Below are 61305 nucleotides of genomic sequence, written 5' to 3' on the forward strand. Positions count from 1 at the left end.
CTGTCATGGGCAGGTTGCAACATCCTATTTAATTTTGATGTGTGATATTTAGTTGGCCTCGTCACCTCAAAAAATCATTGAGTCTTGAACAAAGGGTGAGTTGTACTTTAAATACAAGGATCAGTGCTGGCACCAAGGGACACCATAGACTAGTAGTTCATAACATTAAGTATAACCTAAGATATTTTATTGGACTTCTGACCCTCAAACGTCTTTTTGACCATACGATCTAATTAAGAAAAGACTCTATCATCGTGCGTCTTTGTGTTATAGTAACTTGGTACAATAAACTTTATTACAAAACTTCTTTTGTAATATTAAGGATTCATTAGGTAACAATTGTAGATAATATGACTCATGTTATTGTTCATTAAAATATGAGAAGTGATTTCATCTTAAACTACTAACGAGAAGGAGAAAGTAACAAAAGAAAAAAAATTTAAAAGAACATCCTTCTTGACCAGCTCCCACTTGAACTTCCAGATGAAATAGCAAGGAAGACAATTGACGCCTAGCTTAAAAAGAAAAACCCCTTCTCAATGCACAATAGTCTTTATGGTTTTCACATTACAATCCAGTCAAAATTTTAATATATTGAAGTTGAACATTTCTTCAAACTGAAGCCTGCAGTCGAAGAAGACAGACATAAAAAAGAACCCAATTCATACAGAATTTTTAAAATTTTATTCGATCATTTTTTTGACAAGTGTTTAATCAAGTACATTAGTTAATCATTTTTAAAATTATAGAAAATTAGGATATTGTTAGAGAAAATTATGAGAGATAACCTTCCTCATAAACTAAATTCAAAAATATCATTTATTATAATTTTAATTATTTTTAGTTAATTTTTGGCATGACTTAACAATAATGCTTTTTAAATAATTTCAGACAATTAAAATGGTTTTGATTTTTAAAATTAAATCTTGATTTCTCTCTCTTGCCAAATACTGTTTACCTCACCATTTGACTCTTTCTTGCTATCCCAAAGAATAGAGATGACATTAAGATATGTGTTTTAAGTTCTTAAGTTTATTAGTTTATATTCATAAAACTCTCAAGTTAAGGTATTGAAATTGATTAGATATATCTGTAATTTAGAACACTGTATGATTTTAGTAACTTAAACCTAACTAGGAACAAGCAAATCAATTAGTTATTAGGTATTATATTATTAGTTTTTAAACATTATCTTACTAGTTTTTAGGTATTGTCTACGCATTTTCTCATTTTTAAAAGACAAAGGTCTTACATCAAGGTATATATATTTGTACAAATATTGATTAACGAGAAAGAGTAAAGTTAATTCTTAACTAACTAATAAGAGAAAATCATGAGGAATAACCCTCTTGATAAGGGTATTTAAAAAATAACTATCAAAATAAATTTAACTGTTTTTGGTCATATTTAACTGTGACTTGATAAAAATACTCTTGAAACTATTTCAAATAAATTAAATTATATATCACAATTTTTTCCCATCTATACTTCTGATTTCTCTCTATCACCATCCAGCTCTCTCTAATTTTATCAATTTCTTTCTTTAGCATTTGTTAGCCGTGCTCTTGATTTCTCTTTCTCGTATTTTCAAGACGCCAAATGATAGTTTTGATGTGCTTTGGGTGAGTATCTATTTGGGATATTTGATTTTAGGTATTTTGAATGAAACTAAAATGGTAGAAATGATCATAGATATTTGAAATAGCTTTTAATTGGATCAATTCGGGACCTAGATACCAATAAACTTAAAAATTTAAAATTTATAAACTTAGAGTGTCAAAAGAAATTTTTTTCAATTTTTAGTCAAAATAGGTGTTTTAGACAAGAAAATTTGTATTTTGATTTATAAAAATATGTTAGAAATAATTTAATCGGTGCCAAATTATCCAAAAAGAAAAAACAAAAAGAAATAAAGAGAGTTTAGGGGATTTAAAATTTTAGTTCGTAAGTAACAATAATATTTTATGCATTAAAGTGTAACAAAATTTTTTTCAACATAACATGTAACAATAATATTTTTTTAATATGGAGTGTAACAACAACATTTTTTTTCAACATGGCATATAACAGTTTTTGTATATGACATGTAACAACCTTTTTTAACTATGACATGTAACATGTTTTTGTACATGGTGTGTAACAACAATATATATATTTTTTAACATGACGTATAATAATTTTTTTTAATTATGGTGTGTAACATGTTTTTGTACATAGTGTGTAACAATAATATTTTTTGTTCAATATGACATATAATAACCATTTTTAACCAAAGCGTGTAACATATTTTTATACATGGTATATAACAATAACATTTTTTCAACATAACGTGTAATATCATATGCATGACATATAACATCATATACATTTAAATATGAAAAGAATTCATTCAAGGTAATTTTATCTAATTTGATTAAAAATAATTAAAATTATAAAGAGTGTTATTTTTAAAAATATTTTATTTTTCAAGATTATTCTTAAAATACCCCAACTAATAATCATCAGGTAACTAACTTTTAAAAGCTCAAGTGAAACGGTAAGTTTTGCAAACTATTCTAAGCTTATATTGAGCCTTTTCAAAACGGTGCACTTTGGGTCCCTTGTTTGCTTCCTTTCGTCACATTCGAGAACCTTGGCTCCTTCTGTTCATCAGTGTTTCTCTCAAACACTTGTCTGCATCCTTTATTCACCAAAATCATCTCTAATAATGTGTGAGAGAGATGTCAACTGATCGATCGACTGAAATTAACATGTCCCATTTCGAATATGTGCACGTATTTGGACGATGGAGTTTTCTATCTTCTTTGATAAAAGAAAAAGGAAGCTGATGCTCCTAATCATGTACGGACTATTGACTAGTTTGGAGGTGGGCAACTTGACAGACAAGAATCACAAGGATTCGGCGGACAATGGGCCTGCTTTTGAACAGCTTAACGTGGTAGTCTTTTTCTGGCCACCCCTAACGTAGTAATCTAGCAAAAGATGGTTCCCATTCTACGGAATGAGAATTTCATTTGACAAAATTTGATTATGGGGCAGCAAATTCACACACTGCCCAATGCGTAATACAGTTTCTCAAGCCTCTGTGAATCATTTCGTCTGATTTTGCTGCTATCATTAGGTAGGCATGCAAATGATTTTATACTGTAATCTGAATGTCATGGCATCAGTTTTCTATACCATTTGCCAAAAGGTCCAAAGGGCTTGGGCGCATCTCGCAACAGAAGAAACATCAGACGACAGTAAGGAGCATCTAGCACCGGGCTTTTGGAAGTATCACCAGTCACCAAGGTATTGTTTGACTACAACGCAAACTTGGTGGACAACTTTTACTCTGAATCGTTTAAAAAACACAAACCGATCGTGATTGCCTTGTGAGTATCTTGACAACATCAAATTACTTTTGAAAACCTGGGGCAATTTGAGTGACTGACTGCTGGGACAGCATAAAAAATTGAATGGCCTATGAAAGATTTAGGATCATGATTCCCGATTTACTTTGACAAGAAGAACAATAAGTAACGGTGCAGAGGCCAATAAAGAAACTGAACTGTCTATGATTACAGAGGAAACAGATGTGGGAAAAAGAAAAGCATTTTTTTTTTTGGAAGAGCAAAGTATAAACATTCATTAAACCTGGAGGGAATAAAGCATTGGGGTGCTTTTCAAAAGAAACATGCTTTTCTTAATTTCATAACATGCCAATATACCATGTAGTTTGTTGGATTTGTGATGCTATCATATCATATGAAGCACTTATGGATGATGCCTCCCATGTAGTTATGCACACGTTATTATTATTTCTGGCTCTGTCATAGATAATGCATTTATCTTAGCAAAATCTGTGGAGTTAGTAAACATCTCTGTACAAACAAATCAAAAATAATAAAATTATTATTAAAATATTATTTTCTTGACAAAACATGTTTAATTTAATCAATGCTTGGTCTCAAATAGGAGTGGAGCTAGTTAACTTTTGTTGGAGACCACAGATGAAAAAGATACAAAAGTTAAAAATTTTTAAAAACTAACACATTAATTTAAGAAATAATCATAAGATTCATAATATATAATAGTTTTATATAATATGTAAATCAAAAGAAAATAAGAAAAAAAGAGTTACAATAATTTTATAAAGATCGGGTTTTACTTGAAAAGCATCTATTTTTTCAAAATTGAACCTAAAATGTTTTGATTCATATTACTCTTATTCGTGATTTGAAGCATTGAGACCTGATGGCTTAAGTGTAGGAAAATTATTTAGATGATTTAACGCCCAACCAACAAAAAAAGCAGCACATCAGACCATTAAGATAAAAAAACCTAAGACCATATCCTAACCAATGTGTAGCCAAGTCTAATATTCTTATTTTATTTTTATTTAAACTCAAAATATTAAATATAAAACTATAATGCATAAAATATAAATAGTTAAATACGATATACAAGATTTCATACAATGATTAAATATATAAATAGTTAAACAATATAAATAGAAAGATTAAGATAAAATTTTTTTTACCTTTTCTTAATTTAACATAATGGTAGTGAGTGGTCCCGTCATTCCTTATTCAAGCTTAGAAGGTCTTTGGAGGAATGCAGTGTATTTTAATGGTGAGTTATAGAGAAAAGACTAAAGTAAAAATAAAAGAGAAGAGAAAGAGAAAAAAAAAAAAAGAAAGAGGTGTGAAGAAACTTAAATTAAGATAAAGTTAAAGTAAAAATAAAAGAGAAGAGAAAGAGAAAAAAAGAAGAAGAAAGAGGTGTGAAGAAACTTAAATTAAGATAAAGTTAAGTAAGGTTTATGAGGTCATGTTATTATTTTTTATTTGTATTAATATTAAATAAACAAATTATTTTAAAGAAGCTATTAAAAAAATATAATAAATAAAAATTTTAAAAATTTTGAACAGGCCATTAGAATATATATATAATAAAAATTTTTAAAAATTTTAGGGGAGTTGTCATTACCCTCCACCGCCAGTCTTAAATACAATGGATGGAAACAAAGGTTGAACTCCTGGGGATCAAGTTAGCTATCGGACCCCGCCACCACAAAATTTTGTCAATCCTATTCAACCTCGTATTGGTTTGGCCTCGATCATCTTTTATCATGGTGTTTATGTTTTAATGGTGTTTATGTTTTAATTGTGGAGTTTCAAAGTGCATGGGGAGAACTGACGTGTTACACGCTAAATTCTAGATGTATGGTTTTGGTTTGATCATAGCTGGTGGTGGATCCAAGATTTTATATAAGGAGTGCGAAGTAATCATACAACATCATGAATCGGGTCAATGATTCGATTAGAGTAAAAAGTTAATTATTTTTTAAATAAAATTAAATTATAATATAAAATTTTATTAACAATTTAAATATAAATTTTTAAATTCATCAACATAAATAGATATAAAGTTGAAAGAAAAATTAATATTAGATTTTCACATTAGGCATCGTAAGTTGTGCTCGATGTGTTTTCATGTCTTCAAATTCATCTATAACTAAATCCGTGTCAATGATCCTGACAATCGTTCTCTTAATGTAAAGGATAATTGAATTAGCAAAAAAATCATCATTTATTTTATTATGCAATCTCGTCTTTACAATTTTCTTAATTGAAAATGTACATTTTGTAATTGTTATAGAAACTAGAAGAGTTAAGATAAGTCAAATCAATCGATCTAGAAAAAGATATATAATTGATTTTTCTATCTTTGATATTAAATGGCATTGCTCTGAGAGAGTTAAAATACTTTGCAAACATGGATTTAGCCTAATATAAAGTTTAAATTGCTCCAATTCATATTTCATATGCAATTAAATGATTTAAGAGAAAATATAAAATTAAATGATTTAAGAGAAAGTATACAATTGATTTTTTTTTTGCCTTTAACATTAATTGGCATAGCTTTGAGAAAGTTGAAACACTTTGCGGATTTTGCATAATATCAAGTTTAATGTCATCAATCTTGAATAATTAAATCCATCATTAGGATCAAAAGATGAGTTAAAGAAAAAAAAACATGGATCTCACATAATATCAAGTTCAATGTCATCAATCTTAAATAATTAAATCTATATTTAGGATTAGAAAATGAGTTAAAGAAAAAAAAAGAAAAAAATAAAAGAAAAATAATTCCAAAACTTGGGCTAGATGAGCTAAGGAAAAAAAGAAAAAAAGGGAAAAATAATTTCCAAATTTGAGCTAAGGAAAAAAAGGAAAAAAGGAAAAATAATTTCAAAGTTTGGACTTAAAAGGGATTGAACCTAGGCATTCAAAATTTAGATTAAGTTAATCACCACTACTCCAAATCAACTATTTTAATTTATTTAGGGGTGACAAAGTGTTTTTTGTTTTACATTTATACATATAAAAATAAAATTTTTGATATTTATACATATAAAAATAAATAAAAAAATTAAAAACTAATCGACACCCCTCTCCTTTCGCCTCTAAAGACATTTATACAAAATTCTTTCACACTATGATAAGAAAAAAGAGAATAAGGAATCATATTTTCTAGATTAAAGATAATGATGGGAACATGATAGAGGTTCCATCGATTATTCAAAATTCGACTATAGAATTTTTTCTAACCTTTTGAAACCTAGAAATAATGATTTTTCATTATTTAATGATCCCTTAGTCCCCTCTCTAGTCTCTGATGTAGATAATGAACTTTTATGTGGAGCTCCTGCATTTCAGGAAGTGAAGCAAATGGCATTCGATATTGGTGAAAAAGAGTGTAGCCAGTCCCGATGGTTTTTCATCACTTTTTTTTATCAATATTGTTGGGATATCATTGCAAATGACTTGTTGAATGCAGTTAATGATTTTTTCTAGGGTGCAACTTCAATTACTCTAGTCTTGCTTCCTAAAGTTGAGAATCCAATTCAATGGAGTGATTTTTGTCCCATCAGTTTATGTACTATTTTAATAAAAATAGTCACAAAGATTCTTGTAAATAGACTTTCTTCTTTGCTACCTCGATTAATTATGAAAAGCAAAGTGGTTTTACTGCTAGAAGGTTAATAAGTGATAACATCTTGCTAGCTTAGGAGCTCATGCATCGAATTGACCATAAATCCAGGGGAGGTAATGCAATATTGAAGCTTGACATGATGAAGGCATATGATAGAATTAATTGAAAGTTTATCTATTATATGTTGCAGCATTTTGGCTTCTTTGAGCTTTGGATAGATATGATTCGTTGTTGTATCTCAAATTGCTGGTTTTCGCTGTTGATAAATGGAACGTCAGTGGGATACTTCAAATCTGGCAAAGACTTGCAGCAAGGGGACTCCATCTCTCCTTCTTTTTTTATACTTGCTGCATAATACCTTTCTAGAAGACTGAACAATATTTTTAGTCGATATACCTCTTTTCATTACTCTTCTGGATGTTCAATGGTAATTAGTCACTTATCCTTTGTAGATGATGTTATCATTTTTACAAATGGTAATTAGCCTGCTTTGAAGAAGATTATGGAGTTTCTGAAAGAATACGAACAAGTTTCTGGGCAGATGGTGAATCAAAATAAAAGTTGCTTCATTGTTGGCAAAAATAATTCTTCTGCAAGGATTCAAATCATCAAATTGGCAACAGGCTTTATTCATAAAGAACTTCCAATAATTTATTTAGGTGCCTCTCTTTATAAAGGCCATAAGAAATCGTGCTTATTTGATCTGTAATTTCTAAAATAAGGGATGGAATCTCTGGTTGGGAAAATAAAATAATATCCCATGGTGGCAGAATTACTTTATTGAGAAGTGTTCTTAATTCTATGCCTTTTTATTTATTGCAGGTCCTTAAACCTCATCAGTGTGTTATTGAGAAACTTGAGAGGATGTTTAATAGTTTTCTGTGGAGTGATGATTCTTCTTCTAAGCATGTACACTAGTCATCATGGCATAAAGTGTGCTTTCCTTCTAAAGAAGGTGGCCTTGATATCAGAAGATTATCAGATATATTTGGAGCCTTCAATTATAAATTATGGTGGAGGTTTCGAACTTCAGAAAGCTTATGGGCTAATTTCATGCATACTAAATATTGTGGAGGACAAATACCTATGCAAGTTGTCATTAATATCCATGATTCTCCTTTATGGGAACGTTTGAAGCAATACGGATCTTTGACAGAGACAGAAATTAAATGGAAGATTGGCCAAGGTAATCTATATTTCTGGCATGATTGTTGGATGGGTAATGAACCCTTGATCAATTTATTTCCATCACATTCGGCTTCATGCCCAAAGTCCATTATTTTTCAATAATGATACTTAGAGTATAAAGAAATTGCAAAACTATCTCCCTGATGTGATTGAACAAATTCTTCAAGTTCCTATTGAGCCTGATGGTGCATTTACAACCAAAAGCGCATGGGAGAAAATTCGCTAGACACAATCTGTAAGTCCCATATTTAATTTTATATGGCATAAAAGTATTCCTCTTAATATCTCATTCTTTGTGTGGAGATTATTGCATGAATGCATTCCTGTTGATGTCCGATTAAAGAAAAAAGGGTTTAACTTGGCTTCTAGGTGCTAATGCTATCATGCAGAGGAAACTTTGTTGCATGTTTTTTGACAAGGTTCAGTTGCAAGAGAAGTTTGGAACTATTTTGTTTGTTTGTTTCAAATAACTATTACGCAACTTAATAGTGTTTTGCAAATCGTATGGGCATGGTACAACTCAGGAGACCATACCAAAAAGGGGAATATTTGATTGTTTTTGCATATTTTCATTTGTTGGTACTTATGGGTGGAGCGCAATGATGAAAAATATAAGCAATTAGGTGTCTATCCTCATAGAGTCATATGGAAAATAATGAGACTTTTGACTTAACTTCACCTAGGTATAATTTATTGGAGGTTCGACAGTGGAAAAGAGACAAAACAAATTGCTCAATTATAGGGCTTTGAATTTTCAAGCATCAAAAGCTATTCCTTTTCAATTATTAAATGATTAAAACCGAAACTCAATAAGTTTAAGCTAAATGTTGATGGCATTTTGAAAGATGACTTTCAAAATGCAACAAGAGGAGGTCTTGTATGCGATAGCACAAGTAAAATGATATTTGGCTTCTTAGAAAATTTGATTCTCTTCATTCTCTAAAAGCTAAATTATTAGCTTTAGATAGAGGACACAAATTATGTTTTGCATATAATATTACTAATCTATGGATTGAGATGGATGAAATGCTTGTTGTGCAAATGATACAAGATAGGAGTCTTGGTTCAACTGATACTCATTATATTTTAGCATCAATCAAAAAGTGTTTGCAAACAATTACTTTTCGAATTTCCCACATTCATCGAGAAGGTAATAGAGTTGCAAATTTTTTATTTATCATGGGCTTAACCTTTTTCATCAAGCAGAGTACGAGTTAAAAGGAATTTTACAACTTGATAGATTTAGCATTCCTTATGTTTGGCTTAGGCATGTACAAAGGAGTAGCACTCCTTATTTTATTTTCTTTTGTTGCTTTATCTAATTTATCATGTACTACTTATTACGCTAAGGAAGTAGTATTTCCTTTCAAATTTCTTCGTACTCCATCCCTTGTATTTCTAGAGGTAAGGGACATGTCCCCTTCTCTTATATATTTGGTGATATTTAATTAATAAAACTTTAACAAAAAATTTGCATTGGGAACTATTTCAATATAAAAAAGAAATTAAAAATATTGTATAATAATATTAATTAAATAATTTTTTTTTACAATTAGAAAGAGAGGATTTGAATTTGACTCTTTAGATAGGGAATCATGCACGAATTAATAAACTAAATGCCCAGAGGGCAACTAAATAAATTGTACTAAGATTATATTCAATAAAATTATGTTCATGGAAAAAACAAAGAAGGAAAGAATCAAAGATATATGACTTTTGTAGACTTGATGAACTGAATTTGAAGAGATTGAATCTAAAATCCTAAATATTCTGTGCAAAATTAAAAAACTTGTTTACTTTGAAAACCTAGCTGGCCAATTCTGTTTTTCCCCTTAACAAACCATGAATTTAGCAACGGCACGCAATCCGTAAATAACACCAAGAAATACTGGGAACAGCGAATACAAGGCAAAGGACAGCGGAAAGTAAGGTAGGAATACCCCGGAAACGTACCAAGTACACACACAAAAAACGAAGGCCCGCGACTAGCGAGTTACGTAAAAGGAGCCTAGTGAGCAGCTTCCAGAGATCTTGTTAGTACCTAACTACATCTGAGGAGGTTTTAGGAGGACCTGTAACTCGAACCTTGGACCTTGTTCTTCTTTTAAGTACGGTAATAATAGTTGTTAAATTATCAACCAAAGTAGCAACGAAACAAGTGGCTTCAAAGTTACTTGAACCGCTCCTTATATAAACCATCCGGAAGTCCTTCTTGGCGCGTGATTTCAGAATCACCATTGGTGGGAACTTGGAGAGAGGAAAACCACGATTCAGAAAGCAAGACTTGTGGACGGAAAAGGCAAAAGAGAGAAAGGGCAGCGGATATTGTTGAAGCTATGCCGAGTAAGAAGAAAAGAGTGTTGTTTTGTGGAACAAGAGGAGGAGAAGAAGAAGAAGGTGGGTCATGTAAGAGAGAAGTGGTAGGTGATCGACGTTCATTGTCAAAGGAAGGTAGCCAATATAGCCTCAGCGTAGGCGTTTTGCCTTCTCTTGGCCCTTATCGTAGTAACCGCAAGGTCAAGCTTCGTCGCTTCATTCTCTCCCCTTTTGATCCCCGCTATAGGTACTACATTTGCATTTCCCTTTCTCCCCCTCCCTTCTGTATCCATGCACAAGTTGCATTGCTTTTGTTTCTTTCTTTTCTTAATTACTTTTCGAGGTACGAAACAAATGAAAATAATAACTGAAAGCCATTAAAATGATCCAATATTTCATCATCTCCTTTTCCTTTTCCACCTGAATTCACATTTTGCAACTAGATTTTGTCTCATTGTCATAAATTTTTTTCAGAATTGATTGTTTTCCTTTTGCTTAACTTGCAGAAGTAATGTATCACTTTCACCTGACATTTTCTTCTATTGACATTTGATGACTTTAAATTAAGGTTTCTCTTTCCTCTCTCAGAAGGCTTAAATTATAATTGAAACTCTTGGCTTCAAATGATGATACCTTTTCTGCTTATAAATTTGATTAATTTGTTATTTCAAGGGATGGAAATGCTCTAACAGGTAAGGCAACCTCTAATTTTGCAGAAGCTGGGAGACATTTCTGGTATTTCTAGTGTTCTACACAGCATGGGTTTCTCCATTTGAATTTGGGTTCCTGGAGAAACCTGAACACCCTCTCTCCATAACAGACAACGTTGTCAACGCATTTTTTGCCATCGACATTGTATTGACCTTCTTTGTAGCATACCTTGACAAAACCTCGTATCTACTGGTGGATGAGCCCAAAGAGATTGCTTGGAGATACGCACGTACCTGGTTGCTTTTTGATGTCATCTCCATCGTCCCTGCTGAAATTGCTCGGGATATATTGCCCCACCAGTTTCCATCATACGGTCTACTTACCTTGCTACGTCTCTGGCGTCTTCGTAGAGTCAGTCAATTATTTTCCAGGTAACTTTGTTTTATCATCATCTCATTTGCTCGAAGTTAAAATTTCCTAATGACTTGAGAGTGAATTGAAGTTCACTTCACGGGGTGTGATTAATCTCATAGTTAGGTATAAGTGAATTATGAATACACATAAAGGACTTCCCGACCCATTAGTTTATGCAAAGAGATGTCCGATTTGTATATATCTTGCGAAAAAGTATTCAGCAGAAAAGTTTTAGCTGTTAGTAATGGCTTCACATGCAAGTCGTTGACCTAAAAGCGATGACAAAACACAAGCCCACTAATATTTGCACTAAAATTTGCTAACATTTAACAGAACTAAAAGGTAGTCGATATTTGAAAACTAGACCACTTTGTCAAGGAGACCTTGGTTCTATGTCAAGAACTGCTCAACCAAAAAATTGATTAGGTGAGGGTTGGAACAATAGTTTTTATTCACTAACATCAGCAACCTTATTCCTTTGTTTTAGGTTGGAGAAAGATAAGAACTATAGCTATTTTTGGGTTCGATGCCTCAAGCTGCTCTGCGTGAGTATTTCTTAGAAGAGAGAAACATTGTAATACTTGTAAGAGAGGAGATTCTTCATTCTTCAATATGATGTGTGTCACCAGGCTCCTGATGTCCAATGCAGGTTACTCTCTTTGCTGCTCATTTTGCTGGTTGTATCTTCTACTATATGGCTGCTCAATATCATAACCCGGGGAGGGCATGGATGCATCTTTACGAAGAGGACTGGAAGCAACTGCCGTTACAGGACCGGTATATAACATCATTTTACTGGTCCATAGTCACTCTTACAACCACTGGTTATGGTGATCTGCATCCAGTGAATTCAAAGGAGATGGCATTCGACATATTCTACTTGCTCTTTAATCTTGGACTGCAAGCATACCTAGTGGGAAATATGACCAACTTGATTGTCCATGGAGCAAGTCGAACTAGAAAATTTGTGAGTAAATTCTATTGTCTTATTTTGTGCCAATTTTAGAATTCTTAACATTTCTAGAGGATCATTCAACTGGGATTTCTTCATTGTTTGAATGATCATTTTCAACTAGGAGGGGGCACTTCCTTTCTGGATAACGTTTCTAGCTAGGACCAGTTTACTTTCTCTAAGCACTGAATTCAGCTATCTCTGGAATACATTTGCAAATTGTTCCTCATTTCTGTTTTGCAACTTTGTGTATATGAAATTGTTCAACACACCATTTGCTTAAGCAGAACAGATTTAAGCTTCTTTCAGTCCTTCCAGAGTGGAAACTGTTGGTTAGCTGTATATGCTTAAAGGTTTTGATTAGACTACCTTGAACAAGTTTAGCGTTATCACCAACTAATCTGCTTCATATGAATGATTTCACCAACTAATCTGGATTAATTGTATTATAAATGTACTCTGTTGATTGCCACTTTCAATAGGCAACATAAGTTGCTCTAGAATCTTTAGAACACCTCAAGCATTGTTTTCAAGTTCTCAAGCTTCTATAAGCAATATATTTAATTAATGAGTCATGGTGTATTTCTGCATGTGTCTTTGTCTCAGCGGATCAATTAGAGTGATTTTGAGTATATCATTTTTGGGCCCTTTCCAGAGAGAAAACATCCAAGCTGCCTCAAATTTTGCCCAAAGGAATCAACTCCCAGTTCGCCTGCAAGATCAGATGCTTGATCATTTGTCTTTGAGGTACCGAACTGATTCTGAAGGGGTGCAGCAGCAAGAGACTATTGATGCCCTTCCTAAAGCTATTAGATCAAGCATTGCACACTTTCTGTTCTATTCACTGGTTGATCAGGTGTACTTGTTCCGTGGAGTATCAAACGATTTACTTTTCCAACTGGTAAATCTACTATCAATGCTTTATCTTTGTTTGTAGTGTTTAATCAACTGTTGAAAGACCTATCCTGTTCTAAAAAGATAGCTTCTGGCCATGAATAAGAAAATAGTAATGTTGTTCTATCCACAATTTAAGAAGAATTTACTCGCTGCAACATACAGAAAAATTTAAATTACTCTATATCCAAGTACCAACCAATTCTATGTGTAAATAAAGATGAGTTTATTTTGACTTGTCTTAAATTGTTGTATTTTGAAGGTCTCGGAGATGAAAGCCGAGTATTATCCTCCTAATGAAGATGTGATTTTACAGAATGAAGGGCCTACAGAAATGTACATATTGGTGACTGGTGCTGTGGTAAGAACTCCCTCCTCCCCGCCTCCTCCATCTTTTGCTTCATTTCTTGTGTGTGTACATTGGTATCCGAATGCAGGAAATTAGTGTCTATCCAGTGTTACTGTAAATAGGGCTAGGATCAACTATTAAAGAAGATTCCCCCCCACTTTTTGTTTCTTAAAGAGAAATGGTGAAGGTGAATGTTTGACCGTGTTCACAGAAAAAGTTAAAAGATTTTGTTTTCTCTGTGAGAAATTTAGCTTCTGACTTGTATGCGTGCTTGACAGGAACTGATTGTGCAAAGAAATGGAGCGGAACTGGCAAGTTTACCATGCAAATAATTTTCACCAGATCACATAAAAGCGCTTGCCTCTTATTAACATATTTTGTATTGCAATGGATCATTGCAGGTTATTGACGAGGGAACCACTGGAGATGTTGTTGGTGAGATAGGAGTGCTTTGTTACAGGCCACAATTGTTTACAGTTCGGACCAAACGATTGAGTCAGCTGCTTCGTTTGAACCGCAATGAATTTTTAAATATTGTTCAGGCAAATGTTGGAGATGGGACAATAATCATGAACAATCTTCTTCAGGTTCTTGTCTGTTTTTTTGACTGACCAAATCTCGCTTAGGCTATTTCTTTGTATTTCTTCATTGTTGAATTGTTAAGTGTAGAGCCATTTATTATCAGAAGATTCCTATCTCACTGAAATTGTTTGCATGAGACAATGACTACTACTGTATGCAAAATCTTCATTATTAGTTGGAATATTCAGACTGCTATTTGAAAAACTATTACTACTTCAAAAGGTTTTTGGTGGTATAATGTTACAGTTCTTTGTTTATATGGATAAAATTCTTGCATTCAACCTTCTATATAGTCTGGACTCAGAAGTCAGATAAATAATATCTTTTATCTTTATGACCAATTACCACACCGTGCTCAAACAGACCGACCGACGTAACATCAAATTTGTTACTTGATGGTTCACATTTGAATTTCTTTTTGCATTTGGTATATCCATGAAAAGTTTACCAAAGGATGTATGTGGGAGTTCAGACATACATCAAGTTTCCTTTTAGCATAAACATTTTCATCTGCTCATGTATCTATGAATATAATATTAGATTCTATTTGGGAATATTCACGTGAAGCATACATCAAATTTTGTTGTCTATTGTTCAAATTGTAATTAGCCAAGTTCTAAACATCCATGTGATCTTTATAGTCCTTTAGTGAGATATATATATATATATATATATATGTTGCCCTCGTCTAATACTGTTATTATGCCCCTCTTCCTCAAGTTTGTGCTTAATGCAAACAATTCACATTATTAAATAAATCTTATGAACCAAAAAGAATAAGACTTGTGGTAAAAGAAAATCTGTGGGAGAAATCCGCTAACTGATTCACTTAATCTTGGTGATGCAGCATCTGAAGGAGTCCAATGATCCAGTGATGGAAGCAATTTTGCATGAGACGGAGCACATGTTAGCAAGAGGTAGAATGGATTTGCCTCTTAGTTTATGCTTTGCAGCAGCCAGAAGAGATGACTTATTGCTGCAGCAGTTGCTGAAACGTGGTTCAGATCCAAATGAGCAGGACAATAATGGGCGAACAGCACTGGTATGTATGCCTCCCCCTTTATATGTGTGTGTGTTGGGTATCTTTTATATGTCCTTTAACCTTCTGTAGGTTTCTAACAAACAGCATATCACGGCATCCAATGGAAGTGAGCATTGTATAGTTATGCTTCTAGAGTATGGAGCAGATCCTAACATTATAGGTATCATTTACTCTCTGATATTCTTTTGGTTTCTTATTTTCTCCTTCACTTCTTGTTGATTCTTCTATATGTGCACCCTATTTTCTTTCCAGGGCAGTTAATTTCATACTTTACAAAATTATACTTGTGAAATTGGAGAACTAGATTTAACTTTTTGTTATCTCCTTTTCAACAAGAATGCCTTCCCTTGAAAATAAAAAATATCCACTAATTTGCTTTTACCAAGAGAATTACTCTAAAGAAGATACTAGACTCATTGTTGCATTTTCTTTTTCTCCTTTTTATGGGTTATTTGGCTTTCATACTGTCACGTTCCCCTGAAGGCCTGAACTATTCTTATTGAATACATTTCTAAATATTTACTATCAACTACATTTTTGTAAAGTTAAGACTTGTTCTGAAATTTATTACATTATAACAGAATTTTTTCTTCCATTATGTACAGTATTATTGATGGTATTGCTTTTTCCTGTTTCAATCTCTCTTCATATGTTCCTCCTTAAACTAGAGTTACTTTTGCTTATGCAGATGCCGAAGGGAATGTTCCATTGTGGGAAGCAATAATGGGGAAGCATGAATCTGTGATTCAACTTCTGATAGATAATGGTGCAACGTTATCTTCTGGTGATGTGGGTCAGTTTGCTTGCTCTGCTGTTGAACAAAACAGGTTAGATTCACTTAAGGACATTGTCAAGTATGGAGGGGATGTAAACCAGGCCAAGAGCAACGGAACTGCACCAATCCATGCTGCAATTTGTGAAGGAAACATTGAAATGGTTAGGTTCCTATTAGAGCAAGGAGCTGATATCGATGTGAAAGACTCCCATGGATGGACAGCAAGGGCTTTGGCAGATCATCAGGGCCATGAAGAGATATTGGCATTATTGCAAAACCAACCAGAGGTCAAGAAATTATCAGTTGTCACAATTCCAAAGAAGAAAGTAGCCTCACATGGGAAGACCATTGCCAAATACAGCAGCGAGCCTACAATATCTTCATATATTTCTGAAGTTGTGCCACCAGTTCCAGAGGTGACATGGATGGACAACCGTCGAAGGCGAAAAGCAAACACTTTCCACAATTCACTATTTGGTATAATATCAGCTGCCAATGCTGGTGAGCATGCATCTCAGTTTCCTGTTATATTGACTCTAGTTAATACTATTCTTTAGGGAAGAAAATTTATTTTATCAAGTATCTACTTGGCAAAACCTTTTAGCAGTTTAATTACTATCTGTTTATATCGGGTAAAAGCTGTTGAAACTGAAGTTTAACTATGCAGGTGAAAGTCCTTCAGCAGCAGGTTTTCCAGCTTTGTCACCTTTAAGCAACTATTCGGCTAGAGTCACAATCAGTTGCCCTGAAAGAAGTAAAGTTCCCAGTAAGCTCATTCTTTTGCCAAAGTCCTTGGAAGAACTTCTGGATATTGGTGCCCAAAGATTTGGCTTCTCCCTAACTAGAGTTATGACAGAAGTAGGTGCTGAAATTGATGATATAGAGCTTATCAGAGATGGTGATCATCTTGTTCTTGTAAGTGCTGAATATGAAATTCCAACAAGCCAGTATATTAAAGGTTCAATTCAAAGCAGTGCATCCAGCACCTATGGTGGCATCTAAACTTATCCTTTTCTCATGTCTTACTGTATTACCATTAAAGGAATTTAAGCTTTGGAAATGATTCTTTTCCATATATCTTTGTCCATATAGCTGATTCCTCATAGTGAAAAAAAAAAAAAAGGACAGTCTTTTTTTTTTCATTTTCCCAATCTGGGTTCCTATATATTATCAGGGGCAAGGAGAGTGAAACTGAGGAAAGAAAAAAATGGTATAAATTCTTGGTACAATAATTTACCATTTTATCAATATAAAGTATTAAGTGAAAGTAATAAAAAATTAATTGAACTTATATAAGGATTCAGATAGACAAAAACTAATAAATAATAACTATATAAGTACTAGTTCAATTGATTTTTTTTCTTTTTTTGTATTCTAAACTTATGATTGTTTTTGGTAATTGATAAACTTTCCATGTGATTTAAGTTAAGACTGAAATAAATATAATTAGTAGAGTTAATTTATAATTTATAACTAGTGCAAAGAAACAAATTTCTTATTTGTTTAGAGAAATTTGTTTGCAGCAAGGATAAGCTCAAAAATTTGGTGAATTTCCATGAGGCTTAGACATCATAAAACTTTCCTTTTCCAGGTCTTGCATAGTTCCTTGTTGAAGTGAAGTCTTATGATGGATTTGTGTTTTGTTAGTGCAGATGCTGATGGCATTAGAAACAAATGATGGTTTTTTTTTTTTTTAATTTTCTTAATAAAAAGATCTGGGTGCAAATGTTAGTAAAAGTTATGTTTCTAGCATTACTGATTCTAAGAAACAATAGTGTGCACAATTCAATATTATCCAGCACATTCTCTTCTGCCTTGCTGTTGGTCTTGAAAGTTGAAAGACAATGGAAAAAGCATGAACAAATGAGAATACTGTAAACGGATAGAGCTCAACAAATTAAGCTATATTCATGATTCAATAAGAGTATGTTAGTCTGGACAAACTATGACTAGTTCAAAATAATTCTACTAAAGTAAAACAAATGAAAGAATTGGCCATTCCAATTTTTAACATGAAAAGCATGGCATCCCCTCATCTATTTAGCAACGAAAAGAATCTGTCCCTCCTCCCCTTTCCCCCATCTCCTTAGCCTAAAAAAAGAGCAATGACTGAAGGGCAATTTGACCTCAATCCTCACTGTTAATATTCTAGCAGATATGACTAATTTTTAAGGATTGAAAAATTGAAAACCAAAGAAGGGGTGAAAATACAGTTCAATGCTTCCATTCCTCTATTTCTTCCTCTCACCAGAGAACAGTTGAATTTCTTTCTGTCAATTTTTTTTTCAGGATTTTTCTGGGTGATTAACTGGCTATACAAGGCAACATTCTCAGACTTTCTTTGTTAGGACCGTGATTGTTTCTTCAATCAGGCGCAGGATTATAATCAAGACTAGCAATCCTCATCATACCAGGCCATCATACACTGAATATTAATGTTGTTCCAGATGAGCTCAGGCACTTCCTTCTGGATGAACCTGTAAACCATGCCATATTCAAGCATAAGGATAAATAAACTATAATCTGGTAATAAAATAGCACAGCACAAAAAGGAAATTTCAAGATATACCTGGTATAACCTTTCTTCCTTAAAGCTTACAGTTCTAAGCTTCAACTCTCCTCTGTTGGTTGTCATCTCATCCAATATCTCAGCATCATAAAAGTCATCGTCAGTCCCTTCGCTGCTGGAATCAGGTCGTTCCCCTTCCTGTTTACACAATATTTTCTGTGAATTTAAGTGCATATAGAGAAGAAAGAAGTATAACGCCATTAAAATCAAAGGAACACTTATATTTTGAACTGGCTAGAGCACAAAAGGAAGATTGTATCATCTATGCTAAAACACAGAAAATTTTCAATTACGAAGAGGAAACTCTTTCCAGTTAGTTTGACAGGTGAAAACCAAACATTAATTTCCCCACAGGATTAAAAAGCATAAAATGTGTCAACATAGCTGAAACTATGCCAGGAAAGGAAAAAAGTTATCAAGTAGTCCAAATAACTTGTCAGTAGCTATAGACTGATTAAATTCCCAAAAGAAATCAACAATGAAAAAAAAAAAAAACTTGTAGCAGGTTCAAATGATCAAAAGTAAAAACCGAACTACAGGTCAGGAATATTAGTGCTCTACTTACAGTAGAACTTATTTTCTCATTATTAGTGTAATGACTACTACCAAATGAAAAAGTGGTCTAATTCTAAAAGCACAAAATGAAAATTAAGGGGAAGGACCCAAATAAGATGTACCTTGACTGAAATACTTAAGCTTCTTCGTGGTGTACCAGCAATTTCTTCATACTCAGCGGCATCTAGTTCCCTAAGATGATCGGGATGGAAAAACTTTGGAAGGATGTGCTGCCTGATGCTGATGAGAAGGAAGAACGGCAGTGGAAACAGTATTCCAGCTATAGGTATCCATGTCACCCCAAAACATACTAGAAAATATACAAATTGGAAGAGCGTAAACAGCAAAATGGACTTGAAAGGTACCGACTCCACAAATGATGCATGAACACCTTCCAGGACTCTGTTCAACCAAATGCCACCGATAAGAAGAGTTAATGACAGAAAGCATAAACTTTTAATTACAGCACTGCTACAAAGATATAAGATGCAAAACCACATCAACCGTCACATTCAGTTAGTTATCAAAGTTAGACTACACCTTTTATACACCACATCAATGTATTACCCATGTAAACACACTTAAAACATTTGAGGCTGTGTTTAAAAATTTTTTATTACACTGCACAAGAAGAACAATAAAAAGGACTTCAATACTATATACAGGTGTCCATTGATCAGGCTGGGCCCAGTTGACACTCTTAAACCTAGGTTCGAGCCCAGCTTGGCCCAACTATTTAAATTATATTTAATATTAAAATATTTTAAAAGATTTTTATATTAACATTTCAATATTTTTAAAAATATTTCAGTATTAAAATTAAATAATAATAAATATAATAATATCTCGGACTGATCTGGGCCTGACCCAAGCCTCAAAAATCTTGTCCGGGGCCCAGCCTGTGGACAGGTCTAGTGCTATGAGCTTACTGTAAATATGGTCCTAAATAGAGAAAAAGGACACAATACGATCAGTATAGCCAACCCCATTTTGTAGGGAAAGGCTTAATTTGTTGTAGTTCAGAAGAGATAATAGATTAGTCCTCTTTCCTGCAAGATAGTCTGCCTAAGTTGCAACTTAAAGAAACTAGAAATATTTTAAATTATGGAAATTTCCCAAACCTCCATAAAATTAGCTGTATCACCACGTATCATTTCATAAAATGCCTGTGTTGTATTTATGTTATTTTTAAGGTACAGTGACTTACTTGTAACGCCTACTAGGAGTGATGAAAAGCAACAATATCCTTTCCCAGAACTGGTTCCCTGGAAGGCTGTCAATGGCCATGTAGGCAAAGTATCCCCAGAGTACAGAGGTAGGTATCTTTTTTATTACAGGCAGAGCACACATTGAGAGTCCCACAAGTACTGATTGTAACAGGTTGCTCATTCTTTGCTCATTAACTCTGACAGGCAAATAAGCATCAATATGTTTCACAGGATCAAATTTTCCTTTTGCATCCTGCCCATCATCACCTTTCATCACAGCCTCTTTCAAGTTCTTCAGCTCTTTATCTACTGACATAAGCTGCGATAATATCCATATTATGTTCAGTGAATCTTGCAATCAAGTATGCCTTCATGCATGCATAGAGAGTAAATAGTATAAGCAGTAGTGTAAGCCTAAAATACTTACAGCAGGAGATGCATCCATTTCTATAAACACAGCTTGCATCCTTCCGTAAATTTCTGAGTTGCTTGCCTGTTGCAACATGCCCTCCTTGGCACTTTTGACCATTTTTTTCCGAATCAACTGCAATTCATGGGTTATATAGTCTAAGATTCCACATTAATGGGAATTATATAAAAATTAAGGGAATAGTTTAAAAAAGTACAGCATCCCACCTGCTTCTTGAGAACTGCAAGGCTCTTAGTGTGCATGGGAGATTGTGGAAGGACCCCATTTGAAGGAGGGAGTCCTAGCAAGCCACAAATCAAAGTCTGAAACCATGATTGGCAAGAAGCATTTAAGCCTAAAATAGTTGGAAATATAGATTTGAACATATAACTTGTTGGGGGAGGTGGGGAGGACAGAGAGAGAGTAGGTTGGAAGCATCAGTCAAGTACCATAACTCCTAGCAACAAGATATCATAATGGTAAGCAGAGGGCTTTTTAAGGTTAAACTCCTTTTGTTGTGCCATCTGTGAAGCGACACTGTGATCGAAGAAGTATAGGCCTGCTATCATCAATGCTGGTATAAAGGCTGCAAGGATGTACTCTATTGGAACTTTCCCCATATCCTGTATTAAGAGATATGATTAAGTACAAATTTATCTTTAGTCTCAAATAATTAGAAAAATCAGGTATGCTTTGAACAAATACTCTAAATCCTCAACAAAATCCTCCTAGATTCTAGCTTATGGTTATAGATTTTAGAGACAGTCAAATTATAAGATATAAAAAAACATAAGATCTCTGAAAAGGGAACAAACAAATTACTAAATTCACAACCTACCTTTATCACTGTCCAATGATGCAATGATGCAGGTTCCCATAGAAGTGGACAGAACAGCCTCCTGGGAACTCCAGAATCAACTTTTCCAGGTATTGTGTAAGATAGTGCTGTCCAACACAAGACCATTAGTGGAACCCCATAGTCTGCAATAAACCCTCGAAGCCAACCTGAAACCAGAGCCGTTAAATATAAGATTTTTTTTTAGAAAAAGGAACATAAATTAAATCCACGACAGAATTTGTAGTGAAACTATCAAATCAGTCAATCCCAGTCGGTTAGTTGGTTGATGTACCTGTTCCATAACACCATGATCTTGCCTTTCGTGTCTTTAGGGCGGTGAACAAAACCCCAAATGAGAAAATGACTGCCAGCAACCCATTTGTATATAGCCAGGGGAACTGATATTTCTCCAACTTAGGATTTTCACCTTTGGGAATACTGAATTCACTGATCACCCCCTATGATCCAACATTATCATTATCAGGGTCAAACCACAGGGTTCTGTCATCATAAACCTCACATTTTGTTTGTTGCATAAGTCATTCAATACCTTAACAGTCTCTTGAAGGAAAAGAACTGTTATCAACATGCCAAAAAGCTCTCCTGCAATTCTTGTAAATCTGGTGATTATGGTGCATGCATTGAATATAGCAAGAAGAATGAGCAGCAGAGCAGTCCATACACAGACCCTAGGAAGAAAAACAAAAGAAAGAAATTAAACAATAAGAACATTTCTGCCAAATCAAGAAGCTTGAAAAATATTAAATTAAGCTTAAAATTACAAAATGAAAAAAAGAAGAGGAAATTATATCCATTACCATGCAGTCCAAGCCAAAAAGAGTTCCCGGCCCAACTCTGGCCTTCCTTTGCTGAAACTGTACAAATAAGTGTACATTATAACTGTTGGCTCTGCAACACCCACTATCAACAAAGGTTGCCCACCAAATATGGAATGAATGACTCCACAAATAGCTGTAGAAGCCAACGTTTCCACTGTGCTGAGGGTGCCATCTAAAACAGGGAAAATATAGTCTTCATTCATGAAAAGCCATAAACTCAAAAAAGCAAAAAAAAAAAAGAAAGAAAGAAGAGGGGATAAATGAGATTTGGTAATAAAATCCAGCATTAATATTCTTGACATAAGATGATTTGCATTGACGTAACTTCATCCTAGATCATGCTGGCTTTTAGATATTCTCATTTTAAGGAGACAAAAAATGCAGTACCTGTTTCTCGACTCAATTGCTCTCCAAAGGCAATAACAGGAAGAGCAGAAGCAAAGAAGATATAGGTAGTCGGAGCTAATATCCTGATAGAAATATAAAACCAAATATGAATCAAAATGGAATATCTCCACCAGAGTAACATAAAGTAGTACCAAAACCATCAAAAAAAGAACATACCCAAAGCCTGAGCAAAGTGCACTGACCCAATCTTGCTTGTAGCACGCGCTTCTTCCCTTGATGTCTTTGATTATCCCCTTGAATGGACTTCTGATGTCTTCCATAACTGATTCAAGAGAAAAAAGAATTACATTTATCTTATAATCAACAATGACAACAACACCGATATCCTAACACCCTCTTAATCACAAGATAAGAAACCATGTAATGTGTAAACTGTCCCTATGAAATTGGCAAATCACATGAATAGCCTATTAAGGAGAACATGTATGCATGTATATATGCATGCATGTATGCATGAGGATTTTATGTAAAACCAATAGACAGTAACAAGCAAGAGAGTCATGATACAACTACATGTTAAAGAGAGAATTAATTACCAAAATTAATGGGATACATGTGATTGGTAGTTTACAAGTAATAACATCATATTTTATAAGCAGAACCATCCAAAAGAAATCTAATATATAAAACTCGTCTGATCTGCCCATGCTCGAACTGTTATTGGACATCTCATAAAACAATAAAAATATTAACAACTTTTCAGATGAATGGTATATGGCAGAATGAATGATAAAAGAATCCAAGAATGTCCAAGAAACAAAAAACCAATTCTGCAAGATTTTTTTTTGTTATTAAAAATAAAAAGAGCAGAATAAAAATTTCATTTTGAAAGAACCCAGAATGCCTAAAACAAAATTTCTGCATCGTACAAAGCATAATAGTTTTACTCACAATTTCTTAAAATGGGAAAACAAAAAAAAAAAGGTGAAAATGAAATCTAAAATATGAAACAGAGCAAGGAAATCAAGATTCAGCTATTGAACTCTTCTCTCATTGTACACAAAGAAAAAGAGACACATTTTCGATGAATGGAAAGATCTGAATGACCCTTCTTTGACAATAAAGCAAAAGGAATTTCAAACATTATCTCACATTTCAAGGTTTTCTTCTTTTTTCATTTTGATTCCATTTTCAAGCTCCCATGCACGTAAAAATCTTATATGAAATGGGAAAAGCAGCTCATTACACCGGCATCTATCATCAATGAAATGGAAAAGAAAAAGAAAACTTTACGGACCTCGAAGCTCCCGCTCCGGAGACAGAGTTTCCGAGGCAGGGAGGTGGTCGGAAATTTCAGATTTCCCCGGGAGGTTGGGAAAGCGAAAAGGTCAGATTTTTCTTTTCTCTCTTTAAGACTCCTATAAAAAGCCAAAAAAAAAAAACCAACTATAATAAAAATAATCAAAATCAAACTTGCTATATTTTTCCTTTGAATGACACCATGACAGCGCTTATTTTCTTCCTCTTAACACAGACGAGAGAGAGCAAATTTCTGAAGGTGTCGGAGAGAGAGGCCAGCGGTTAGTTTAAACACTGAGCGGGTTTTGCGGGGTCCACTTCTATTTGTGGACCCTTAATATTGGGACGTTGCTGACGCGGCGTGGTCTCGGTGGGCCAGACCCTAGGCGAACTCGGGAGGAATTTCCATTCTGGTTTTGTCCATTCTCTAGAATGTAAACGCCGTGACAGAGACTGGTATACTCACATGACAGAAATAAGAGTTGCATAAATTTAAGCAAAAATACATTTTTTTAAGAAATTAAAAGAACCCCTAAACGCATTATTAATCAACAGATTATGAGGAGAGAGGAAACAAAGAATATATTGTTCACCAAAAGGAATCTAAATGGGAAATCTAGATATCATGTAATCCATTGGCTACTGAACTATATAGTCTTCCCCTTCTTTTCTATATAGACAAACTTGAATGGAGTAGAACAATATTGAATATTAATTAACTTGAATACCATGTTTAATTATGCTTAAAAATTTGTCCGAGGCACCAACAACCCATTATTGGGAAAGTAATAGCATGAAACTGGAGATGTTCAAACATCTAATGTGAGAAAATATAGTTTTATTCTCCAAGTGCAATGTATTGGGAATATGAATTAGCTGGCAAAATCTAGGAATTTTCCAAGAAATTAATGATTAGCGAACCCAAAAAAAAAAAAGAAACATATAAAAAATGCTTAAAATACGTTGCTGTGATATGGGACGCTAGTAATATGAGGAGGGCATAAGAATTCAAAGATCTGTCCGCGTAAAGGGTTTGGTTTTGCCAGATGGACTGGAGGGAACCCTTGTTCCTGTTCCTTATCAATAACCGCGTTGAAATGAAGAGACCAAGCTTTAGTTTTCTGTCTTTTTTCTTTTCCTTCTTGACAGACAGAGGAAAAGAGGGAATACATTTTGGAACTTTGGTCAGTTGCCAACTGACATTCACCCAATCACATGATGACCAGTCAAACTTTTCTCAGCAGTTGGCTGAGGTCCCAGTTCTGTTGTGTGTCCATATCTCTGCATTTTCATCATGGTTTCATTCTTCTTTTTTTTGGCTAATCCTGCTATGGAATATGATTAAGTTTGCAGTCATTGAATCAGTGTCTGTGACAACCCTTGATACTGATATTCATACGGGGTGGAGTCCAGCTGATCAGCCAATATCTAAATTTGAGTAATCCGGGGTTCATCTCTGAAGCTGAACCCTTTTAACACTTTAAGAATAAATTAAATTTATTTTTAATTCATGTCAACCTGAGGTATATTTATTTGTACCCATATTTAGTTGTACAAAATTTATGGTAATTATTGACTTAGCTCACCTTGGGTTTTGTGATGAACTCTCAGTTTGCTCTTTCCAGATTGGCATAAGAACTGTCTCACAGTAATCTTAGAAATCATTTAATGCCAAATTTTCAATAAAAAAAAGGTGTTCCGAATTTTAAGCAGTTAAAAGCTACTTAATGTATTAAGTCAATTTTATTTTTAAGTAAAAATATGTTATGTAATTACATTAATCTTATATTCTTTCCTTTTCAACTTTTATTTGTGCAAAATATTTATAAAATTTATATCACTTTTTTGTTCAAAAGATTTAATAAAAAATCTGCTTTACATTTAATTTTCAGTAACAAATCAAATAATTTTATATCATAAATTCAGTATTTCAATTTTTTAAAAATGTAAAAATTTAGTTCTCAACTTTTTAGTATTAAATTTCTTCAATTTATTGAACATTATCTAACTTTTTGACTTTTTCCCAAAGACACCAAGCCCAATGTTTCTATACTTCTTTCCATTTCTCAGGTGAATTCATTTTCCTACTCAATTTACTGTTGTTTGCAATTATTTTAACAAATAAAAATCAGAGGTCTAAAATAATTGATAGTTATTTTAGAATAACTCCAAGATTTATGATATGAAAGCCTCCAACTCATTTTACAAGGTATATTTATTTTTCTCTTTTAATAAAAATTACATTGTTTAACTACTTAATTATTTATGCTTGTTTTTTTATGACGTAATACTTGAGAAAGCTATTAAATTATTGAAGAAAATTTAAGCAAAATTTTATTATTCTATCGCATTGAATCAAATTCATATATTTTTATTTTAAATTAAATAAGCTCACATAATTAATAATTTATTAATTATTATTAATCAAAATGTCATTTGTCATTTTATGTTTATGCAACGTCGATATGGAACGCAAAAAATCACATGTTCATGTTATTTTCACATCATCATGTCACATTATCATATGTCATAAAATGATAAATGTCATTTTGATTAATAATAATTAATTAACTATTAATTATAAAAATATATTTGATTTAAAATATACCAAAATATTCGAAAAAACCTAGTAGCTGCTGTCTTGCATGGAGGCAGATTCAGTAGGAGATCTGCCACCGAAAGCAAGAGGCGATTCAATGTTGTTGTCTGATAAAGTGGGTTCAAAAAAGATTCAATCGAAGATGGAATTTCCTCTCTGTAGAATTTACAGACTGCCACACATAAGCAGAATCAATGCTCAACTCATGCAGAGTTTCCACATCTGTCCCATCGTAATGCTCTTATGAATGCCACCAAAGAAAACATCGCAGATAAGGATGATACATCAGAGGAAGGAGAAATAGTGGATGAACCAGATTCAAAGGATGATTCCGATGAAACTGACTAGGGAAGGCATTACATAAGGCTAACCAAAGAAGAGAAGAGACGGATCCGTAAGCCAGGGAGGAAGACATTAATTGTTAAATTGTTAGGAAGGGACATTAGCTATACTTATCTCTATAATCAAGCCAAGCAATTATGATCATTGGTTGGGGAATTTCAAGTTGTAGATCTTGATAATGGATTCTATTGTTTCAAGTTTAATAAGAAATCTTATTATTATCATGTTTTAACAAATGGCCCATGGATCATAGTAGATCATTATCCGACAATTAGAAGATGGACTCCTGGTTTCAGGTCTAAGGATGCATCTATTGATTCAGTGGCTACATGGATTTGTTTACCAAGAATGCCACTTGAATATTATGATTATGATGTTCTGGCTAAGATTGGCAATGAACTAGGAAGAATCCTGAAAATTAACCGAACCGCTTATCAAGCAACTAGAAGGAAGTTTGCTAGAATGTGTGTTGAGATTGATCTGAACAAACCTCTTGTTCCAAAAATCTTCATTGGAGGCAGATGGCAGAAGGTTGAATATGAACGTTTGAGGATACTTTGCTTTCACTTTGGTAAGTTCGGTCATAATATTAATAGTTGTGAGCAAAGACTTAGAGTAAGTGAAGAGTATACTGAGAAACATGTACAACAACAAACAAAACTAGAGAAAACCCAAGAGAAGGATTAGGAGACATCGAAGTTTGGACCCTAGCTGGTGGCTACAAAGGACTATCGAAGAGGACCATCTACAAAGGTGAAGGTGGGGAAACAGGAGGATACAACTACAGCAAGAAGGCAATCTAGGTCACATTTTGTTATGTTGGAGCATGATACTGATATTCAAGATGATAGGGAGATTGTACTAGAGACCTTGGAACTTCAAGTTTCTGATCCTAAAGCATGAAAGACTGATAAACAAAAGATGACAATATGAACGAAAGCCTCATTGAAGAAATTTTGCAAGAAACAGCTCAGGTGTCGAATAGCGATGCCTCATCTTCCAAAACTGCAAAGGAGAGAGCAAATTTAGAGATAGTCAACATAGCCCTATTAGAGATGATTAAAAGACAAAATAAGAAGAATGGAATAAGGACAAGGGATGTTCAAGTGGAGTTCCTATTGAAAGAATACTACCTTGGGCAAAGATATAAACCAGAGGGAACAGGATATGCATATATCACAACACGAACAATCTTCATGAAATGAAAGCACGGTGTTAACTGGGGATAGGGGTTAATGGTGCAGCAAAGAATGAGGAAAGATATGATGATTGAGGAATTTTCAAAAACACTGAAAATACCAATACTTCTGATGATATGGATGTAGAAAGATTAGAAGCGGGAGCTGTGGAGGGTTATTCTGCTTAACAGTTTTTTCTCTAATTACTTCTTTTTTCCTGATTTTTTAATGCTAAATATTATGAGTTGGAATGTAAGAGGGTTGCCTCTCATAGATATGTTATAAACATTCGATACCTATTAAATTGCATAACTCTACATATTTTGATTTATTGGAGTCGCGTATCTCCGGTACAAAAGCAAACAAGATTTGTCGCTGTATGGATTTACAATTTTTTTTGTGTTGAAGCGGATGGATTTGCAGAGGAATTTGATATTATGGAATCATTGGATTTCGAGATTGAGGTTATGGCTAATTCCGCTCAATTGATACAACTATTAGTAAATTCCTCCAATAGCCACTAGCTTCTTTTTGCGATATATGGAAATCCTGATGCAAAGGAGCGAAGCAAGCTATGGTAATCTCTAAATATGGCAAGCAATCTACATAATTTTTCGTGGTTGGTTATGGGAGATTTTAACTAGTTAATTTCTTCTGAAGAGAAACAGGGAAGGAAAAATGTTAACCTGTCGAATTGTAATTTGATGTTAAAATGCTTGAGCTATTGTGACCTATTTGATATGGGTGCTTCGGGTTCGAAGTATACTTGGTGCAATAAATGAGATGGTCAAAACTATACCCAAGTTCAGTTGGATAGAGCGTTAGCAAATAAGGATTGGTGCAGTCTATTCCGTAACACATATGTTTTGAATCTCCCAAGGACACACTTAGATCATATATCGAAACTAGTACATAATCTTGACTCCCATCTCAATCTTCATAGATGAAGAACTTTAGATTTAAGGAAGCATGGATGTCTCATCCTAATTTTTCTGAGATTATTATAGAGAGTTGGAATTTTGAAGCAGATGATATATTAGTAACTTTGAGAAACCTTGCAACAAATTTAAGTAAATGGAGCAAGGCATTCAATGCCAATTAGATAAGGGACCTAATGATTATCTTCAACATCTAGAGACCATTCTGGTGGAAGAGTTTAATCTAGCACTTTACAAGAGGAGTTACTATGGCAATAAAATGGTAAGTAGATTGGTTGAAGTATGGAGATGGAATTCCAAGTTTTACCATGCAATGGTAAAAAACAGACAAAGAAAAAATGAAAATTGCTACTCTCAAAAGAGATAACGATTCATGGTGTTCGGAACCAAAAGAATTAGAGGCGTTGATAACTCAGTTCTATTTGAAGCTTTATACTGATGATGTAGGCAAAACCCATTGCCAGCAAAATGGATTGGAATTTGAATGATGAGCAGTGGTCAGTATAATTTGAACCAATTAGCAGTAATGAGGTTAGGCATGCAATTTTTAATATGAGTCCTAATAAGAGTCCAGGAGCGGATGGATTTCCTTCAAGTTTTTTCAAAATAATTGGACACATTGGAAAAGATCTAGTTGATTTGTTCAGAATGCTTATATTATTGGACAGTTCCAGTGGAACTGAACCATACTTTGATAACGCTCATTCCAAAGTCAAAGGTCCAAAGCAAATTAATCAGTTTAGGTCTATCCATTATTCTCAGTACCTCTCAAACTAATCACAAAAATTTTGGTAGATAGGTTGAGGCATACTGGATGGGCACCTTGGAAAATATTAGAGTAGTTTTACTCCCGGAAGACAAACAGCTGACAATATTTTTTTTGAAGATTAAATATGTGGTGATTTATTCAAAAGGGGAAACCCATTTACACAAAAGGAGAGGGAACCGGAAAATTCAGACCAGGATCCTTCTCTGGAGCTGGCGTACAAAAATTGACCAGCAAAAACTAAATCCTGTACAAGAGATTTGACAGCAAAAAAACAAGCAAAAGACCACAACCAGGCCTGAAGCAAAAAGAGGCAGAGGGAAAAGTAAGAGAGAGGAACATAACCAATGTGAGTCTTTCATCCTCCTGCAGGTCGTAAACTTTTCTAGAGCATAGCAGCCCATGAAAGCTCTCTGTCACAGAGGCATGCATTAAAACCCAACAACAAGAAGCAGCAGACAAAGAGAGTGCACTATCCAAAGCAGTTAAAGATAAAGACTTAGATGATCATGAATTCAATCAACCCCTGATTTAGCAAGGTTGTCTGTAGCCTCATTACATGACCTTGACATGTGCCTAATCTGCCAGCCACTAGCCACTCTGTTTTTGATTGAGCAAATCTAAAGAATAAGTTGTCGCAGTAGCCATGGGGTTGTACTAGGGTTGGATACCCAAGACACAACATTTTTGGAGTCAGATTCGATGATGATGCTTTTAGAATTCGCCCACGAGGAGGCTGCAAACAAAATCACGGCCTCTCTCACTGCCAAAATTTCAGCAAGGTTAGCATCAACCCATCCAGCTTTCTTGAAAAAAAATAAGCTTAACAGTGCCATTATCATCTCGTAGAATTCCTCCAATTCTAAGAAGCCCTCGACAACCCTAGCTGCTCCGTCTGTGTTGAACTTGAACCAACCTTCAGGAGGACACTCCCATTGAACCTTAGGTTTATTTCCCTTCCTTGAAGTGGGGGCAGTAGTAAAGGATGGGTCATTAGCAATGTTAGTGATGGATGCATTAGCATCAGGCCATTTGGATTTGACCCACCATGCCAACCTCAATTTGATGATTTCCATCGTATTTGCAAGATCCCAAGGTTTTCCATCAAAGATCGTTTCATTTCTATAAAGCCAAATGGACCAAGTGATGATAAAGAATGACATTCTCCACACTTTCCTTTTAGAAATACTTACGTGAAGAGAGTTCCATGCCTTAAAAAACCCGATAGCAGTATTTGGCATACTGGTAGAGATATTCCAATCATCGCACCATGAGCACCACAATCTCCAAGATTCAAAACAGGTGAAAAAGAGATGATTAACAGATTCAATTTCATTGTTGCACAGCACGCACAAGGATGCCTCCAGTTGTATAAGGTTTCTTTTGACAGTTGTCCCTTTTAACGACCACCTACCTTAAGTACTTGCCATACAAATATTTCTACCTTTGGAGGAGCTAATCCAGCCCACACATTCTTCCACAATTCAATGTTTGTGTCGCAATTACTTAGAACAGATTTACAAAAGGAGTTGATAGAATAATTACCATTTGGAGTGAGCTTCCAAATTAGTTTGTCCTTAATCTCCGATTCAAGCTGGATTCCCTGCAAGTAGTCCTTGAACTGTTCCCATTCCTCTTTCTCCCAATCAAAAACTTTTCTTCGCAACTCAACATGCCATCGCCATTCCTGGTTGGTCCAAAAGCCAAACTCACATACCTTACCGGTTTTGTTTGTGGCTAGAGCAAAGATGCGTGGAAAAGCTGTTTTAAGAATAATGCCATCAATTCACTCATCCTCCAAAGTAAATGTTTGCACCGTTACTAATCAAGTATCCAATAGCTGCACAAAGAGAAGAAGAGAAGCTCCCCGAAGGGGTAAGTACACAGGTAATGTTCTTTAAATGGTAGACATATGCCTACCGTCCGGATTGCAAGGTAGTAAGCTCAAGTTATCCCCTCGTTTTTCTCGATAATCATTGAGCGCCATAGACTCTCCTTTTCCTCACCATATCTCCAAAGCCATTTATTCAAGAGAGCTCTATTTTTCAACCGAAGATCGATAAAACCCAGTCCCTTATAATTTCAAAGATTACAAACTGACTCCTAATTCACCCAGTGTATACGCCTCTTTTGATCCGAATCGCCCCACAAGACTCACCTCTAAATCTTGTCAAGTTCCTCCTTCACTCCAGCAGGAATCTTGAATAAGGACATAAAGTAAATCGGAAAGCTTGCAAGGACTGATTGGATCAGGGTAACCCTACCGTCGCTTGAAAGCATTTTGGATTTCCATCCTGCGAGTCTCATAGCAAATCGATCAATCACTGGGCGCCAGATACTAGTGGAGTGGTGTCTCACCCCTAGTGGAAGGCCTAAGTAAGTAGTAGGAAGGGAACCAACCAAACATGAAAATTTATCCGCCCAAGTTTGAATCATGTCTCCCACCTTAATGCTGAAAATACTACTTTTTCGAAAGTTGATCTTAAGGCCAGAGATAACCTGAAAGCATTGTAGAACCTTCTTGATATTCAGCACATTTTCAATGTTTGGTTTACTCAGAATCATGGCGTCGTCTGCGTATTGCAGGTGAGAAATGGTGGGACCATTGTTGCCAATCTCCACTCCCTTACACAACCCCATTGATGCTACTTTGTATATGAGCACGCTAAATGCCTCGCCAACAATGTTAAAGAGGTATGGGGAAAGAGGACATCCTTGGCGTAAGCCTCGTCTAAGTTTGATTTTGCGGGATGGGGAACCATTAACAAGAACCGAGACAGCAGCAGTAGTAAAGCATGTCATGATCCATTTCCTCCACCGTTCACCGAAACCCATCTTACCCATAACAAAGTCAAGGAAGGACTAGACCATACTGTCGAAAGCCTTTTCGAAGTCCACTTTAAAGAAAATCCCTCCTGTTTTGCTTTTTTGAAGGCAGTCGACAAGCTCATTAGCAATAAGCACACAGTCCGTGATTTGCCTCCTTTTGATGAAAGCGAATTGGTTCGGCCCAATGACGTGCTCAATGATTGCTCTAAGTTTGTTGGCTAAAACCTTCGCAACAATCTTATACACACTACCCACTAGGCTAATTGGTTTGTATTCTTTAAGTATTGTAGGATTATCACACTTAGGAATGAGGGTAATGAAGGAAGTGTTCATTCGTTCATCAAAAATTCCAATGTCATAAAACTGTTCATGAAAGACATAACTTCCCCTTTAACCTTTGACCACTATGCTTGTAGAAAGTTAAAGTTGAAGCCATCCGGTCCAGGAGCTTTGTTTCCATCACAGCTGAAAATAGCTTCTTTCACTTCTTCCTCAGAGAACCAGCTCTCCAAATCATAGGAAAGCTGCACTGAAAGTGTTCTAAGCTCAATGTCCCAATAGATAAGTTTAGCCATTTATCCTTGTCCATAAAGATGCTCGAAGTGCCTTGCCACTTCCTCCCTAATGCCTGGAGGGTCGGTAATCTCAATATTATTGACCGTAAGCTTATCAAGTTGATTCCTCCTTTTCCTTCCAGAAGCAACTGCATGAAAGTATTCGGTGTTCCTATCTCCTTCCAAAAGCCATTTTACTCTCGACTTTTGGTGCCAAGATCTTTCTTTCGCGCGGTAAGGTGACCACAGTTCAGTTTTCATTTTAGCAATTTCAACCTTAAATGACCGTCCTTTGCTGCTAGCTTGCCACTCATGAAGCTTCCTTTAAATCTCTTCCTCTAGAGCTTTGATTTTAAGCTGGTAATTATCTCCTTTTACAGCCCTCCATTTCTTAATAGTTGGTTTTGTGGCTCGGAGTCTTTGCCAAAGCTCTCCACTTTTTCCATGCTTCTTGCCACTCTCCTCCCACGCCTCAGCAAAAACCTCCATAAAATCCTCCTCTTTGAGCCAGTGGTTAAAGAATCGGAAGGGTTTTGGTCCCTAATACAAGAAGCTATTTACATTATGAGAAATATGAAAAGAAAGGAAGGGGCTCTCGCTATTAAAATAGATTTGGAAAAGGCTTATAATCGATTGAAGTGGGATTTTCTGCAAGAGGTATTAACTGAAATTGGTCTTCCCTCACAATGGATTGAATTAATAATGTTTACAGTGAGATCTACTACATTCTCGGTATTTGTTTGTCTTATGTTTGGAGAAAGTATCCCACTTAATAGAAAAGGAGGTAAGTATGGGACATTGGAAACCCCGGACCTTCACACGGAATGGGCCGCATCTCTCGCATATTTGTGTATTTGGAGTTGCCACAACCAACCAAGTGAAGACTATAATGAGAACCATTAATAAATTTTTTCTAGCTTCTGGTCAGAAAGTAAGCCTTGAAAAATCAAGACTCATAGTTTCTGTTAACATATGCCCTGCAAAAGGAAGAATCTTGAGTAATATTGAGAAAATTCCTCTGACCAAGAATCTTGGCAAATATTTGGGAGCTCCTATAATCCATTGTAGAGTTTCAAGGGATACATATTCATAGTTGACCAATAATGTGAAGCGACGATTGGAGAACTAGAATAATAAGTGCTTATCTATGGCAGGACGTATTTCTTTGGTCCAATCTGTTACAAGCATGATGGCCTTTTATGTCATGCAAACTTCTCTTCTTCTAGAGAATATAGCTTGTGAAATTGACAAGCTGAATAGAGACTTTATTTGGGGCCATGCAGGTGGTGTAAGGGAAATCCATACCCTTAGTTAGAACAAGACATGTCTGCCGAAAGAAGATGGAGGATTACAAATCCATGAAACAAGAAAATTTAATCTGGCACTGGTAGCTACGCTTGGTTGGAATATCCGGAAAAACAGGGATTCCCTTTGGGTAGATAGACTCAAGAAAAAATATCTGAGAAACCTGGGCTTTTTCACGGTGACAGCTAAAGCTACAGATTCGTATGTATGGAGAAATATATTAAAGAGCAGGGAAGTGCTCTTTAGAGGTCTCGGTATGATAGCAAATAATGGTCACCATACAAAATTTTGGAAAGATAATTGGCTTCCATGCCGGCCATTAATTGATTATGCCATCAGGGAACTCACAGAAGTTGAAGCTGAGCTACCAATTAGAAGCTTTTGTGACGAATATGGCAACTGGGATTTTGATCTTATTTCACAATCACTTCCTACTAATATAATATTGATGATTGCAGTGACAATTGTGGACGTTAACCAGTAACGGTGACTTCCCTGTTAAATCAGCTTATGACTCTCAAACTACCAACTCCTTGCAGAGAAGAAATCATTGGGAGAAAGTTTGGAAACTTGTGAGTTCTAGGAAGGTTTGGCTCTTTGTATGGCATATTTTGCATGAATCCTTTCCTACAAAAGATTAGTCAAGTCACAGGCATATGGCTACCTCCACCCAATGCCTTCGCTGTGATGATCTCTGTGAAAATATTCTACATGCCTTGAGAGTTTGTAATGCTTCCAAGGCAACTTGGTTACAAGTGAAACCAGATCTCATTGATGGTGAGTTCTTCAACATTGATTTGCAACAATGGGTGGAAACAAATATGTCTGGTACAATAATGTTTGAAGATATACCGTGGGGGAATTATATTCATACATTCTTTATGGTTAGTATGGTGTTGAATTATATTCAAATACATTCTTTATGTATTTGAAGACTCGTTGGTCAAGGAATGCTACGCAACAAATCTGGTCAAAAGCGAAGGAAGCTTGGGACATTTTAGGTAGAAAAGAGCACGAATGGAAGCTATGATAACTTGGGAGAAGCCCAAAGAAAATTTGGTCATGTTAAATATAGATGGCAGTGCAAGTGGAAGGCGAGGTTTAGCTGCTATTGGGGGTTTAGTAAGAGATGTAAATGGAGAATGGCTCGTGGGTTTTACTTCAAAATTGGAATTTCTTATGCACTTTCTGCTGAACTTTGGGCTATCTTTCAAGGACTCACACTTTGCTGGAACAGAAGATTTAGACATATTCAACTTGAAACTGATTCTTTTATTTTTTTTGTTCCTTATTTGTTTGTTTATAATTAGAGAAAGGAGATTCAAACTTAACTCTTTAAGTAGAAAATAATACATCAATTAATGAGTCAAATGTTTTATTATACAAAATTTATCAAAACCATGCTCTTTTTTGAACCCAAATGTAAATCTGTTGCGACTCATTAAGGAATTGTTTCAACGAGATTGAAATTGTTCTATCACTCACATTTTTCGTGAAGCCAATAGAAGCGTCAATTGGTTGGTTGCAAGATTCCATATTTTTATAATCCTCCTACTCATATTAGTTCTACTTTATTTGTGGATAAGTTAGACTTACCTTGGTCTAAAATAATGTAATTTGATTTTCTATCTGAATAATATTTTCCTCCCTTAACGTAAAAAAAATTACAGAAGTTTAGTTAAACACAATAAAAGAATAAAAATTCATTTGAATTTCTTAAATAATTTAAATTTTTTTAATTATTGAATGTGAGATAGTAATTATATGCACAAAAATTTTAAAAAAGTTTTCCGAAAGTCTTATTTAGTTATTGGATTTGAACTTTAAATTCTCAGATTCTTATCCAGGGAGAAAGAGTACTGAAACTTCTAAAGAGAGTCGATCCAAAACTGAAAATAGAAATCAAAAAAAGAAAAGTGGAGGTTTTCTTACATCAGAAAAACATAAAAGGTTTTAGTATTTAAAAAGGAAATAAAAACATTATTCAATGACATATAGAAATTAAAATAAAACTAGCCAAGATTGCAAACAGGGCAAGGTTATTAGACGGTCATAGCTATAGAAGAAAAGCAAACACTGAAAGCCCCGTAAACAAGATATTAAGAATCCATTAGGAATCCAAGTTTGTGTACTTGATAAAGATTATAGGATGGCAATAAAGAAATAGAAACAATGAGTACAATCAGGATTGCAATTTGACTTTGAGAAGTTGTGTAAAACAGCTGGTAATTGCACAATCATGAATGAGATAATTGAGATGGCCATTATCCTTGCAGCATTCAGATATCAGTGCTCACTCTAGATCCTGCGAGCATCTCCAATCGTCAACAAAGACAATGTTGTATAGAACTTGATTGGATTTGCACCAATGAAACAGAGCAAATTCACAAAAGACAACCTTGGTTAGTGAATATAATGTATATTGGTTAAGACTGAGCAACGGTCAGTTGCAATCGACGTCGGCGACCATAATCGGCTTGATTTTTTGGTGCTAGTTGTGGCATCGATTTTGATTGCTGTTTTTTGGGGATATCACGATTCGATCGCAGGGGGCACTTCCTTCCCACTCAAGCTTACCGAATAACCGAGAGTGGTTGAAGTTCCAATTTAGTCCTTATTAATCCCCCCCTCTTCAGCTCTTCTTTCTTCCTTCCCCAATTCCCCTCCCTCGACATTCCAATTTCCTTTTGTCTCGAATTTGAAACTCTAAAAACCTTCTTCCTAACTTCCTTCACTTGCCAACGTCTCCTGCCGCCGTCGTCTTCCTCCTCGCTAGCCATCTCTTGCCTTTGTTTCAAGGTATGTATATCATCAGCATATGCATATTTGGAGAGATTTGAAAGTTATATTTGGATTATTATTTGAAATTTTTTACTTAAATGTTCCAAATTTGTGAGTCTTTTCTGGATTCCTCTGGTGGTTTGCTTCCTATTCTACTACTTCTCCATGGCTAATAAGATATGAAGCTACCTTTAATGAGAAAAAGTGGTGGGTGGATGAGATTATTTTTCTTAGTAGCCTTTGTTCTCTATATTAGGACAGAGCTTTGGGTGATGGCATCTTGTTTTAGGACTAAGATTTTATGGCTTGCTCGCCTTCCTTCTCCAATAACGTCTTTGGGGACGTTGAATTTGAATACATTGGTGAAACCAATGCTTCAAGATTTGGACCATTTAATTTTTTTATATAAGTTTTATTTCTCTAAATTTATTCTTGAACTTTGAAAAATATTTTTTGCTTTTATTTTTTGGGAAAATCATGTAACTATAAATATCTGTAAATTTATTTTTCTAACCAAATTGGTGTGCTAGACTAATGTTGCTAAAATATACTATTATACTTGCTCTGGAAATATTCTCTAAAACATATTGGAAAGGGAAAAACGTGCTAGTGTTGGCTCAGATTACAATGGCCATGCAATGGGTGAAGAAGATTTAAGGTTGGCCATGGAATTTGTGTGTTATCTTTAATCAGATGGATCCACTTATTGCTGACATTTGTGAAGTCTTTTATTAGAGGTTTTTTGTGTTGTGTATATTTTTACTTGGGTGTAATTTGTTTACACTTTTGGGTGTTGTTTTAGTCCAGCAAGGCTGCTTGTTTTCCGTCTCCCAGGTGTTGTATTTTTTCTTTAAGCCTTTAATAACATCTCACTTCAACAGAGATGCAAAATTGGCGTAGTAACTCATTTTTTGAACCATGTTGCCCTATCAAATTTAATCTTCTATTGATTGCCAATGGGATCCAAAAGAATTGAACAGTTATTTGATAAATAAGATTCAATGTTTATATTTTTAAAAAAAATCAATTATTAGAGCTGAATTAAATTTAATTTTATTAAATGTTATTAAATATATAACAAGTCACTCATAACATCTTATTAAATGATATGATTGTATTTTCAATTAAATTTATTAAATATAACAAGTCATTGAAACTTTTTTGCCACATTTAGTAGGAAAAAAATGTTTCACTTTTTAAATTGCATATTTACACTTGTTTAATAGTACCAAATTACTCATAACATTTTCTTCAACATGTTGTTTTGCTTGTTTTGTTTTGTTTATGCTTGGTACTGATTTTTTTTTTGCTTTGGCATATCAAATTTACTTAGTGATATGATGATTAATTTATTTATTTATTTTGTAGATGTCAAATGAAATTGAAAAGGATATAAATTTGGTAACTAATTACACAACATCTACACCTCTTGTTGATGCAAATGCTACTGAAAGTAATGCAAAAAGTTAAATGGTAAGCTCTAAACCACAAAAGCAAAAGAAACCATCTAAGACTACTCGCTTGTATGGGATCACTTCATACAATTTATTGATGACAAAGGTAAGCACAAGGCTAGATATAGTCATTGTGATAAGATTTTATGTGCTGATACAAAAAAACAGATGAAACATCTTCTTTAAATATCCATGTTAAGGTTTGTCTGAAGTTGAAAATACTCTGTGCTAGTGAAAAGAAAATAAAAAAGAATTAGTTTTTTTTATCAGGAGATGGGTCTTTGGGTAGTTAGAAGTTTGATCAAGATGCAATTAGAAAGAGTTTTGCTGAGATGATCATTATAGATGAGTTGCATTTTATATTTGTAAAAGGTCAAAAGTATATGAAACGCATGAAGGAAACATGTCTTAGATTTCATATACTGTCATGATGGACCATTGTTAGGGATTGTTATAAGGTTTATGCTGATGAAAAAACTCGTATGAAAAAATTTTTGATATCATGTCTCGATAGAATATGTCTCACCACAGACACATGGACTTCGATACAAAAAATTACTGACTACTCATTTTATTGATAAAGATCGAAAGTGGTAGAAAGGGATTTTAAACTTTTGCTCTATTACTAGCCACAAAGGTTAGGTTATTGGGAAGGCAATTGATAGATGTTGTTAATTGGGTGATTCAAAAGATTTTTTTTCTATTACTGTTGATAATACTAGTTCTAATGATGTTACAATAAGACATTTGAAAAAAAATTTAATGTTACTGAAACTAGTATTTTAAGAGGTAAATTTTTTCATATGAGATGTGTTGCACACATTGCTAATTTTATTGTAATTGATGGATTAAAGGATATGAATGACTCAATTGCTTGTGTTAAAGTGGCAGTAAAATATGTTAAACAACCTCTTTCTAGATTAATCGAGTTTAAAGAATGTGTAATTGTGTAGGAGTTGATAGTAAGCGTTTATTGTGTTTAGATGTGTACACCAGATAAAATTCTACCTTTCTAATGTTAGATACAGTTAGGAAATTTGAGAAGGTATTGCATCATTTGAGTATTATGATAATAGTTACAAAAGTGAGCTAATGATGAATGGAGATTGGGTGCTTGATGATTAATATTAGATAACTGTTTAGAGGATTTCTCTTTTCTTGAAAGAGTTTTGTAATATGACTATGAATGTTTCAAGTACGCCTTACGTCACTGTCAATTCTTTTCTTGATTCTATTTCTAATATGTATGACACTTTGATCGAATGATAACAAAGTGATGATGTTGATTTAAGGTCTATGACAATGAGCATGAAAGCTAAATTTGACAAGTATTGGAGGAATGTAGAAAAAATGAATTTGGTGTTGTACATTGCCTCAATTCTTGATCTAAGGAATAAGCTTGCTTATGTTGAATTTACTTTGCAAGATATGTATTCTACTGAGCAAGCTTTGTTGATGTTTTTTTTTGGTGAAAAGAACAATGGATGAATTGTTTCAATGTTATAAAAATATGTTACAACTTCAACCTCAACCTCAATTTCATGTTGGTGAAAGTGGTTAAGAGTCTCAAATGTCAATGAAACAAGTCACTAGTGGTGAAGGTGGGCATGGTAGTGTTGTTGTTTCAAGTGTTAAGGACTCAATAAATACTAAGAAAAGATTGGGTGCTTTTAAGAGTCATTGGTTAAACAATGGCTTAGAAGAGCAAAATTGGAATTGAATAAATATTTATTTGTACTAGTGGATGATAATGAAGATACTGACTTTGATGTTATCATGTGGTGGAAACTCAATTAGCATAGGTTTTCTATGCATATCATTATTACTCGTTATGTATTAACGGTTCCTGCATTAGCAATTGTTTTAGAATCTACTTTTAGTACCATGGACGTGTGCTTGATGTATATAGAGTTCTTTAACTCTTAAGGTCGTGCGAGCATTTATTTGTGCTCAAGATTGACCAAATGGAAAAGCACGTGGTGATCTAGAGCAAATTGAGGATGATTTTAATGAGATCGATAAACTTGATTCGGTAATTATTTCTTTGTTTAATTTATCATAATATAGTATTATTTCTTTTTCTCAATTTATTTCTTTGTTTCTTTAATTCTTTATTTAAAGATTTTATCATATTTGTTATTTTATTTTTTAAATTTGTCAAAGATTACATTGGAGCTCATACGTGAAACTGAGGTTAAGTCTAAGTCTAACTTTGAGTAATATGTTATTCCTATCGGCTATTTTCACTTTTCAAGTAATATTATCATTAAGTGTTATATATATTTACATTTATAATTTATTTAGATTATCTTCATACAATCATTTATGCTAATTATTTTATATTTTAACATGATTTGAAAAATCATTAAATTGAAGTTGGAGGTGCATGATTCATCAAATCTATATTTTAAAATTTAGTAATTTATGTTGTGTAACTTCTATCTTTTTTGGATTTGTAGTATGTACAATTTATTAATTTATGTTGTACTTCTCGTAGTTAGATTAATTGCATTGCATAACTTACTAAATCGCATTACATATTATGTACAATTTATGAAAATGTTTCTTCCATTATCTTTTTCATTTTATTTAATATTTTTATTAGCCAATTTAATATATTTTCTTTTAAAAAAATTATTGTTTTTGCATTCTTATAAATAAATAATATGATGTTTATTGTTTTTCATTAAAAAAATTATGTTGTGTTTACTTATATAATTAAAAATAAATCATATAGGTTGAATTACTTATTTAAATAACATCGATTTGATTTCATTTAAAAAAAATATAGGTTTGACACAATTTTTAGTCTAAGCCCAACACAAACTTTTCAATTTTTATTAGCTTTGGGCTATTTTAGCTCAAGCTCATCTCAACTTTCAACTGGCTGAAACCAGATCAATTTTGATTGATTAGTTTTTCATTAAGATGGGTCTATTTTAACTTGTTAAAATTTATCATTGGTTTTGTCAGTTTTTATTTCTTTTGAAATCGAAATTAAATGAAACTGATCGATACTTTTTTCTAATATCGGTTAAGTTAAATCCTTTCGTGTTGAAGTTCAGTCGTTAGTCAACCATTAATGTTTCTGATAGTTTGATAATGTAGCAAATTTATCAAATAATTTTACCCTTCATTAATTTTAAAAATGATCATACTATGTAAATTTTAATTTTTTTAATTTTTTTCCCATTCGAAAAAAATTCTCTCCGCCCTACTTCTAGAATTCTTGCAATTGGAGTAGTAGATTCGATCGTGGGTGGCCAGGAAGCATAAGGGAATGTCGTCACTTGGCTTGAGAAAAAATTAAATAGTGAAAAAAAAGTAAAAAGACAAAAAAAGTTATTTTAGTCATTTCATATTTTTTTGTTAACGTTGTTTACACGTTTAAAGCATGTTGTCTATTTCGAATACTAATGGATTCGTGTAGAAATATAGTCATAACTTAAAAAATCAAGGTATTTTATCTTAAATAATAATAATTTTTTTCAAACATTATTCTAGAGGAAGAATTAGAGAATTTAAGATTCAAATCCAAAAATAAAATTTTTAAATATAAAATTTTATTATTTTTTAGTGAAATTTATAAGTGTCTTATTGTCTTTTTGATAAAAATTTAACGCTATTATATGAAAACTACACAAAATTTTATTGGTAAAAAAAATAAAATGTTATCTAAAAAAAATCATACCATAAGGGATATGAGGGATATTATTAATTTGATTTATCTATAACATATAGCTACATGATATGAATTTATGTCATGTCTATTTTATTGTTAAATTTTCTTGGTTGTTTTAATCTAATCTACCAATAACATAATTTTCTTTATATCTTTTTATTTTTTATTTTTTTCCTTTCCTTTCTCTTCATTTTCCCTTTTTCTCTGTCCTTTTCTTACTTCCACAAATCAAGATGTTATGAAAGGGGAATTTATTGGATAAGATGTTAAGATTGGAAGCTAAAACTTGTAGAAAGGATATCTCAGCTTCTAATCACTTAGATTTCTCCCTATCCTTGGGAAGGCAGCATAATCTTATATGCGCAAGGACATCTATTCATTTATAATTCTGTACTACATTAATGTAAATTAGATATTCACAAGATCACATAAACATATTAAAGAACTATACAAGTTACAGGAACCGTCAATACAAAAAGATCATGAATTCACCCTCACCCTACTTCTGTTCTAGAGAATCTGTTGTTCCGTCTTTTGTTCAGCCTTCTCGGGGTACATCAAGAACCTAACAAGGAAAACTATACAACAATCTAGCACATCAACAGTAGGGCTTCACGAGTCCGTCCAAGAAGACTTAACGTCGCTGCAGCAATGTGATGTCCAGTTAGCCCTGCAAGAGCAAGCTGTTCTTTGGGGGATGCATGCTCAATATAGTTGTCTGGCAAGACAATTGGTCGCCACTGTAGAAATTCATTCAGTAAATCATCAGAATATGGAGGAATATTTTTAACAGAATATTCTCCAGGCTCCTCCCTCCACACCCTTCCCCAATCCCACCCCAACCCCTCAAGATACATCTATAATTGACAAGTAAAAACAAGGATGACTATTATTACATAAATCCAAAGAAACATAAGGAAGTGGGTGCTAGCATGGATCAATAAATAGTTTCCTTGATGTCTCTTTCTTTCTTCTTTCATTTTTTCATTCGAATATTCCTTTTTTTTATTGTCTGAATAGCAAAAATTCTTAAGAATAATCTTGGGCACATGATAATATTACCTTAAGTCGTCCATCAAGCTGTCCATCAAGGGCAATGAACTGTGCAACATGGGAACCAAATCCCCCAACAGAACCTTCCTCCACAGTGATCAGAATGGCATGACTATTGCAAAGCTGCCTGAGAAGCTTGATGTCAAGAGGCTTGCAGAATCTTGCATCAGCAACAGTGACATCAATGCCAAGCTTGGAAAGAAGGGCCTGAGCTTTGAGACAATTTTGAACCATTGCCCCATACCCAAGTAAAGCAACATCTTTGCCCTCAACAAGAACTTTTCCTTTGCCAATCTGCTTCATTGTCAAATTTTAAAAAAGAGACATCAGCATAATTAAAATTTTGGCATTGGAATTTATCATCAAAGGTCAAAACTTACAATTTATAAAGTATTCTTAGAGTTCAAGGCAAAAGCACAACAACAAAACAAATAGTAGTATGATTTCAAAAAAAAAAATTGAAGATGCATTCAGAAAATTGGAAGATTTGATTACAGCTACATTTTAATATGTATGTACTTTGTGATAGAGTGCATGGATAATAACAATTTGAAGTGGTTTATAAAAATAAAAATAAATAGAGTAGATGCCATAAGAACTTAATTCTATCGCCAAAGTATTTTGAACTGAACCCATCTAGATCATGCATATATTCAGACATTTATAAAATGTCACACCATTTAGCAAATATGCCTCAAAAGAAGAATGCATGGATGGATATATAAAAAGAATCAAACATCTACTAGCCGCATCACATGATACAGCTTTTGCCAAGTAATAGAACTGAAATAGAAAAACAATGTGACAAGCTAAGATCAGATCAGCAAATAATAATAACAACAAAAAATAATAATGAGCCAATAAATTAGATATAAAGAAGAAAAAAGGTTAACCTCAAGAGCAGTTCCACTACATATAGGGTAGTCTGTCCTGACTAGGGCACCCCTTGGATACCGAAAGCAAACTGGCCGATCATCAATCTGGGCTGCAGTGGCAACCATGTGCATCAGCTCATCCTCATCAGATGGTGCCATGACAATCATGTTTGGCAAACATGACATGAAAGTTATATCAAATGCCCCACACTGCCAAGCACCATCAGATCCGACCAATCCAGCACTTGTAATGACAAATCGCACAGGGATCTTCTGCCGATCTACATCATGGACAACCTGAAGCATCAAGATATTTCATCCACAGTGGAATGTGTTATCCATATTTACTATTGCATGCTAGAACATGCTCTTATGGCATTGCAACAGAAACTCTCAATTTCACATGCATAAGAGCATAAGTAAAAGAGGCAGCACTACACTGGCACATGCATTGTGCACACTCCTGCACGCATGCGCACAGATGCACAGACACAGACATACACACACACACATACAAAACAGAGAGAGAGAGAGAGAGAGAGAGAGAACTGATCATAAGCTCTCTGCAGGAAGGTAGAGGGAATTATGCAAAATGGCTTTAACCCTCCACATGACAAACCAGCAGAAAATGTAACTGCATGTTGCTCAGCCATTCCCACATCGAAAAACCTGTCTGAAAATCTTTCTTGAAATAACTTAAGTGATGAATCCATTGTCATTCCTGCATGAACTACTACAATATCTTTGTCTTTCTCTGCTTCCAAACCAAAGCCTCCACCAAGCAATCACTGTAAGTTCGGCACTGTTCACCGTATGAGAAAGAACGAGTGCCATTTATACTTAAACCTGCAAGAAAATCCAAGAAAAAGTGGTGGGAGGTGGTTTAGCACAAAGCATGCAATGTGTATGAGACCAAAAGGGTTTCTCATACATATTTCTTGAGGAAAAAGTTTGAAAAAAAAAAAGGCTTGCAAACTAAAGCAATCACAGAATATTAGTCATTTTCAGATCCCGAGCAGTTGAGTAAGTAAACCATTTTTCTCAGAGCATTAACCCAAAAGTCTGAATTCTGTTATAAAGCAGAAAGTAGCCTCTTTGAAAGTGCACTGGAGTATGACTAATGACAATATGTACATGATTAACCAACCAGACAGAAAAAGAGATTAACTATACAGCAATAGATGTATTGCAGTTAAAACCAAACTTGCCATCAGCCAAACAAGTATATAACTCAGTAAAGTTGTGGCTCTTAAGGGTTACTGCAGAGGAATTGATAATAATATTTGGAACAAAAAACATTGAGGGATATGTAAAGGGCTTTCACCTTCTTGCTGCTTCTCCTCTGTCTCTCTCTTTTGGTCATCTTCTGAACCTTGATTTTCTTCTGTTATCACATGAACCAACACAGGACCCATTGAATCCAGAGATGCCACTTCTTGTAGAACACATATCAGGTCTTCTATGTTGTGTCCATCAACAGGACCTATATAATACAGCCCAAGCTCTTCAAAGAGAGTTGATCCACGTGGACCCATCATACCACGTGCATACTCATCAACTTTGGCTGCCAGTTCATGCATTCCCCTACCAATTCTTTTGGTAACACCCTGAGAAACAAAGATGTATCAGTTTCATGGAAATAAAGTACTTTTACAGCATTAATCAATCATTGAGACTGCCTTTGGAAATTGAGTCAATGGAACTTCATATTTTTTTTTTCAAGTAACAATCATGCACAATCTTTTTGCTACCAATATGCAGCCCAAGGACCCCAACATATCCCCATTAATCCAACATTTACTTTATTATCCCCTTATTTCCAGACCACCTCAAATAACTCTCAATTTCTAGGCATTTTTCACTGTATTTCGGGATTCCACCATACCCAGTCTAGGCAGACAGACTGTTAATTGATCAGTGTGATAGAATAGAGTATGTCCACATGGGCTTCATGAAAATGTATGAACAAAAGAAGACAAGGGCAGTTCCAGCTTGTAATATCAGGCAACAATATTCAAAATACTCTTGCATTTGCAGAGACAGCTTCAAATAAGATGCATCTTTTGAATATTCACTTGCAAATAGTTCTCCTTGGCAACACAATTTTAAAAATAATAAATAAATAAATAAAAGGAAGAAAGAACACGAAGAGGAGGAAGAGCAAGAAAAGAGGTCTTTTTGATGTTTACTCAAGTCTCAAGTAGGTAGGAAGGAAAGCTAGATAAAATTTACCTTAGCAACTTCTCTAAACTTGCGAAAAGATTTACTTGATTGAAGCCTGCTAAGGGTACTGGATAGAGCATTTATAGATGTCTTGGGGCCCTCTTCTATCTTTGGATGCAAATAATGACAGCTGTCATTTAAGATCACAACCAGATTTGAGTCCAAATAACCAGCATTGCTCATGGCCTCATAGACCTGACCAGCCATAGTTGTGCCATTGCTGATCACTGTAACTACACATTCTCGCTTGCCTTTAATATCTCGTGCAACTGCCATACCTAACATGAAGCAGAATTCTCAATTTCCAAGTTTGATTTTGAATAGAAAGGATAATCTGCCGATGGAAGCTAATAACTGTAAAACACAAAGGCAACTGAGCAACCTTGGATAGGCTTTTAACCAAAAGTACACATACTAAATATTGACAAATCAATTTGCAGCAGGAGAAGAGATTTTAATATTAGGCACCAAAACTAAGAGAAACTTTATAAGCGTATGAAATCTAAGTAACAAAAGAAAAGTTCTTAAAGTGGGTGATTCTCTCTAAAGTAAAAATATAGGTAAACAGAAGGCAAGAAATGCTACCAAGTCCGGCAGATATACTATTGCATCCATGCCCAGCCCCAAATGGATCATATTCACTCTCAGTTCGGGAAGTAAAGCCAGAAAGACCATTCTTTTGTCTCAATGTAGGCATGAGGAACCGCCTTCCTGTAAGAATTTTATGTGCATATGTCTGCAAAGATAGAGAAGAAATCAGTATAACAACTAATTACGGATCATGGATCAAAATATTGAGGTGCAAATACACAAGATTCATTGCCATGTTTTGTGCTTCCTTGAATTTGATCAGCATTTGCTCATCAACAGAGAGAGATGTAGAGGCATCCTTATAGAAACATAAGCAAAGAGGGGCAGGGAAGAAAAATGCATGAAATATGATGTTACTTGTTCCCCAGCATCCCACAGTATCTTGTCAACTGGAGCATGGAAAACATAGTGTAATGCAATCGTTAATTCCACCGCAGCTAAACTGGCCTTGAAGGATCTTTGAGTTCTTGACATTATCGAAGACAATTCTGAACGGATTTCATCCGCTAATAATTTCAGTTCCTGCAGAGACAATATTTAATTAAGTGTGCTTAAAGCATATGCATATGTAAGAATTATAAGGCTCAGAACTCAAACCTTGATAGTCAAGTTTTTCAAATGGATAGGGTTTTCAACCACATCGAGTATAGGCGTAGGGACTTTGTCCCAAAACAAATCATCAATATCAGGCAAAGAACATATTCTATTTACTAATCCCTGCACCACAAAAATCAGATATTACCATCCCAATCAAACTACTGAAATCAAATCCAAGGCTTTTGCTATCTAGCAAATTCACATCCACATGAAACATACCCTCAGGGCAATACGATCCAAAACCATCAATCAAGCAAAACAACTGGTTCCTTGGCCCAAACTGGCTAAAGTTTCCTTGACATTTACATAGCAGTATATGTAGTTGAGTATTTCTGACCAAAAAACAGCTTGTTTTCATGCGCTTTTCCGGGTACATTGACTAATAAAAACAAGATTATACAATTTCAATGCTCAGTTTTTATGAAAAGCAAATCCAAAAGAAATATGATTATAAAATAAAAATTTCTCATTATCCTCCACAGTTTTGCGATAAATCACTCGAATTCACCTATAGATAAATAATTCCAAAAAAAAATGTTTTTCTTTAATTAACTTCTATTTATGGGTAATAAATATGTAAAAACAAATCAATATTACACATAAGTTCGATTCATAATCTCAGAAAAAATCAGGAAACAAAGAATCTTTTAATAGAATGATAGTGAATATACAAGCCAAACATATTTTTGAGAGAAATTGATCATTGCATACCTTGGAATTGGGGTGGCAGTTAAGCTTTGAAATATTAAGAGTAGAAGGGAAGTTGGAGCTTGAAAATTCAATTCTGTTATCAAATTTGGCATGGAGATTTGCACAGATTCCAGATGGGCACTGAGTTGGAGCAGTACCCATGAGGAGACTCAAAGACCCAACTCAGTATAATTCGGTTACTGCTACTGAAAAGAAACAAAAAACTCACCACGAGGGAGCTCAGTTGCAGGGAACAAAGATAACAACATTATTATTGTTATTATTATTTGGAGTGTATGATTATTATTATTATTATTATTTTTAAGATTAAAATAAAAAATAAAATAAAGCAAGAGTGTTGGTGTTGTAAATAGTGAGAATTGTAGGGGGTTAAATGTCTTTAAGAAAATTTCTGAATGGGACGCAAGAAACGTTGCGGAGAAGCGGTCCGGAGAAAATATTAAGAAGCCGGAAATGGTAATAATATTAATTATTGAGATTAAGAAATTTAATCAAGGGCATATTGACTGAAATACTAAGATTGTTTACCTCCGCTGTAATTGAGGCTGAAGTCTGAGTATGACTGGTTGCATATTTTGGTATGATTTAATATTTTCATCTTAATTTAAGAATTGGATTAATCTTTTTAATATTTTCATCTTAATTTTACCATTGTCCTTGACAATAACAATTTTAAGTCTTGGGTCAAGTGTACATAATACATCTACTTTAGACCATCAAAATCAAAGTAAAATAAAATTACCCAGAGATGTGATCATGTCAATCTTGATTCTTGACGTGCTTCGTTAGGTATTGCAATTCCTTGGATGCAAGATTTCTTGACCCATGTTCACCAAAAAATATTTCTTGGCCCAAGTTCTTCACTTTCTCATCTCATCTTCCCTCCGGGATCCACTGGAATCTTCTTTTTTCATAACTATGGTTTACATTAATTAGGATTTTGGGATATATTTCTATGTGAAATTAAGCCGAATAGTATATTGAACATATAAATTGTGCAAGTACTTGAATATTTGATTAATTGGTTAGTATATGATCTCTTACTTAAAAGAGTAAGATTCGAATCTTCATTTTCCAAATCTCAAAATATATGTATATTAGTGCAAAGCATGACTATTTAAATTAGAGCATCTTATCAATTTAATCATGTTTATGAAAATTTTAAGTAATTTTAATTAGATGACAAACTTTTGATCCTTATATCAGATCAATTACATGCACTTCCATCAATTTCTCTATGTTAAATATAAATGATATCTGAATCTAATTTCTTAGATGCAATCACAGTATTTGACCAGTTATGTTAACGATTTAATCACAAGTGACACTTAATTATATCTCCCCATAAAAGACTTTTGCATAAAATATCTTCTATCTTTTTGTCTCATCGGAAAGTACCAAGTGTCGAAAACAAATTCAGTTGGGGAAGTTTTTTGTTTCTTGTTTTGTAACTTTTAATGTCAATAAACAAGGTAGGATTCAAAGTTAATAGAGAATATATAAGTATAAAAATATAAGAATTAAATTGTAAGTATTTGAGCATTTACTTTGTTAGTATATTTTCAAAATTAAAGGTTATTTTACATGATAAAAAGCTATCTTAGTTCAAGAGTTATGTCACATAAAGTGATATAATGTGTCTATTAGATTATAGACAAGTTTTCATGTGAATGGTTATGTCTCTTCGTAAAATGAAATTTAAAAATTATGAGACAGATTGAAAAGATATCATAACTCAAAAAGTTAGATATGAAAAGTTATTATTTCAAATTATAACTCAAAGGTTATAATTTATAAAATGAATAGTTATTTTTTCATAAAAATAATTATTGAAACAATAACTATATTTAAAAGTTATGTTTGACAAACTGAAAATATGCCTTTAGACAAAATGGTGCCTTAATAAAAAGGTTGTGTCTTTAAAGAAGAGACACTTACAAATCTATATATAAAGGGCTTGTTGTCAACCATTTTGACAACAATAACAAATACATCAAAATCGAAAGCAAACACAAAAGCAAGAGCAGAAATATTGAGAGCAAGAAAAGTGTTGCGTTCTAATAACACAAGCACTTAAAGTTTCCATCAATTACAAGAGATTTCAAATTCCTTATAGTCTACTTGCTGTAGAAAGTAGGTTTTAAGGCCAAACAACTTTACAAACCCTGAGATGTATCTAGCGATCTACTTTCGTTAAGTGTAAGACAAAGTTAGACATTGGTTTTATTATATCCTTAAGGCTATTCGCATTATTCTCTTTTACATACCAAATGGTGAGGGTGAAATAAATTTTAAAGATAGCGTCTTTTAAAGGCTCGTCTTGAAGTCAATTTTACCATTTCTTGAATATCTTCAAAACCCAATTTGCACCAACAGCTTTCCCATTAATTCCACCTAACTACGAACATGTTGTTGTCACGTATCTAATGTAATATCAATAAAAGATGAGATATATTTTTTAAATATTTTTTTAATGTCAAAATGTCATATTAAGTTTTTAACTTATCTTGCAAAAGACTTTTATTGACATAAAGAAAATTGCTTGTAGCCCTACAAAAGTTCAACATTGCACAATAACATATTAGCATAAAAAATCTAATAGATATATTTTTTTAATTGAAAATTTGGATTCATAATAAATAGTATCAAAGTTTACTTAATTGTTTGTTGATATGAAAGTTCATAAGATATCTTGGATCAAGGTTGATCCTTCTTTACTATGGATGAAAGAGTTCATACAACAAGCATGTTACTCAATTGAATAAAGTAAAATTTTATGAATTTCACATGAGATGGGTATTAAGCTTATAATTAAGAGTTTTTCTCCATCTAATAAGCATGTCTCTTAATCTGATTTTTTTTAATTATTTAATTTTTAAAAATAAAAATCAAATCAATAAGATTTCAAAAAACTCTTAAAAAAATAATTTTTAAAAAACAAAATCTAAAAAAAAAAACTTCAAGATAAGCTCGAGGTATTTCTCTTCTTTTAAAAAAAACATTAACTTTTCAAAAGAATTTTTTTTGTTGCAAAAATGTTCTCATCTATTAAAAATAATTTCAACATTAACCTTTCTAAAATATTCTCATTTATTAAATACGTTCATAATAATTTTAACTAAAATTAAAATTTATATAAATTATTATACTAAATGATTTATTTATTAAAAAAATTTACAAAAGTAAATTTATCAAATTATTATAAAAATTTATGTAAACCTGCAATTTCAACTTCATTGTATGATAATCAGCTAAATTGAACACAGTAAGTATGGTGTTTTAACATTAATGCCTAGGCGGCAGCGATATATACTCGCATTTCACTCTCATGCGTTCTGTATGAGACAATTGGTTGAGGATTTGCCAAATTAGTGACAGCTAATTCCATGCATTAATCCATTGACTGCCGGCCCCTGAATATTGACCCAAACTATTATCGGCTGATAAATATTAAAAGTATCCTTTATAATTTAATACAAATACTAATTATCAATATTATTATTATTATTATTGGTTTTGTACTAAGGAAAAGCACAAATGATGGCTAAATATCAGAGAATGTCAAATGCGAACTCTCCACGAATCTACCTCAATTTGGTTACTTCATACTTTTTTTTTTTTTTTGCCAAAACATAGGACTTGTTTACTTTTCTGTAGTAGGCTAATATCACTGTTATTTTTACTGGTACTTATTTTTGTTAGATACAATATTTTAAAAAGTTTTAAATTATTTAAATAAATTTAAATAAATTTTCATATTTTTATTATATTTAATTAAATATTTTTATTTTTATTTTGAACCAAATAAGTTTTTACATTTTTATTTTAAGCTAGATAAGTCTTTGTAACTAATGATTGATTTAATCAAAATGTTATTTTATCATTCTATATGATGTGATATATTAATTTAACATGAAAACATAATCATATAGTATTTTTTACTTTCCACATCAATGTCAGTGTGACAAATGATAATTTGACTAATAATAATTAGTCAATCATTAATCATAAAAATTTATTTGATTTAAAATAAAAGTATCGATGCTTGATTAAGAAGAATTAAAACTTATTTGAATTTTCTTAAATTGTTGAAGGGTTTATTTTAATACTATACCTTTTTATTATTTAATTTTTCTTAAATTTTTAATTTATTACTTTTTTTAGAAAAATATATAATTTTATTATTGATTGTCAAACTAATAAGAGCATTGGACTTATTTACAAGAGAATGAAATACATCAAATATTAAAAACCCCAAAGTACTATGTGGCGAAGTGTGGGGATCTCCGGCCCATGTCTGCTTATTTGTCCATCATTAAAATGTCCAAATACGCATTATCAATATTTTCTAGATCCCATTATCACGTTGAGCATTTTTCAAATTCCATTTGAAGTAATTAATGCAAGACTATGTTCATTTTGATTATTTCTGATTAATCTCATTATTACTTTTTAAAATAATCTTATAAAGCATCAGGGATTAGAATTATGTTGTTGTAGAGGGTACAAAGAGTTTTAGTAGAATTTGATTTCTTTTTGGTGATTAATAAAATTTCAAATTTGATATGAGATTTGGACTTTTATAGTAGTACTCTAAGACGAATTAAGGAACCTTTTAAGAAGAATTAGGATTTTTTTTATCACTTGTGTACATTGTGAAGCTAATTAATGTGGTGATTGGAAGACAACACACCATGATAATTAATCATTGGGCTTATATGTATTTGATAGCCCTTCCAACTAGTATGTTTACTTATTTACTTGAAGATATATTAGGCATTCTTTGGTCAAGGACCATGTAATTGTTTTAAACTAATCTATTTTCTTTAAAAAAAAAAACTACAATTGATAAAATTAAATTGATTGAGTAATTAAAATGTCACACCAATGATATAAAAAAGTAATTGATTAATTTATATACAAATAGAATCATGCATTTTATTATCTTAAAAAATTACATATTTTATATATATATTTTTAAAAAAATTGCTTGCTTTATTCTCAAATTTGCCTTTTCTAATTTGGAAACAAAAGTAATAACCAAATGGAACGTTTGGATAATAAATACGATTAAAAGTAATTAAATTTTTATAAATATGATCCCATTTATTAAAATTACATTAAAGTTATAGTTTTGATTTTTAATTTTTTCTACTAAAATGTTATAATATTTTTTTATATATGAAAGCCCATTTAATGCAAACTATGCATATAAGACTTGAATATTGGACGGAGGTTAAGAGTTTGAATACTGAGATGAGCGACGTGAAATTTTTGAAACGGAAGAAGACTATTTAGTCATTTTACACATAATCCGATATTGCTTAAACTAAAAGATAACTAAATAAAACTATTATATAACTTTCTTCCATTAATTCCATAAATATTTTATTTAGATTAGACCTATAGTATTAATTATTTCTATTCGGGTTCTCTATTTTACAATTGCATTTACTATGCTTTTGCTTTTTGTTTTTTGCAATTTGATTCCACAAATATTTTAGTTTACAAAGGCCTGCAATATTAATTATTTATATTCAAATTTTTTATTTGGCAATACATTTATTATACTTTTACTTTTGTTTTTTTATTTTGATTTTTGACTTTCATATTTTACTTTTTATTATTTTTGACAGAGAAAAGTAAAAGCCTCCCTTCATCGGTACGTTATTTATTTATAGCAAAGTCCCATCTATCTATTTATGACGTAACTAATGGGCATTTTACATTAAAAAATTAAGAAGGGCAGTAAAGTAGGTTCAACCTAATGCTTATTTATACTCCTAGCTACAATTTAAGGACTGTATAACGTCTATAACGTGTGCTTTGTAAAAAGCCACAGACGACTAGTTCAAATTGGAAGGAGAAATGTCAAAGCAGCAGCCATGGCTGTTCATCATCCTCCTCCTCCTAACAACGCTCTTCTATCTGTCTTATGGTGATGTAGGTGCCGCTGCCCATTACAGCCCGCCATATATTCGTAAGTGGCTACCATATTAATATCAGATCAACTGTTAGCTGCTGTATTTCAATAATTATGTAACTAAATCCATACATGACACATATTTTGTCGGGTCACGGTGCAGCCACCGCCTGCTTCGGGAACGATGCCTCCCAGTTTCCTTCTAGCAACTTGTTCGCAGCGGCCGGGGAAGGCATTTGGGACAATGGTGCTTCCTGTGGGCGGCAATACTTGGTAAGGTGCATCAGTGCGGCTACCCCAAGAACTTGCAAGCCTGGGCAAACGATTCAAGTAAGGATTGTTGATCGAGCGCAGACATCAGTTTCTAGGCCTTCCAGCAATGGTGCTACAATAGTTCTTTCTACAACTGCATTTGGGGCCATTGCAAATCCGTCTGCTGCATCCGTTAACGTTGAATTCCAACAGTAAGAAATAAACTTCATAATCCTTTGCTTTCTCCTTCAAGTTTGGTATAAGCAAACGGGTGATTACATAATACATATATAGTCACACTAAAACTTCACGATCAACCAACTACGAATAGCTACAGCATCTCTCAAAATGACTTGAGAAAATGCATTAATTTTGTTCAAGGTTCTGCGAAAAGCGTAGAATCTGAAGAAAAATATTGATGGAGAATCTGTTCTATGTTTCATGGAAGTAAAGGCTAGTATGGAGTAGGTACATATATATATATATATATATATATTCAGGTCTTATATGTGGAAAACATGTCATGCTTTTTTTCTTGAACATATACAGATCTAATTGAGTCATCAGGTAATTCCACACTATATAAGATGCAATCCTGTGAATGGAAACTGAATTGCTTTGAAACTCAAGTGTGTATTGTAATTTTCTGTGGCAGGGTCTGAATTATGAAGATTCCGGTACCCCTCAGTGCTTGTTTCATGAAGCTTGGATCAAATTCTTTTGGTTCTAGAACCCCATCCATCTAAAGTCAAAGCGTTCGATTTGGCTTTCTTTGGTCCTATTAATATCTGCATTAAAACGCATGTATTTGTCAACACGATCTATACCTAGCTGAATTAATGGTACCTAATTTTTCCTTTGATCTTTCTAGAAATATTTGAATTTTTTTTCCAATCTGATTTCGAGAATAAAGATGCAGTTCACATTCTACACAAAACAAGAGTCTGATGTAAGAAGAAATATATACACAGATTGGTGTCACGAGCACGTACTTGGCATCGATTCTTTTTACCTGCTTCTCGCGGACTTATTAATTCCGACTTTCCTTGTGAAAACAGTTGGTCAACAAATACCAAGACTTGATTGAAGCCACAATTAGTGATGACAGTTATAGATAATTAATAAGAAGAAAAATTAAAATAATGTATCTCGTGAACGTGATCAAGTTGTTGTCCTTTGATTATTTAAGATAAAGAATATGAATACTGCATGCATGCTAGATCTGATTGCACTTCGATCAAGCCATTTACTACAGAGCTTTATTCCAAGATATGCGCCAACGAATATGGTGATACCATGCATCCATTTGTTTGTTAATGGAAGCCAGGTATTGGTCCATTAATGGGCTCAATGCAACTTTTTCTTTTCTATTATTGGTTTCGGATTTTCTTTTCGGCTTGTGTTGAATCGATCTTTTGGATATAGTTTAAAGATGGACGCAGTGGTTGCCCGGATTAGCCTTTCCCACTAAATGTCAATATCGCCGGCTCTCATGCGACAATATTACGTTTTAGTTCAACTAAACTGTCATGACTCTTTTATCACTTGAGAATTGAGACAAGTGCACATGTATGCAGGCCGGAACTTTCATATCATAAATACTGCCTTCATTCCATTTACTTTGAAATCTTTATTATTTTATTATAAACTTTTTATTAATTTAAAATATTTAACAAGTGTTTCTTTTGAAGATTTTGATCAATAATAAATTTAATATGATGTCAAAGTTAAAAGAATTTAATCATAAAATGTCAAACCCAAATCCTTCTTTTTCTGTGCAACGGAGGATTTTATATATAGTACATTCAAGTCTTACTTTCTAGATTAAGGGATATTTATGTGGGCTTTGCTTCAGTATATACTAGTCTGCTGCCTGTGTGATGTGTTTGGAATGAAAAAAAATTTTTTAATTGAGTTGAGAATATTTTGTGAAATAGATATGCAATAATTGTTATACATGTACAAAATGTTATTTTACAAAATATATAATTGTTGTAGCCGTCATGATAGTATTTGTGACAGAGCCTTCATACAAAAACACACCTATAATCAATTACAAAAAAAGAAAATCTTAAAAAAAATCTCCAAGCTTACAATAGAATATGTAATAACTCTATCTCTCTCAAAATTTTATATTTAACTAAAAGATTGCACCACTTTACATTAGTTACATTGAACACTTAAAAATAGTATAAGGTAATAAATAATAGAGTTTTTATAAATACTTACATATAAAAAGTCAAAAAATAATCTAAAACATCAACAATGAGAGAAAAAAAATCTAATTCAAACTCAATCCCATTAAACCTTAAACTCATGTCTTGAAAATCCAACCATGAATCAAATTCCATTAGACTTCAAGCCCATGCCTCAAAAACCCAATCATATGTCAAGCCAAGAACCTTGTGAAGTGTTAAGCCCAAACCTAACCTTATCAGACTTTAAACCCATAGCCCAAAACTCAATTGCAAACCCAACCCCATCAAACGTCAAGATCACACCCCAAAAACCCAACCATGTGTCAAGCTGAAAACCTTGCCAAGTGTTAAGCCAAGAGCTTTTTGGGGCTTCTTTTGAATACAGTTATAGATAGGTTAGGCTACCCGTTATCCAACCCAAAGGAAACTTCTTCTTTTTGACCTCCGCAAAGCTTCCAAAGTAGTAAATGATTTGCTCCGGTACCTCATCAAGATACTTTTTCAGAGAATTTCAACACATGTAGTATCCACCATGCCCAAAATGTTTAGGTTGAGAAATTACATTCTCTAAATGCACAAATCCAATGGTAATAATCTAATTAATAAAAAATCAAACAAACTATAATCTAAAGCTAATAAAACAAACTATAATTCAAATTAGTAGCTAGAAATTTCCTATCACTTCGTTTTTAACCAGTGTAGACAGTTGATTTTGATTATCACATATTTTCTTTAGAGTTGTATTAAGCATAATGTTGTACAGAAAATAATAAGAACAACTAGAACATGTAAAGCACTACTTCATGCAGCATAATTAAAGCAAGTGAAGCACTACTTCATTCTCACACCTAAACCCAAAGCATAATAGATGCCACACATTACAAAAAAATAAAGCTTTATCAATACAATTATTTCTGTCGATAAAATCCGTCAGTAATTACTAATGAAAAGATAACGAAATATTGACGGAGTTATTTGCTAAGTATTATCGACGGCACACCAACGGAATACCAAAAGAACAAATTCCATTGGCAATACAATGGCACGTAATATTGTAAGATGGTGTCAAGTTTATCGACGGATGAATTTCATCGATTACTCATTATATGGGTTACAGTAACAGTTACTCACATTAAAGCTTTTCATAATAATGTTATTTATTACGCGTATTAAAGTTTATTCTTGAGTAATCACCAATTTTGATACTATATATAGAACCTTCACAATTCATTTGAAAGATCTTGGCTTTTTTCAAAGCTATAACCATTCTCACATAAAGCTTCTCTTTCTAACTTCTCTTCTATTCTCTAATTCTCTATCTATTCTCTTTAACTTTTTCTTGAAATATAAGTGTTTCTTCTTTTTACCTTATTCTCTTGTACCTACTCATGTACACCTTTTTCTTTAAACTTGTTCTCATATAGCTTTTCATGTGTACCTCTTCTCTATTACTTTTCACTCGAGAACAAGTCTTATTTCATGCAATTACTTCAACGTTCACAAAATGAGTTTATAATTGTTACTCATTATATGTAATAAAATCACCATTTTAATATTCACATAATGGGTTACAATAACAGTTACTCATATTAAAACTCTCTATAATAATATAATTCATTGCGCGCATTAAAACCTATTATTGAGTAATTGCCACTTCTGGTATTATATATAAAGTTTTTACAACTCATTTAAGAGATCTTGGCTCTTGTCCAGAGTAATAACATTCTCACACAAAGCTTTTCTTTTTAAGTTCTCTCTCTAATTCTCTTCTATTCTTTAATTCTTTACCTATTCTCTTTACTTTTTCCTAAAGTACAAGTGTTTTCGCCTTTTATCTTATTCTTTTATACCTGTTCACGTGCACCTTTTTCGCTTAACTTATTCTTGTATAGCTTTTCACGTATACCTTTTCTCTATTACTTTTTACTCGAGAACAAGTCTTATTACACCCAATGACATCAATAGTCCCATAATGAGTTTTTAACCGTTACACATTATACACAATAAAATCACCATTTTAATATCCACATAATGGGTTACAGTAACAGTTACTCACATTAAAGCTCTTCATAATAATGTCATTTATTACATGCATTAAAGCCTATTCTTGAGTAACCACCACTTCTAGTACTATATATAGAACCTTCATAACTCATTCAAGAGATCTTGACTCTTTTCCAAAGCTATAACATTCCCACACAGAGCTTTTTTCTCTAATTCTCTTCTGTTCTCTAATTCTCTACCTATTCTCTTTTACGTATCACTACACTCACAACATACTTGGTTGAGGGAAATGGTTATTACACTCTACCTTTTATATTGATTGAGATATAACTACTTAAGTAAGTACAATGAGAAGAAAGTAAATATATATAGCTGGTATGCTTCTTGAAGGCTGAATAACAAATTACGTACAATATTTGGTGAAGGAATGAAGGCTCGATAAATGCTACACTAGAAGACTTTAAGGATTAGAAAAAGAGTACAAGGGGTCTTGAATAATTTTTGCCAAATTTTTTTTTTGTTGTGTTTCAAAGTCTTTCAACCTTCATAAGTGTTGATAAAGCTTGTATTTATAGTTATTAAAGTTTCAGGATAGTTGGAGATTCATTAAATGTGAGAGTAGTTGTTCTTCTCTTTATTCAAGACTCTAACAGTTATATTCACTACAAGAAAACAAATTTTTCCAACGGAAAAAATTTCGTTGGAAATTTTTAGTTGGGAATTTCCAACGGAATTTCAACAGAAATTTTTGTGAATATTTTTGACAGATTTCTGATGGATTTCCCATGGAAATATATCAACGGAATATTTCCATTGGAAATCTGTTGGAGGTTTTGTTAGCACACACCAAAATTACTCCTTTCAAATTTTTTGACGAAATTTCCAACGAATTTCCGTTGGAATTTTCCAACAGAAAATTATCCGTTGGAAATTCATCGAAAAAATTAAAGACCTAAAAAAATTTAAAGCTTGTTAAAGTTTTCAACAGAATTTTTCGTTGGAAAAAAGTATTACGAATGGAAATTTTCCAATGGAACATTTCATTGGAAAATTCTGTTGGTAATACTATTTTTAAAATTTTTTTACTTAGAATATTTTAAATTTTTTTATAAATTTTATTAATCTTTTATAAAAATAGATATTACTAAAAGGAAATATATACATACTGAAGTTTATAATATTTAAAAACGTAAATATGTTTTCCTTTGCTTATTTTTTTATATTTTTGAAAACTTTATTGAATAAAAAATAACTTATATGTTAATATGTTTATTTATAAATTTATCATTAATTTCGTATATATATATATAAGTAATACATATAAACATATCTATTAAAATTAACATATTATTTACTTATATTTATTTATAATAAGTAATTAATATTTTACAAAGAATAAATTTAGTTAGTAATTAATAAACAATATATTATAATTAAATAACAAAAGAATTGATTTTAGTTTAATATAAATATATTAAAGTTTTATTTTATTAACAATTATTCATTTATTAAATTACAACCAGATAGAGATGTCAACGGGTACCCAATTATAGGGTACACCGGGTTAAGGTACTTTATAAACGGGTTCGGGTAGTGAAACCACTACCCGAATCGATTTTGGGTAAGGTACGAGTATCACTTTTTGGATACTCGTTACCTGAACCCGATTAAATACACATCTAAATAATTAAAAAAATAGATTTTGTGGTTGAAGTGGTTTGAACCCAAGGAAAGAAGGAGAATAGCCAAGGCCTTTACCATCTTGACAAGCAATTTCTTTTATTTAATGTTAACAAATATATTAAAAATAAGGCTCCATTCCTAGTGAAATGAACCAATGCATTATTTTCTCGATAGCTCAGCGCTGCAGCGCTACTGTCAAAAACTAGCGTCGCAGTGCCAAGAAATCAAGGCCATGGCACTGGGTATTTTCCAAAGCTTTAGACTATAGAAAAAACCCAGTGTCATGGCCTTGATTGTGTTACTCTAAATAAATTAAAAAAAATTCATTTATTAATTAAATTTAATCCCTAACCATGTGCGACTTCTTTTCCCCAAATCTTCCCATTCTTTCCATTCTTCTCCTAAGAGCAAATGTTGAAACCCATTTGTTGGCTCACTCATCACTTGCCCAAAATTCTTTTCTTTTGATGCGAATCTCCCTTTGCTGTGTTGGTTTTTCTGCTAAAATCTTCAATTCCCTTTCATCTATCAAGGTGAGGTAAGATTTGTCAAAATGGG

General features: G+C 33.2%; 4 protein-coding genes across 5 annotated transcripts; 2 read left to right on the plus strand and 2 right to left on the minus strand.

The window, feature by feature from the left end:
- The first annotated feature begins 10402 nt into the window (after window positions 1-10402).
- Window positions 10403-17273, plus strand: LOC110410181 (potassium channel AKT1). The gene is made up of 12 exons (XM_021419771.2): window positions 10403-10732; window positions 11202-11567; window positions 12038-12095; window positions 12200-12517; window positions 13158-13403; window positions 13659-13757; window positions 14024-14056; window positions 14147-14332; window positions 15175-15369; window positions 15454-15529; window positions 16058-16645; window positions 16812-17273. The coding sequence occupies exons 1-12, from the start codon at window positions 10506-10508 to the stop codon at window positions 17144-17146; spliced, it is 2727 nt and encodes a 908-aa protein (XP_021275446.1). The 5' UTR covers window positions 10403-10505; the 3' UTR covers window positions 17147-17273.
- A 771-nt stretch (window positions 17274-18044) lies between these two features.
- LOC110410182 (HCO3- transporter family) lies at window positions 18045-24965 on the minus strand. Of its 2 annotated transcripts, none has more exons than XM_021419773.2 (14): window positions 24208-24965; window positions 23127-23232; window positions 22950-23032; window positions 22542-22734; window positions 22274-22412; window positions 22016-22181; window positions 21724-21890; window positions 21335-21508; window positions 21113-21208; window positions 20904-21020; window positions 20476-20795; window positions 19391-19670; window positions 18714-18851; window positions 18045-18621 (listed from the first exon to the last, which is right to left on the minus strand). In XM_021419773.2, exons 2-14 carry the CDS (start codon window positions 23228-23230, stop codon window positions 18598-18600), a joined length of 2001 nt encoding a protein of 666 aa, XP_021275448.1. In that variant the 5' UTR covers window positions 23231-23232; window positions 24208-24965; the 3' UTR covers window positions 18045-18597. The 2 variants fall into 2 exon arrangements, with proteins under 2 accessions (XP_021275448.1, XP_089638921.1); XM_089782795.1 differs by lacking the exon at window positions 24208-24965 and adding an exon at window positions 24063-24112.
- Window positions 24966-42991: 18026 nt separating this feature from the next.
- On the minus strand, window positions 42992-48936 carry DXPS3 (1-deoxy-D-xylulose 5-phosphate synthase 3). The gene is given in 11 exon segments (XM_021421865.2): window positions 42992-43377; window positions 43700-43984; window positions 44584-44862; window positions 45114-45328; window positions 45331-45411; window positions 45890-46172; window positions 46798-47066; window positions 47374-47524; window positions 47737-47901; window positions 47977-48096; window positions 48688-48936. Coding segments are annotated over 11 exon segments (2139 nt in total). The 5' UTR covers window positions 48829-48936; the 3' UTR covers window positions 42992-43227.
- A 5547-nt stretch (window positions 48937-54483) lies between these two features.
- On the plus strand, window positions 54484-55802 carry LOC110411269 (EG45-like domain containing protein). The gene is made up of 3 exons (XM_021421346.2): window positions 54484-54667; window positions 54774-55074; window positions 55518-55802. Exons 1-3 carry the CDS (start codon window positions 54556-54558, stop codon window positions 55522-55524), a joined length of 420 nt encoding a protein of 139 aa, XP_021277021.1. The 5' UTR covers window positions 54484-54555; the 3' UTR covers window positions 55525-55802.
- Window positions 55803-61305: the final 5503 nt, after the last annotated feature.

Source organism: Theobroma umbraticum, unplaced genomic scaffold (genome assembly GCF_002168275.2).
Source record: "Theobroma umbraticum cultivar Fairchild unplaced genomic scaffold, ASM216827v3 scaffold_56.0, whole genome shotgun sequence".
NCBI classification, from domain to species: domain Eukaryota; kingdom Viridiplantae; phylum Streptophyta; class Magnoliopsida; order Malvales; family Malvaceae; genus Theobroma; species Theobroma umbraticum.

Coding starts and splice junctions, on each gene's coding strand:
- LOC110411269 (XM_021421346.2), top strand. CDS start 54,556: ATGTCAAAGCAGCAGCCATGGCTGTTCATCATCCTCCTCCTCCTAACA. Junction 54,668..54,773: donor TTACAGCCCGCCATATATTC/GTAAGTGGCTAC, acceptor GTCACGGTGCAG/CCACCGCCTGCTTCGGGAAC.
- LOC110410182 (XM_021419773.2), bottom strand. CDS start 23,230: ATGGAAGACATCAGAAGTCCATTCAAGGGGATAATCAAAGACATCAAG. Junction 22,182..22,273: donor TCCTTCAAGAGACTGTTAAG/GTATTGAATGAC, acceptor GTTGGATCATAG/GGGGTGATCAGTGAATTCAG. Junction 19,671..20,475: donor ACTCCTAGTAGGCGTTACAA/GTAAGTCACTGT, acceptor TTGGTTGAACAG/AGTCCTGGAAGGTGTTCATG.
- LOC110410181 (XM_021419771.2), top strand. CDS start 10,506: ATGCCGAGTAAGAAGAAAAGAGTGTTGTTTTGTGGAACAAGAGGAGGA. Junction 12,518..13,157: donor CAAGTCGAACTAGAAAATTT/GTGAGTAAATTC, acceptor GGCCCTTTCCAG/AGAGAAAACATCCAAGCTGC. Junction 15,370..15,453: donor ATAATGGGCGAACAGCACTG/GTATGTATGCCT, acceptor TCTAACAAACAG/CATATCACGGCATCCAATGG.